Source organism: Mustela putorius, unplaced genomic scaffold, assembly GCF_011764305.1.
Source record: "Mustela putorius furo isolate JIRA1106 unplaced genomic scaffold, ASM1176430v1.1 tig00000196_pilon_pilon_pilon, whole genome shotgun sequence".
Lineage (NCBI taxonomy): Eukaryota > Metazoa > Chordata > Mammalia > Carnivora > Mustelidae > Mustela > Mustela putorius.
Window position 1 is genome coordinate 13,202,526 of NW_025421310.1, and position 54,746 is coordinate 13,257,271.

A 54,746-nucleotide genomic window follows, 5' to 3' on the forward strand; every position below is an offset into this window, starting at 1 on the left:
TTGCTTGGCTGCGGGTCGTGTGGGAGCTGCGAATTCTTTGCGTAAAGTGGGGCAGGGGTTTATCGTTGCTCACTCCGTTCCAAGCCAGCATTAAGCGCTTTGCAGGCGTTGGCTTATTGAAACTTAACAACAACTGCGGTGTAGGGGCTACTATGATCCCCATTTTGCTTTTAAGGAAACAATCGCAAAGAGGAACAGCCACTGTCCAGGGATCGCACAGTTTGGGAATGTATTTCTCTTCTGAACCAATGAGTCATTAACGGGGCTGATAGAATTTGCGGAGTTTCGTGGGGGAGATGGGGAAGGGGGCGTTCCTATAGAAAAGAAATACAAATTACTAACACAAATTGGGGTACGAGGGTTGCCTGGGTGGTTCAGTAGGTTAAGCGTCTCCCTTCAGCTCAGGTCATGGTCCCAGGATCTTGAGATCGAACCCCCGATCGGGCTCCCTGATCACCTGGGCGTCCGCTTCTCCCTCTCCCTTACCTCTGCTTGTGCTAGTGCTCGCGCTCTAATAAATAAATAAAACCTTAAAAAAAAATGTTGGGTATGAACGTGAAAACTTAGAATATGAAATAATAACAAATAACATATTTAAAAGAGCTGACAAATACCACAAGCATTGCAAAATCCCCAAAGATAACGTAATGTTTTTATTAATTTACTGCCTGACACACCTCTTGTGGTAGTCGCCTACTTTTTTGGCTGGATATACTTATTTCATAATGTCCTAGTCTGCAGAGAGAAGAGAAAAGTAAATGAACTTTCCTCTAGTATGCACTTGGTGGAATTTTTTTTTTTTTAGTCCCTATAGTTTAGAAAAACTTTCACCCTCCCAAGTCAGAATTGGTGATGTCATCGAAACATTTTGGAAACTGGTAAAAACTTTCACAAAGTTTAGCTCACATTAGCTATGTTTTGGAAAATGTTTTTTGTGGACTAGATTCTGGCTCAATCTTTTTTTTTTTTTTTTAAAGATTTTATTTATTTGAGAGAGGGAGAGAATGAGCGTGGGGGTGGGGTGGGGGGGCGGGCAGGAGGGGCACAGGCAGAGAGAAAAGCAGACTCCCCTGCTGAGCAGAAAGCCCAATGTGGAACTTGATCCCTGGACCCTAGGATCATGACCTGAGCCAAAGGCAGACAACCAACTGAGCCATCCAGGCACCCCTCACTCAGTCCTTTTAATTACTAACTCACCTCCACAGGTGCTTGTGGAGTAGGCCACTAGAGCATAGGGTCATGCCACAATAGACTATGGGCCTTGTACCTACTCAGTTAGCTCCGCTCACAGTAGGAGCATTCCTGGAATCCATTCCTAAAGCAGGACTGCTAGTTAGGCCGTTAAAGTATATCTGAAAGTGGCTATGAACCACATCCCCATATCCCATGAAACCCAACCTAAATGTATCCTCAACTCACCTTCCCCTCTGCTAGATCCCACAAATGCTACTCTGGCACCACCCACGGTAAAGAGAAGTGCAACAGGGGGGAAGTAGAATTGCAAAGACAGTAGTCTTCACCAATTGCATTTAAAATATCCTCCTTCTGCAAATGTGATGAAGACCTCAGACCTTAGGAACACACTGAAGGACCTTTGCAAATCAGGGCCCTCAAGCTGGCATGAGCTTGGCTATCAACGCATCCTGAGCACGTCATCGTGCACTTAAGTGTCCATTATGTGCCAAAGGCTATTACAAAACATCTTGCCCCAAAGCTTAAAGGCCAATCCTGCCATTGCCACCAACTGGTTTTGCCTCCCCCCAGCCTTGGATTAGAATCCAAGACACACTGAGGAAGAAAAAAAAAAAGGAATCCCAAAACATCCTCTCACCAGCTGTGGAAGCTTCCATAAGTCACGCCTCTTCCTCAAGCTTTCTTCATTCATAAATGGAGTTCAATTCATTCCTTTATTCATCAAGCATTTCCTGAGCATCTGCTATGCTCCAGGCACTTTTCTGGGAGTTGGGGTAGGTACATCAGTGAATAAAGAGGAAAAAGTCCATGCTTCATGAAAGGGAAACAAAGAATTAAAATATAAACAAATGTATATATATGTCAGATTGTGGTAGATGTTACGGAGAAAATAAAGCAGAGTGAAGGGAATAGGGTAGCCAGAGGTACCTCAGAGAAGGTGACTTAAAAGAGAGACCTGAAGAAAGTTAAGGAACCAGCCTTGCGGATACAGAGGTAGAACATTCCAAGAAAAGCAAACAGTGAGTGCAAAAGCCTGGAGGTTGGAGCCTACCTGATGCATTTCAAGAACAGTGAGGAGGGGCACCTGGTTTGCTTTTCGGTAGAGCATGTGGCTCTTGATCTTGGGGTCATGAGTTTGAGCCCCATGTTGGGGGTGGAGTTTACTTAAGAAAAAAAAAATCAGGGAGGAAGTCAATACTGAGTGAATGGGAGTGTGGAATAAGACACCGGGGAGGGAGCCAGGGGCCAAGTCATGTAGGGTGTTGGAAGCCACCGTGAGGTCTCTGGGTTTTGTTCTGAAATGGGACCCACTGAAGGTTGAGGGCAGCAGGGACACTTTTTTACTCATGTGTTAAGTGGTGAGACTGGTGGCTGTGTTAAGAATAGACTGTGAAGGGACACCTGGGTGGCACAGTCGGTTGAGTGTCCAACTCTTGGTTTTGGTTCAGGTCATGATCTCATGGGTCATGAGACTGAGCCCTGAATCGGGCTCCGCTCTCAGCATGGAGCCTACCTGAGTTTCTCTCTTCCTCTTCCTCTGCCCCTCCTCCTATCTCTCTCACTCTCTCTCAAATAAATCAATAAATCTTTTCTTAAAAGAATCAGCTATTAGAACAATTCAAGTGAAATAAAATAGTGCCACCTATGGAAAACATTTTGGCAGTTCCTCAAAAAGTTAAATGTAGGGTTACCATCTGACCCAGCAATTCCACTCCTTGATGTTGACCTCAGAGTATGGAATACCGGTGTTCAAACAAATATTTGACATGAATGTTCACAGCATCCCATTCAAAATAGCTAAAAGGTGGCAACAACTCAAATGTCTATCCATAGATGAGTGGATAAACAAGATATGGTATATCTATGGCATGGAATATTATTCAGCCATAAAAAGGAATGGAGTATTGGTCCATACTACCTCATGGAGGAACCTGGAAAACATGCTAAGTGAAAGAAGCCAGACACAAAGGTCACACATTGCATGACTCTGTTCATATGAAATGTCCAGAGTAGGCAAATCCATAGAGACAAAAGCAGGTTAGTGGAGCCAAAGACTGGGGGTGGGGGTAGGGGTGGGAATGGGGGAGTCACTGTTTAATGGGTGTGAGGTCTCCTTTGGGGATGATGAAAAGTGTTTTGGAACTAAATGGAGGTAATGCTTTCACAACACTGTGAATGTACTAGATGCCTCTGGCTTGTGCCCTTTAAAATGATTAATATTTTTAAGCAAAAGATTAAAAAAAAAAACATTCAAATGAGAGATGATGGCGGCTTTTATGAGGGTGGCAGTGGTGGAGGTGGGGAGATGTGGTTAGAATCTGCACACGTTCCGGAGGTAGAGCTGACAGAATTCGCTGATGGATTGGGTGTCAGGAGGGAGATAAAGAAACGAGTCAAAATGACTGTGAGGCTTTTTGATCTGAAGAGCTGTGAAGATGAAGTTTCCATTTATTGAGATTGGATGACTAGCAGGTGGGGGGCAGGGAGAAGGAGGGATCAGGAGTTTGGTTTTGGACACGATGGAGTACTTCACGGACTTCCAAGTGGAAGTGTTGAGAAGCTAAGTGAATATATGAGTCTGAATTCTGGGGTGAGGTCCAGTCTAGAGAGATCTATAAATTTGGGAGGCCAAGAGAAGAAGACCAAGTGCTGAGCCCCAGTGTTTAAAGACGGGGCACTTGGGTGGCCCAGTTGATTAGGCATCTTACTCTTGACTTTGGCTCAAGTTGTGTCATGATCTCCAGGTCGTGGATCGAGCCCCACGTGGGGATCTGTGCTAGGTGTGAAGCCTGCTTGGCATCCTCTATCTCCTTCCTCCTCTCTTTCTCTCCCTCCCTACCCCCAGATTGCAAAGAAACCACAGAGAAGGAGGAGACACTGAGATAGGATGGAAATCATGAATGTGGAGGATCTTGGGAACCAAGGAAAGAAAATAAACCTAGGAAGAAGGTGTGGCTATCAGTAAGAAGTCTCAAGCGGCATGAGGGCAGGTCACTGGACTGTTGGGTTGAGCCACATGGAGGTCACTGGTAACCTCGAGAGTTGATTTGACCAAGTTGTGAAGGCAAACCCTGGCTGGGGTGAGATATTAGTACAAATATCTCTCTCTCTCTCTCTCTCTCTATTAGGGTTTTGCTATAATTCCATAAAGAACAGCAAAACAGTGGAGCTGTAGTTATATGAGGTTAATAAAGCATATTTGTAATAAAACGTGTTTTACGCCAATGAGAGTGATCCAGAAGAAAGCAGAAAATGGATGGTGCAGGAGAGAGAGGGAAGAATTGGTTAATTTAGTCCCTGAGCAGACAAGAGAGGATAGGACCTAGTGTCCACTGAGAGTGTCTCTGTATCTAATAGGAAGGCAGAGAATAGGGTCTCAGGTGCAGGTAGGAGGTAGCTGTCCTGGGAACGTTCTGATGGCTTCTCTTCTCTCTCTCAGAATGAAGCAGGGTCCAGGGTGAGAATAAGGAGTGTGGTTAGGGCTAGAGTTTCAAGGGGAGGAGAAGGTGTGTAGTTATTCCAGGAGCGTGAGAGAGTGAATGGACAAGAGGAGGGCTTCCAGGCCATCCCCAGGCAGGTGATCACATAGCGTGTGTTTGTGTCCAGCCACACTGAGCCGGTGCAGGCACAGAGTAGGCAGAGAGCTGGGGAAGAACTGCCCACTGGTCTCATTCACATAAAAGCTGGGAACAAGACCTGGTGCCCAGGGAGTGCTAAAAGGAGGAAAACTTAATGGCTAGAAGTGCTTTGATTTGGGAAATAGAAGGGCTATGAAAAGAACAGGGACCAAGGTCTTGTTTAGTCCTATCCATTTACAGATAGGAAAACAGAGGCCCAGGCAGGTCCAGGTTTCCCACACCTTAACATGATACTTTTTAAAATTTTAAAAAGATTTTGTTTATTTATTTGACAGAAAGAGATTGAGAGAGAGAGAAAGAGCACAAGCAGGGGGAGTGGCAGGCAGAGGGAGGGGGAGAAGCAGGCTCCCTGCTCAGCAGGGAGCCCCATGTAGGACTCAATCCCAGGACCCTGAGATCACGACCTGAGCCGCAGACAGATGCTTAACCTACTGAGCCACCCAGGAGCTTCTAACATGATTTTTTTTTTAATGTGAGGTGCTATAATTATTATGCTCATAAAATGTCCCCAGTAGAGGGGCATCTAAGTGACTCAGTGGGTTAAAGCCTCTGCCTTCGGCTCAGGTCATGATGTCAGGGTCGTGGGATCGAGCCCCACATCAGGCTCTCTGCTCAACAGGGAACCTGCTTCCTCTTCTTTCCCTCTCTGCCTGCCTCTCTGCTACTTGTGATCTGTCTGTCAAATAAATAAATAAAATCTTTAAAAAAAATTAAAAAAAAAATAAATTGTCCCAATAGATAAACCCAGGATCAGATGGACTGAGGTCATCAGCAAACATAGCCCAAGCCGCCCTGGATTGTCCTGCTGGTTATACAGCTGATTATGTAGAGAAGTCATTAAGCTGTAGGTGCTTTTCCTTTATGTCTCAGTGAAAGGCAGTGAGGTGGTTAATGAGCTTGTCTGCCTGGGTTTGAATCCCAGCTCTGCTTCTCACAGTCTACTTCTCCTGTGTCTCAGGTTTCTTATCTGTAAAATGGGGATGATAACAGCAGATGGGCCTCGTAGGGATTTTTTGCGGGAGGAATGAATAGGTCACTACATGTAATTCTCCTAGCACAATGCCTGCCACAGAGGAAACACCAAATAACCATGGTGATTATTATATCATCAAATCCCTTTAACAATCTAAGAGAGAGGTACTATTATGATCCCTTTTTGACTGTGACAGGAACTAAAATTTTAATGCTTGAATGGGTTAGTATGCAAAGACACACACACACACACGGCTGCATGTGTTTGTAATAATTCTGGGTGGAAAGGAAGAATAAAGAAGCCCAGGGAAGCTAAACTAATCTACATCGGTACATAAAGCAAATTTTTCACATTCACAAGATTGGCCAAAATTAGGTGGTCTTGGAACATCGAGTTCTGGAGAAGTATATGAAAGAACAGGTCATCTGGCACAGGTATAAATAGGGGCATCCCTGCTGGAGAGCAGTCTGGCATTCTCAGAGGAATTAAAGAGAAGGATGCCTGACAACCCAATTTCTCCACTCTCCAACAGGTCTGTACGTGAGGTACGTATGAGGATGCGAATTGAGTGCAGTTTAGAGGCAAAGGATTGGAGGGAATTTGATGTCCACATTGGAGGGAATTTTAGGGCTTGAGAAGCAGAATGTCGACTCTATGGTGGGATACCCCGCAGCCACAGAGAAGAGAAAGATTTGCACGTCACTGCACTGCTTAGTAAATGCCTAATGCTAAATGCTTTAAGATGCCAGCTGGCAATGATCCTATGAGAAAAGTGCCATATATATATATATTATATATTATATATATATATATATATATATATATATATATTTTTTTTTTTTTTTTTTTAAAGGGAAGAAGACGGAGAGAGAGAATCTTATGCAAGCTCCATGCCCAGTCCAAGAGCCTGATGCGGGGTGATCCTACGACCCTGAGATCATGACCTGAGCCAAAATCAAGAGTTGGATGCTTAACCGACTGAATCACCCAAGCATCCTGAAGGTGCCATTATTTGACAATCTCCCATTCTACCCAGAGAGGTTAAGAAACTCTCCTGAAGGCATTCAGCTAGCAAGCAGCCTGGTGGGTTACTTAAACCCCAGCAGCCTCTCAGAATCCTTTCAAGACTCACTCATCCTGAGCTAGAAATAAGCATAGCCACACAGAGAGCTCTCCAAAAGCACAATGAAAGAAAGATAATGAGGTTTGTGGCCCAATGACACTGTTGCAAATTTAAAATACACACAAAGAAACTAACTGTAAGGATACACATGAATCTTAATAAAAGAACAGAAGAAGGATGGAAGCCAAAAATTAAGCACGCTAGAGTGGATGCCTATGGGAGGGGGGCAGATGAAAGGGGGAAATTTCTAAAATTAAATTTGATCAAAGATGATTGCACAGAATCAGTTCAAGTCTGTGTGCTTGTGGTACCTAAGTAGGGAAGCATGGAGACTCCCAGGGAGGGGGAGATGGTGGGGGAGGGGGTGGGGTGGGGGGACACATGTACCTGGGAGAAACTTGGTCGGAGAAGAGGGACCAGCAAGAAACAGAGGCAGGGTGGTAAAGCTGTGTGAGGGTAACCCTGCAGCCAGGCTGCCAAGGGTTCAAATCCCAACTCAACCTCAGGGGATTCAAATTCCCTGTGGCTTTGTTTCCTGTATTTTTTTTTAAATAAGTAATTCTTTATGATTTTTTTAATTAACATATAATGTGTTATTTGTTTCAGGAGTTTAGGTCTGTGATTTATCAGTCTTACACAATTCACAGCGCTCACCATACTTTTTTTTTTAATGCCAACATGGGGTTTGAACTCACGACCCAGAGATCAAGAGTCACGTGCCCTAGGAACTGAGCCCGCCAGGCACCCACCCGCCCTAATATTTTTAAAGCCACACCCTCAAGAGAGATAACATATAAAGCCTCTTTTACCCCTCCCACAGACCTAAGGCAAGAAATCTATATTGCTCCTGGATGTTCTTACGGAAAGCCCATTTTTCTCTCTCTTGGATACTGCGCAGTGTATCCTCTGACTTGCCTTTTAAAAGGCTGGCTCTGGCTGCTGTGGAAAGGGGGCAAGAGTAAAAGCGGGGAGCCCAGAAAGAGGCTCCCGTGAGAGAGTCTAGTCAGGACCCATTGGGGGCCAGTACCTCGGTGGTGATGACAATTGGGGCAGGCGTGATGGGGTCAGATTGAGAATCTAAGACGGCAAAGGCTGATGGATTGGATGTAGGTGTGAGGGAAAGAGGGGGTGTCAAGGGCAAATGCAAGGTTTTTGGCCTGAGCGACAGGGAGAGTTTGGAATTTATCCCAGAGGCAGTCGGAAGTCATAGGAAGATGTTGAGCCTGGGGGGGGGGGGGCGGGGGGAGGGGACTGGGTCAGATGCCATAATCACCAAGGAGGCAGCCAGGACTGGGAACACAGGCCTGGGAGACAGGCCACGAGGATGGATTCTAGCCCTGGCTCAGCCCCCAACTCACTGTGGGCTCCTGGGCAGGATAAAACTATTCTCTGGGCCTCCATTTCTCCAACCTACAAAGAGCCTGGTAGGAATAAAAGCACCCTGAAAGCCCCCTCAGGGCAAGTATTTTTGGTCCAAGATTCTCTGACTCAAATATTCTCAGGATGAGATAAATACACAATCATTATTCAAGGATCAACTTCTTCTTTTGAATCCTCCACCCCGAAGTCCCCTTGGAGGGGCACAGAATTTCTCTGGTCTGGGCAGGAGGGACATAACATCAGTGACAATGGCGGGTAGTATTTGTTGAGCATACATCCTGTGCCAAGGGCTGTCTGCGCTCTGTCAACACTGAGATCGGACAGGAGACCTGAGAGGTGGGTGCTTTATTATCCGCCCCTATTTGTAAGTGGGGAAACTGAGGCTCTGAAGAGGTGAAATGATTTGTCCAAAGCCATGTAGGAGCGCAAGGACTCTAGTGATGTCTCCCCACCTGCACGGCTACCTATCGCCTTGGTCCAGCCAGCCACCAGCCCTGCTCATCTGGATAGTCAGAGTCACCTGCTCGCTGGGCTCCTTCTACCCTCCAACCCCCAACATACTATGTTTTTCATACACAACTAGAAGGATCTTTGATAAAGCCGATGTCAACTCACATCCCTCCTCTACTCAAACCTCTCCCACAGTTGTCATCTCACTCTGAGTAGAAGCTAAGACTTTACAGTGGTCCTCAAGGCCCCACACAGTCTGCTCCCTGCCTAACTGGCCTCATTCCTCCCACTCTCCCCTCCCCCACTCTGCTCTAGCTTCCCTGGGCTCCTCTTTCTTCTGCCAACATGCCAGGTGCACTCCTGTCTCAGGGCCTTTGCACCTGCTCTTCTCTCTGCCTGGAGCCCTCTTCCCCCAGAGACCCATATGGCCCACTCCCTCACCTCCTCCTCCTTCAGGTCTCTGCTCAAATGCCACCTCCTCAGTGAGGCCTCCCCTGTCCACTATATTTAAACCCAAAGCCCTACTCTCACCCTCTTGTGTTCCGGCCCCTCATCCCCCTTTCCAGATATATTTTCTCTGCAGTCTTTATCATCTAACACACCATATATATATATATATAGTTTGTTTTTTTTAACTTCTCTTGCATGTTGATTGTCTATTTCCCTAGCATGTGAGCTTATGAGGTCAGGAATTTGTGTCTCTTTTGTTCACTGCTGTATCTCCAGTGCCTAAAACAGTGCCCAACACATAGCACATGCTTGATAAATATTATTGTCAAATTGATGAGTAAGGATTTGTTTTCAAGGCTGATGCTTGTAACCACCATACATTGTGTTCAAAACACTGTGCTGACTCTTCACGTGTTGGCTTCTGATCACATCTTTCCATCTCTCCTGCCCCTGCTAGGGTCCGGACAAAGAGCCCCTTCCTCCCTGGAGTCTGTTCTAGCTCACCCCTTCCCCCCACATTGCCCTGTTGGTGCCCATGTCACTCCCCTGTGTAAACTCCTCCAATGACTCCAGGATTGCCTCTCATAACCACCACACCTGGGTTTTTCATACTGTTGGTCACAACCAGTTAGGGGACTGTGAAATCAACCAACATTCTTCAGCAGAAAAGAATAGACCGGAGTCTGTGCACAGAGTGTAGACATAGTGCAGAGATAGGTGAAGTACAATTTCATGAAACTTCTGTTTCAGTGTTGCATGCATTCAGTTGTGATGTAATATCTCTTATCGTGGTCAAAACAGTTTGCAAAATCCTGTACTCCATAGTCCAGACTCCTAAATCCCATGCACAGACAGAAAGGAGACTGTTGATACCAGTTCAGATTTCTCTCTTAGCTGGTGGGGACCCAAGCCAAATGGTTTCACCTGCTTTGGTTCTTGGACTCCTTGCCACACCCTAACCACTGTTACAGTTCTCCATTGATAGATGATGAGATGAGGCTCAGACTGGGGAAAGCCCATGCCTGAGATCACAGGGCTGGGAAGAAGAGCCAATCTCCCTCCTCAAACTGCGCACTTGCTGGCCTGCCCTGCCCCTCCCAATCCCCCCCCCCACCCCATCTACATGGATGGCTCAGGTTTGCCGCCCCATCCTCAGCACCCCAGGTGCAAGGTGCCTCATAGATCCTCAGCGGGCAGTACCATTTGAACGCCCATTTTGCAGGCAGGAATACTGAGACAAGCATTTCCAGGAATCCACCATTCTATCACTCCTTCTCCCAACTTCTTTAAGTAGCAGGAGAGAGAAACGGCTAAGGCCATGTCTTTGACTGCCTGGGTTCAAATCTCATGTTTCAACACCGTGTGATCTCAGGCAACCTCTCTGGGCCTCAGTTTCCTTTCCTGCAAAATGGGAATAATAATAGTACTTACCCATAAGGCCATGCTTAGGACTTCAGTAAGTTGGAATACATGCAAAGTTCTTCACTCAGCAGGCACAACCCTTTGCCGGGAATCATCCCCACAGCCCTATGTAATTAGATTTCTAATTGTTGTGGAGACCCAGAGGCCCTTGCCTGTGTTCCTACAGCTAGAAAATGGGAGGCTGAGAATTTGGATGCAGATCAGGCTGGGCTTTTAGCCACTGAGTCACAATAGCCCTTGGGATATTAGTATCGGCAGCAACACCAGGAGCATTTTCCAAATTAAGGAACATGAAACTCAGAGAGGGTAAGGACATGCCCAAGTCACACAGCGTGTTGTCAGAGCCAAGATTTAAACCCAGGTTTGTGTGTTTCCGGGGGCAGGCTGACCTTTGCCCCATGACCCCCCCAATAAAGCTCTGATGGAGCAGGAGAAAAAAACACATTGAGTGGTGCCTTTGCCTCAGCTCGGTCTGAGAGGGGGTCTTCTATCCTTGGCTCCAGCCTTTCCGTACCCACCCTAAGGTGACTGCTCACCTGAAGACCTGGGGGTAGAGATACTGGGGTGGCATGGATGATGGCCTCTGATTGGGGCCCTGCAATCCCCCAGGATTTGGTGCTTGGAAAGCTGACGTTAGGTTGCCATGGCAATGGGTTTGGGGCGGTTGCCATAGCAGCTGAACTAGCCTGGGTTTAAAAATATCTAGGAGGAGGTTTGTGTTTGTGTGTGAGTGTGAGTGCGTGACCAACCGTGCTGTCGTGTGTGTCCAAATGGGAGGGCTTGGGGGGGTGTGTTAGCTGGGGCTGCAGGCATGACTTGGGGGTGGGGGCTGACCAATACTGGGGATTTCCGTGTGTGTTGAGCATGTTGCTGAGTGGCCTGTGAGGTCCCGTGTATTTTGTGCATTCGACTACGAGAGCCCTGGATCTGAATGTGTGTGATTATCCAGTTTGGTAGAAGGCAGGATTGGGTCTATTTGTCAGTCTACATATCGCATGTCACTAACATGTATGCCTTATGTAACATAGGCTGTTTATGTCTTATGGCTTTGATCATGTACTTGTAACTTTCAGGGTATGTGTGGCCAAGTGTGGAGTTATTTTGGCTTATTTTGGCTACATGTGCACCTGGGACATACTCGGGTATCAGATGTGTGTCTCTCTATTTTTGCATGAGAGCCTGTGATATATATGGTCCACATGACTGAATGTGCATTATGCATTATGGGTGACTCTGTGTGTGTGTGTGTGTGTGTGTACCTATCCCCATGACTCTTCTTCATATATCAGCCTATGCCAGTGTGAGACTGTTGAGTACACACCTGTATGTCTGCAGGAGGGCTGGTGTGAATGTGTGTGTGCTGGGGATGTGGAAATTCATGCCAAACTCTATAGATGTAGGGATATGTACCTTTGTGATGGGAGTATATGTGAATCAAAGGGTCTGAGGTGTGGAGCTCAGCCTGACCTGGGTGCCTCCCTGCATCTCTCTTGCCTCTTCCTTGTCTCCATAGCAACTAGCTCCTCAGTTCCCTCCAGGAAGACGGAGGGGGAGGATCCAGACTGCAGTGGACCACAACTCCCTCAAATCCCCCTTGGCTCTGGGGACAATGGGGGGGAGGGGACAGATGGGAGGCCACTTCATCCTCCCCAGGCCATCTGCTACCGTCCCCATCTTGGGGACCTGAGAGCATGACAAGGGAGGGGCAGAGTGGGATGGAGCAGAGGGAGGGCCCCCAGCTGCCACAATTACCCCCACCTAAGCCCCCTCTGAGCCTAATCTTGTGTCTGGCTGACATAGGAAGAATCCTTGAAGACAAGGAATTCAGGGAGAACACTGAATATTAGCAATGATCCACTCCAAAGAAGGGCCCCCTACTTCAGGTTCTGAAATTAAGCTTGTCCTGAGTTCAAATCCCTGTTTCCTCTCTGCCTGTCTACCTGTGTGCCCTTGGATGAGCCACACTCCATTTTCCTGAGCGTCCACTTTGTTGTTTGAGAATCAGGTTTTCTTAATGACATGAATAGTAATACTTTGTCTATCTACAAGGGCCAAGACTGTTTTGTTCCCTCTTGTACCCCAGTGTTTGGGACAGTGTCTGACACGTAGTAGGGGGTTTGTAAGTGATGTTGATTGACCTGGGCACCACCTGGATGTTAAGCTCAGCTCTACACGGCTAACACAGGTATTCATTAAATTCAATTCCCTGAGCCCTTGCAGAAATCCTGTGTTGATTCTTCAAGAGATGAATGAAAGATTCGAGAGGGAACTTCCCAGCTGTCAGAGGTGGGAGACATGTGAAGTGAGATTTCTTATTGGGACCAAGTGACGTCACTGAGGCTCAGTTTCTTTCTCTGTAAAAGGGGATAGTAAGAGTACCAGACAGAGTCGGTTACTCTTGGAATTAAACGTGGTAAGGTTTGTGAAGCGCTTACTTGGAACCAGAGTTAGCACACAGTAAGTGCTCAATAAACGTACATTACAGGTGAGGGCTGCGGAAGGTGTAGATGAGCCCAGGGTCCTTCCTGTAGCCTGGGGGAGCCTGGTCCCTCTCCCAGCTGCGGGAAGGGGCGTGGTCTATTCAGGGGGCGTGGTCCGGGCTTCAAGGGAAGACCAATGGGGGCGCAGAAGGGCGCGGCCCTGACCGACATGGGCGTGGCTTTGATCGGGTGGGAGGGGCCAGGCCGCTGTGGGAGCCTCCGGGAAGAAGATGCTCGGGCCAGCAGCCACCGCCAGCCCTGTCGCCGCTGCCGCCCGCACCCGCCGCCCCCCGGGTCTCCATTAGCGGCTGCCTCCGCCTCCCACCTCCGGTCCCCCTCCTCCGGCCCCCCGCCCCGAGCAGGGTCTGGGGGGCTCGGCCCTCCACCCGGGGGAGCAAACAAGGGGGTCCGGACCGCCCCCAGTGGCGCGGCCAGTCCCTGGTCTCGGTAATCTTGAGAGAGACCCCACCCTTCAGTTCTCTCCGGGCCGTATTGGGGACCCCCCTTGCCCTCCCGTCCTGCTCACATCCGCTCTCCAGGCTCTCCAGGCTCTGACAGCCCCCCAGAACCAGCTCCCTCCCTTCTTCCCTCTCCAGGGTTCCCCCTCCCCCATCCCCCTCCGCCGCCGCCCCCTCCCCCTCCCACATCCCCTTCCCTCCCCCTCCCCCCACCCCCGTCCCCCGCCCCCCCCCCCCGACCATGAGGATGATGGCCGCCGGCGCGGTGCACGGCCTCTTCACGGCCTCCGCGGCCCCGCAGCCGCCGCCGCCCCCGCCGCCGCCGCCGCCGCAACCCCAGCCTCCCCAGCAGCCGTCGCCGCCGCCACAGCAGCCGCCGCCGCCGCCGCCGCAGCCGCCGCAGCAGCAGCAGCCGCCGCCCCAGGCCCCCCCCATGGAGCCCGAGGCCCCGGATTCCCGCAAGAGGCCCCTCGAAACGCCCCCCGAGGTGGTCTGCACTAAGCGCAGCAACACGGGAGGTGAGAAAGGGTTGCGACTCGGTGTGGGGGAGCGGGCAGGGGGCCTCGCCTTTCTCCATCCTCCTCCCCCCGCCGTGGCAGGTGCAAGGGCTCTGGGGCGGGGAAGGGCGCCCCTCCCTAGACCCGGGAGCTGAGAGGGGCGTTGGGGAGGGGGCCGGACCCCCTCCCCCTCTCGCCGCTGCCCGGGGCTGGGAGCTTTGTCTGCGATGAGAGGGGATGGGGGGGGGAGGGGGTGGTTAAGTGTCCTTGGGGGGCGCAAAGGATGGGGGGCGTGGGTCCTTCTGGGCGGGCGTCTCTGTGTCCTTGAGGGGTGTGTGATGTGACCCTTTCGGGGCAGGGGTGTTCCCGGGCTGGCGTGTCCTGGCGAGGAGGAGGGGAAGGAGTAGAGGAGGCCTGTGGACCTGGAGCTTCCCAGCCTCCCTCCCTGGGGATGTCCTGAGCAAGGGTTGTCCCAGAGGGAGGTGTGAGTGGGCCATGGGCGAGATTGTGCGTGGGGACAAGCTGGGTGGGTGTGTTGGGTGAGATGGTGGAATGGGTGGGTGTGTAAAGCTAGGTGGGAGAATATGTAGCAGGGACAGGTGTGTGTGTATTTGTGTGTATGTGCGCGTGTGGGCCCTGTAAGGCCTGGGTGTGTGACATTAAGGATCATGGATATGACAGGAAAGATGTGTGTGCGTGTGTGTTAAGAAACAGGGTGAGATGAGGGGCTGGGCTCTGTGTTTGAGACCCTCAAAGGGGTACGTGTGGCAAGGGAAAGTGTGTGCATGTCACCCTAGATGGGGGGCTGTGGCAGTGTGACACATTAAGTGAGAGGGTGTGTGTGACATGCAAGGGGGTGTGTGGGGGAAGCTGAATGGGCCAGCTCCGGGTGTGAGCCATGAGAGGCTGTGTGGATCAAGGAAGGCAGTTCAGTGTGTGTGACACCGGCGTGTCTGGGGTGGGGTGGGACCAGGAGAAGCTGGTGAGGGTATGTGACAAGAAAAGGGTGTGGGTGTGACTCCAAAGAGGCTGTGCCTGGGTGTGACACATGGAGGTGTGCAACAGTGACATCAGAGGGGGCGTGTGCGACAAGGGAAGGTGGGTGTATGACGGGAGAGGTTAGGGCTCTGTGGGTGAGCTGCCCGAGGGTGTGTAACAACGGAGGGAAAGATAGTGCCTGTGTGACAGGGAATGTGTGTATATGACATCTAAAGGGTATGAAAAGGGAAGATTTGTGTGTGTGTGTGTGTGTGTGTGTGTGTGTGTGTGTCTATAACAAGGGGAGGGGGTGTGTGTGAAATGGTTGAGTATGTAACTAGAGATCTAGAGATGGGGGAATGTTTCTATGTGTGAGAGAGACAAGGGATTGTGTGTGTACGTGTGTGATGTCTGTTTGACAACACAGAAGGTATACGTGTGTAAGACAGGAGGGCCCCCACTGTGTGTGTGACCTGAGGAAGTATGTGTACCAGAGAATAAAAGACAAGCGGGGCGCTCTAGCGGGTGTCTCTCTGGCCAGGGATTCAGGAAGGAGGTAGGGATTTTCAGAGTCTCAGAGCTCAGCCTCTTAACTCCCTGGATGGAGGGAGACCCCAGAGCAGACAAGCCCCTCCCTGCGGTCACCTTGGACAAAATCTGCTTCCTCTGGCCTTTTCCTCCGGATGGGAGAGGAATGACCTGGGTCAGAGTGCATGCTCCCCACTCCGCCAGGCCCTGTAGTGGGTGGGGTGGGGACCTCCCACCTCCCTCCCCTCCATGGAACACAAGCCAAGTCTCTTTCCTCCATTCCAGCACCACCCTCCCCCTCAACTCCTGCCCAGGTGGGACAGGAATCGGGGACCCCCTGGCTGCCTGTGAGAGGGTGTCCAGCAGAAATTGAAGGAAAGGGAAGTTGGGGGAGGGGTGGGAGGGAGCTTCCTGTCCTTCTTCCTGCTCCCCCCACCCCCAGCACACACATGAATATGTCCCAGCCAACTTCCTTCCCTTCTTCCTGCCCCACTGCCATTCCCAGTGCTGGAGAGAATCAGGGACCCAGGCGGACCCAGGCAGGGACCCAGGCGGTCCCTGGGCGCCTGACCTGGCAGCCCAGCCCTGCCCCTGCTTTTGTGTGTGTGTGTGTGTGTGTGTGTGTGTGTGTGTGTGTGTGTGTGTGTGGTGGTGGTGGTGGTGGGGCATCTCATCCTTCTTTTAAAGGGGCTGAGGTGCTCCAAATCTGATTGCTCGGGACAGCTCAACCTAACAATAGTCACAGTCAGGCCCAAGTACCTGGCACCTACTAGAAGTCAGGCTCTAAGATATGGGTTAATTTCCTAATACAACACTCTGGGGGAGAGGATTTGAGCTGCTTTTTTGCATGAGGAAAACAGGCTCAGCAAAATGAAGCCACTTTTGCCCAAAGTCACCCAGCTCATAAATTGGTGGAGCTGGGATCTATCCAACCCTGGGCCGTCTGGCTCCAGAGCTCATGTGCTTTAACCCTGGGCATCCTGCCTCCCTCAGCAGCGGGGAAAACTAGGATGAGCCCTTAGGGACCCTCCCCTCCGGGCTTTTCCACCTCCCCTCCTGGTGACCTGTGGGGAAACTGAGGTCCGGAGATGCAAAGGGACAGTCCTCCATTTATAGAGACACTCAGGAGACAGCGTTGGGCAAGGATCCGGGATTTTCAACTCAAAATTGAGGGCTCCTTGCGATAATACTGCCATGAGTGGGGGTGCTCTGTTAACCTCACCCCTTTCCTGAGCCTCAAGAGTCACCATCTGTCAAGTGGGAAAATCACAATAATCACAAGGATAATAGTAATAATCACTACCCGTTTTGCGGCTCTCTGCTTTATAGGCAGTAAGTCATGTAATTCTCCCCACACTCTGTGATGTAATAATTAACCACAGTAAATTATAATAATGGCTAATATCTATGGTCTGCAGAGCACCAGGAAGTCTTATGGAAAAGACTCTGTGCACGGCACAGACCAATCATGTACTCCTTACAATTCTTGTATGTTCCCCTTCTTAACAGATGTCACACTGAGGCACAGAAAGGCTAAGTAACTTGCCTATGGTCAGTCAGCTAATCAGAGGCAGAGCTGGGGTTTGAACTTGGGAGACTGGCTTCATGATATGGGTAGACACTATAGTGAACCCCATTTTTGGATGAGGAAGCCGAGGCCCAGAGGGTTGAGGGAGACTTCTGGGGATGTAATGACAAGGCATGGCAGACGGGGTCGATCAAGCTCGGGCCCGCAGAGCCAGCCTGCCTGCCACTCCTGCCTGTTCTTGGGGGTTGAGAGAGGAGATGGGGGCTGTTCCCACTAACGTCTGGGCTCCGGTACTGCCAGACACCATTGGTGGGGAGACAAGGCACTTAAGGACAAGAGGACTGGGGAGGGGGGCTGGGAGTTTAATGGAAACTCAGGTTAGGAACTCACTCATCAGAGAGACAAAGGGCTGTAGTCTAGCGGGACAACACCAAGGGATGCAACCCACCCGGAATACAGATGAAACTCTTCAAGGTGTTCCTTGCCCATAGACACACGCACATGTGCACCAGTCTCACACACACACACACACACACACACACACACACACACACACCTCCTTCCCCACCCCACCCCCTGCCCCGAATGAGTTTCCAGCCTCCAGGTCTTGCTCCCAGCATCCTCGCTGTTTCCCATAAACACAATGTCACCAAAGTTAAGAGCCCCAAGAGTGAGACCTTCCAGGGTCCATCTCATCACAGCCATGGGCTTGGTGTGGGACAATTTATTTCACTGCCCCAAGCCTCAGTCTCCTTATCTGGAAAATGGGAGTCATTAAGATCTGCTACTACCACTCCGGGCTTTTCTGTGGCTTAAATAGGACTGTATATATGATACACACCGCAAATCATCAATACACAGTAGCTGTCGTTACTACGAACGGTGCCACCAAGAATGTCATCGGAGCCTGTTGCGCTGTTGCGCTATCCCGCGGTGCTTCACCCTGTGGAAATCATACCCATCCACCTTTCTTTCACTCAGAGACGGTGTCACAGCTCGAAGATGGCATCACACCTTCGGCATGCCGTTCCCCCCTGCTTCGGTTGTATTGCATTTCTCACGGGAATGGGCAGCACCGTCATTCACAGACTGCCTCACACACCTGCTGTCCCCACCCTCCTGAGCGGTGCTGCTCCCCGCCACCGTGTCGTCTTGTCTTCCACCAGCCACATCCCCACACGCTCCCACAACAGTGTCAACATCACACCCCCTCCGCCTCACACCTCCATGGAACACACCGATATTTCTGCCCCCAACCCTCAAGCCAGAGCAGGTCCCATAAGCTCGCACCCCAACTTTGGTTTCCCCTAGACCTCCTGTCATTGAAAACAACACACCCCCCACCCCTTCAGCTCTCCCTTGGTCGTTAGTGACCCCCCCTTTAAAACCACCTATCAGGGTCAATTCTCTGATAAAAAGTGTGACTCTTACCACACAGCACCCCAGATCTCTCAGATAGGTCACCATTTTTTTTTTAAGATTTTATTCATTTATTTGACAGAGATCACAGGTAGGCAGAGAGGCAGGCAGAGAAAGAGGGGAGAAGCAGGCCCTCTGCGGAGCAGAGAGCCCGATGCGGGGCTCGATCCCAGGACCCTGAGATCATGACCTGAGCCCGAAGGCAGAGGCTTTAACCCACTGAGCCACCCAGGCACCCCTAGGTCACCATTATTTAAGGAGAGAGGGATATTGGTTGCTTTTTGGAAACTCCAGAAGCATTTCTGAAGAAGGTAGGCACAACAGATGATGGGGAGACTAGTAAAGAGAGGACTGCCCCTTCCCAAGGTGGGAATGCTTGAAGTTGTAGCAGGAGGAAAACCAGCAGGAGAGAAATGGGCACCTCTAGTTCTTCAGTCATGGTCAAGGGTAAAGGGGGCTGCCTGAACCCCAGCGGAAAAGCTAACGGGGTGGGTGTGGAATTCTGGCATTTAGATCCTACTTCAGTAGAAGGAAGAACTTTTTCACAGGCAGAGCCTTGGTTTCTCAAACCGGGTGGGAGCATGTGAGGTCTGGGGGCTCCGCCTTCAGCTGAGGGTGTGTGTCTCCCCTTGGTGCAAGGCAGGCTGGAAAGAGAGGCCTGGCTTTTTGCTGGGGGACGTGGGACTCACCGAGTGCATTAAAGGGGAGGGGGCAAGCATACTCCCAAATGGGAAAGACATGCAAAGGATTCTGAAGAGGATCAGAGGGGTCTGTTGGCCACAGTGGGGACTACTGTCCTGTGTTCTGAGCTTCTGCAAGTGGGAGATCCCACCTAGTCATTCTCCATAGGAGGCTGGCTTCCGGTCGAGGCTCCTGGTTTGTACTAGTCTGATACAGGGACCCTCAAGCACCCGGAAGGGGCTTAAGAGGATCCATGGACAAACTTTTTTTTTTTTTTAAACCATTGTATGTTTATATTCTATGCTTTGGAGGGGAAAACATAACCAGCCTTCAGACTCTGAATATTAGCAGTGGTTTTTAGGTGTCCTCTTTAAAGAGGCGCATTTAAATTTTAAAAAGTGAGTGAACTTGGAGGAAATGGTCTGTGTCATGTTCCCTGCTGTGTCACCAGCACCTCAAACAAGGCCTGGCACAGAGTGGGTGCTCAGGAAGGATTTGTTGGAGGAAGGGAGGAAACAGTACTGAGAGGATACATCAAGGGCAAAGGCAAGAAGTAGTGTAAGAAGGAAGAAAATCAGAGAGATGAGGGACAGGTTCTCGCTTCCATCAGTGAGAGCTCATTCCTCCTCCAAGAAGCAGAGAAAGGCCTGGGACATCCTCTAGGGAGGAAGTGATGAAGGAAGTGGGGTCTCCCCTCCTTCTCCCATTGCCCAGTGAAAACCTCAGGCCTCAGAGGCTCGTCTCCCCACTTGCAGAGCACTTATCCTGGGCCAGACGCTGTTAGAAGAACTTTGCTTGTGTTTCTGACATTGGTAAATGTCATGATGATAGTGGAGGTGATGATGGCTAAGGTTTCTTAAGTGTTGCACGTGCCTGAGACCAGCCTAAGTACTTTACGGTTTATCACTTAATTTCCATAGTCCCATGAGGTAGTGCTTTCATATCCCTATTTTGCCGATGAGAATACTGAGGCCCCACGAGGTGAGGAGGTTTGCCCAAGGCGCTGCATCCCGTCAGGGACAAAATTCACACTCAGTCTAAAGCTGTTTCTGCTGTTGCATACAGAGATTCCTGGGGAAGGGGAAGGCAGAGGGCACAGAAAATGGGGTGGGGATGTAATCCCAGTTTTCTTCAGAGTAGATGAATATCTTCTACCTTCAAGAAGGAAGTTGGGGAAGAGGCCCTGGCTGGAGAGAAGATAGGGGTTGAAGTTAAAGAAGGAAAAAGCGGATAGAGTCCTTTGTGAGAATGCCCTCCCCATCTTTCTGAGCCTTTCAGGGATGGAGGATTGGTCTCCCATCTCTTTGACAGGTTTAGGGGTGGGGGCAGGCAAGAGGCTGCCTCTGTGAGCCCAGGGAAGAAAGTGAATTCAGGGGGGGTCAGGATGATTGATGGGAAGGCACTCTGGGGGGCTAATTACTTAATAGGTTTAATGGTCTGATGAGGCAAGTTTAAGTGGATTGCCATGGGCTTAGGGCAACCCCTTCATTCTGGACCCCCTCCCCATACCTATGAAACCACATCCAGTCTCTTGCCCCCACACCCCCATCTTAACACATCAGGGATCCCAGAACCTTCAATCTAAAGGGATCAGGCAGAGATGGGCAGGCTTCCACCCCCTCCCCCCACCCTGCCCCCACTTTTACCAGAACAGTTTCTCTTTTATCTGCTCTGTGTGTTGGAGTTTCATGTGAGACATTGAAAATAGGTTTCCTTTGCTTAAAAGAAAAAAAATTTTAAAACCACTAGGGGATGTTTTAAGACCTTAAGCTTTGGAAGCAGAATGGCCTGGCTCCTCCCTTCCTTTCCCCAGTGTTTATTGCATGCCTACTGTGTGCTGGGCCATGGCATGAGTTCCTGGGACACAGGGGTGAGCTCCAGTGGACTTCTGTGGTACCTTGTTCTGAAGGCACAAAACGAACAGGAGAGGATCCATCTCCTCCTCAGGGTTCCAGGAAAGCTTCCAAGAAGAAACAACATTTGAGTGGGGACCTGAAGGACAAGAGGAATTTGCTGTGGGAGGGAAGTTCCAAGCAAAAGGAACATGCAAAGGCCCTGAGGTGGGTGGGAGGAGGGAATGTTTAAGAGGAAGTAGGTCCGATGCACATAGAGGAAGATGAGGACGTGAACCTGGAAAGAAGTACAGGGCCAAGTCACAGAGGATCTAATACTGAGAAGGCTCCAGAATTTCTACCCTATGAGAACTTAGGGACAGCAGTTGGGTTAGAAGGTAGAAGAGGTTAGGCATGTACCTTGAGTGCATTAACGAAGCACTTTACACATGACCAAGAAAACTGGTCCCTAATGAAGAATTACTGCAGCCCCACAAGGGACCACTGGCACCACCTCCCCACCCCTGGGTCTTGGAGACTGTCCTTGAGTGCATTGGTCTTCGGAAAGTGCTAAGCAAGTGAGAACCAAGAACGAAACAGGATTGCACTGGAATCTCAAACCAGTGACTTTCTTGGTGCCCTTGGGCAGCCGACCTTGGGTTGGTGCCTTCACCACCTGCATACCTCAGTTTCCTCCCTCATAAAAATGGAACTCATTATAACTCCTTCACTGGGAGTTGTAGGGAATGGTTGAGGTCAAGCTTGCAAAGCACTCAGCCCAGTACAGGGTCCATATTGAGCGCTGAGGGATCTTCTGGAAACCTAAGTCAGATCCTGCCCCTCCTCTGCTCAGAGCCATCTCTGGTTCCCATGGACCCCATCTCACGTGGAGTAAAAAATTGAAGAGCCTACTGTGGCCCCACCACTACCACCAACCCTCTCAGCCGCTCACCTCCTTCCACTCTTTACCTCTCTGCTTCAGCCCCAGCTCCACTGGCTACCTCACCTTCCCTCACACAACTCAGGCACAGTCTCACCCCAGGGCCTTTGCACTTGCTCTCCCATGGAGGCACATGTTTCCATTCCCACCTCCACAGCCTGAAAAACAATCAGTCATAAGGGTTCAGAGCCTGGACTCTAAAGCCAGGTTACAAAGTACTGTTTTCATAGCATCAGTGTGAAAATTAAAAGAACTAATATTTGTGTAGTACTTGGAACAGAGTCTAGTGTTTACTAGGTTCTGTAGAAGTGTTTGTTAAACAAAGAATGCCATATTCTTGGGGAGGGCTTTCCTGCCCACCGGATCTGACACTACAGCCCCTGCAATCCCCCTTCCCTTCTCCTGCCCCCTTTTGTGTTCTTGGTGCTGACCACCATCCGACATAAAGCATACTGTCTGTCTCCCCCTCTTTCTAGAAGAATGTAGCTGTGTGAGCTCTTGGCTGAATCACTGAAACTCTCTCGGCCTTATTTGCCTCATTTGCCTGCAAAATCAGGGAGTTTGTCTGTTTTCCTCACGGCTGTTTCACTAGAATACTGCCAAGCGTGTGATAGCAGGTGCTCAGTAACTATCTGTGGAATGAATGAATGAATGAGTGAGGGAATGAATGAAGATCATTATGTGTTTATTCTCCCTGCTGCTATTCTCATGGCCATTGCTCCTGTATGTTCCTTTGATGCCAGGGGTTTCCTATGACCACACCATGCTGAGGGGGAAGACCCCTTCCCCGGCCTCCCTTACCTCCCCTCCCCATGTGCCCCTGCAGAGGAAGGCGAATATTTCCTGAAGGTGCTGATCCCCAGCTACGCGGCAGGCTCCATCATTGGCAAGGGCGGGCAGACCATCGTGCAGCTGCAGAAGGAGACAGGAGCCACCATCAAGCTCTCTAAGTCCAAAGACTTCTATCCGGGTGAGCCCTGGCCCAGGACTCTGCCTTTGGCCTCCTGTCCCTCCCACCTGGGCCCTGGATAAGGGGGAAGAGCTGCCCTTGGGGCAGTCATAGTGATGGGGTTCTCCCCTCCTCCTAAGGGGACAGAGCTGCCCTCAGCCCCAGGGGCCAGGCCTGAGCAGATGGGGGTGGGGGCAGGGCAAGACAATGGGCCTGCTGCATATTCATGAGCTCATTTGCATGATGTGCTGGCAGATGTGCCCCTTCCCACACACCTGCCTCTTTGGGTCAGTTGGAGTTGCTGGAGGGGGGTGGGCAGGGAGGCAGGTGTCAGGGTGTCCCTTGGGGTTGGGGGGCCAGCCAGCCGTGTTGCACACTCCCCCCCACACACACACTTCTTTTCCCTCACTCTTTCCCTTTGGATTTCTCTGTTACCCCATCTTGCCCAGTTTGAGTCCCACTGGTTTTCTCTATCTGCGTCATTCTTCCCTATGTCTCTCTCATTCTGTTTCCGACTTTCCCATCTCTTGCTCCCCAAGTCTCCATTCCCATCTACCTCTCTCTGGCTCCTCCTGCTCTTCTTTTTGTTTCTATCTCTCTGATTCTGTTTGGCTGTCCCCCACCCCTCGTCCCCATCCGTCTGTCTTGTCCATCTCTGTTTTCCCTCCTCTCTCCCTCCTCTCTCTCCCCCTTCTCGTCTTCCCACCCCTCGCCCCATCTTTTTCTTGCCCTCCACCTCGCATTGTCTCATATTTTTCTTTCTCTTGCTCCTTAACCCTCTCTGGCCAGTCATTCACTCAGCCAATATCCAGTAACACCCCCTAAATGATCTGCTGGATTGCCCCTCATTTCTTCCTGACTCTAGTCACCCACCTCTCCCTTCATGTTTCTTTCCCAGTCTCAACCCCCACATACTTTTTCTCTCCTTCCTCCAAACCAGCCTCTTTTCTGCCTCTCCTCCAGCTCTCTCTCTCTGGTGGCCATAACATTTCTAAGTCCCCTCCCTCCCTCTACTGTCCCCTGCTTTATCTATCACCCCCTCTAGCTCCCCCTCCCAAGACCAGTGCCTGGGCTTTGACATCTAGAGATGTCCCCCAGGAAGGGCCCCCAGAATTGCATCTTTGGACCAGAGCTGATTCTAGTTCATCCTTAATCCCCTTGGATTTTTTAGGTCAAACACCAAAGCTGGAGCCCAGGGTCAGGACACATTCATATTCTCTCTCTCTGTCTGTCTCTCTCTCTCTCTCTCTCTCTCCCTCCCTCCTGCCTCCATCCACCCTGCCGCCCATCTCACTAAGCAGCTTTGGCAAGAGGTTTAGGGAACTGTCCAGGGAACCAGGCACACACCCCCAACCCTGCTTTCCTCTTCTACCCTGGCCCAGTTTCCCCCACACATCCCCTAGGCCACAAGATATGGATAAGACCTCTGCTTGGGGCATATGTCCGAGGACTCTTGGTTCCTTATGCTTGGATCACATTCTGTGACATGAAACACATCGTCTCCTCCCAATTCAGTGACATACCCCACAGGCCAGGCATCTGAGAACCCCAGAGGATGGGACAGTCATTGGCTTTCTTGGGCCAAATACTATTCAAACAAGCAACATGAGCCAGCATTTCTCCCCAGCCCCAGGAATGTGTCCAGCGCCCCCTCCCCACTGCTGACATGGAATTTTCGGATCATAAAGCTTGTGCCACCTCATAGATTCAGGACATGGCCCCACACATCCTAGTCCAGCCCCTACAACTTCCTAGGACCCACAGGAACACAAGAAATGAGGGTGCTACCGGTTGAAAGGAAGAGCATTTTTCACTTTGCTCCTGACTAACACCCTTTCATTCATTTATTCAACCTACATTCTCTGATTACCTATTCTATGGACAGAGATGAGGACAGCAGCAGTGACTGAGATATCCCCCCCTTTCCCTCACAGATTTCACGGCCCAGTTGGGAAGACAGACTGAACACCAGCAATGACCCAGTGTGGTCAGGGCTAGGACAGGGATGCTCAGAGAATGGTGGCAGCCCAGACAGGGCACCTGACCCAGCCTGGAAAGGTCAGGGAGGGCTTCCTGGAGGAGGGGCCCAGAACAATAAGTAAAAGTGAGCTAGATAAAAGCAAGGAAGAGCACTCCAGAAAGATGAACTAGCATGTTCAAAGGCTGGAGGGGGAGTTTGTTCACTGTGACTGAAGCAGACAGAGCAGATGAGAAATGACAATGGTGAAACACACAGACAGATGGACACACACATACACATGCATGCACACACACACACACACTCACTCACTTGTGTCTACTACATGAAACAAAAACCTACCTGACCGTTATCCCCAAGAGAGGGGCAGAGTACAAAGGTTGTCCCCTCCTTGGTACAGGAAACGCCAAGCCCCAGACTATCCTTCCAGATCATTCATAGAGAAACTGAGGCCCAGAAAGAAGCAGGCATTTGCCCAAAGCCACACACAGACTTACGTACACGCACTCAGATACCATAGTGATTCCAAACTGCTTCTGATTTGGAGCATTTGCCTAAAGCTCTGTCCCCAGAAGAAAAGCACAGACACACAACACACACTTTTTAAAAAATTACTGATGTATAATATTGCCTTAAAGTACAAAATCTTGAGAGATTACTTCATAAATCCATACATTACTCTTTTTTACTATCAAAAATATGATAGCAAAAACGGAGTCATCTTATGCTTTCTTCCCAACACACGCACCAGCACACACACAGTCTGCATACCCCACATCGAACACAAGGGTGGCTCAGTGGTTAAAAGCTCAGACTCTGAAGCCAGATATCTGGGTTCCAGACCCTGAACTTCCACTACTGGCTGAGTGAACTTGAACAGATCCCAAACCTTCTCTGTGCCTCAGTGTCCTTAGCAGTAAATTGAGAATAATAATAGCGCCTACCTCCTACATGAAGTGCACAAATATATACGAAGTGCTTAGAATAGTGCCAAACGCTTGGTATTTTGTAAGCACCAGCTGTCATTATTGGACACTCTTTCAGAGGCTAACCGAGCCCTCCAAAGCCCTCATGGACCCCAGTTGAGAACTACAAAGTGTGGGAAATCCCAGACTCCCTGAGCTGGAAGGGAGCCTCGCCATAATGGAGAGCAGACCCATTTAAGCCAGGCTCTCCCTAGGGCCCCCCCCTCCAGTTCCCACCCTGACCCACACCCTTTCCTATTTACACCCAGACGGAGGCAGCCTGCACGCTGACTCACCCTTGGCTCAGACCAGTCCATTGTTCTGGGGTTGGGGGGAATAAGTGAGGAACAGTGGCCCAGAGGAGATGGAGGTTATCAACTATCCAAGTGCCCCCCAAGACAGTGACACCCGGACATATGGATAGACTGGCATGCCAGGCTGAGAGATGCCAGTGAGGGCTCAGGGTGGGGGCACCAATGTGCTGCGCTAGAATGCCCATGGGAGACTGGACCCTCACCCCCAAATGTCCCAGACACTCAGGCACATGGAGCCTGGCACGGGCTCAAGACCTTTTATAGATCCAGGGAGCTAACTGGTCCCTACAGGCAGTCCCACCAGAGAGAGAGACAGACAGACACCCACTCTACACAGCAAAAATGCACAGCTCGACCAGGCGCACACACTTTCACACCAGCCGGTCACAGTAGAGCTGTCTTTGTCTGGCGGTAATGCATACAGACACACACACACACACACAGACACACACACACCAGTCCTCCTGTCATACTAACGCTTGAGTCTACTTTTCGTCTCTCTCTCTCTCTCTCTCTCTCTCTCGCTCACATTGACACACACCAGTGATAGAACCTTGTCTGTCTGTCTCCTACACACAGGCTCACGCACATAGACACGCATGCCACACACCAGGCACCCAGATAATCTTTCGAACACTGTAAGGTGTCTCATGGTTTTTTTGCTGCCAACGCTCATGCTGACATCAGTCTCAAAGTGATAGTCATTCATCATACAGCATCAGCACGGCTTCCTGAGATCCTTTGTTTCTTTCTCTCAAACTCTCCTGAACAAGCAGCTCGGTCTCACAAATGGTACACACATAACCTTGAACATCGCAGTGATACTCAAAGTCTTTCCCATGAACAAGAGTGCATACATGGTTACTGGATTCACTGTGTCGTGCTGTCGGTTTACAACTCAGTCTCTCCCACTCTTTCTCTTATACACGTACACAGCTAAAGACAACTGAGCCATTCCAGCCCAGGTATACACATGCATGGACACCTGCTCATACACACACACACACACACACACACACACACACCACTCACCCAAACAGCCACACAGATATATTTGCACTGGTCAGCTTGTCACCCAGGCTCTATCCCACACACATATCCCAACATCACCCAGAGCTGGTTTCTCTGTTCCCCACTGCCTCCCTACCTCTAGTACACACACATATGCACGCAGAGTGAGGGTGCCTAGGTTAGAACCACAGCCAAAATCTAGAACACTCTCCAGCAAAGGCATCCATCCCACTCTCCTTTCTCCATCCCTGAGCCCCTACCCTTCCCTAAGTTGCCTCTGCTCTCCCTGTCCATACCCTTGCCCTCCCCCACCCTTCAGCCCTCCATCTGGTGGGTCCAGGCAGGCACTCTGGTCTCTCTTCTGCCTCCCCCATCCCCCAGCCCTTCCCCATCCTCTCCAAAAGCCCAGAGGCCTTCGCTGCAGGCTTTCAGGGGTTGCTACGGCAACAGGGCTTCGTCCCTCGTCCCCCTGGGGGTGGGCTGAGGACCCGGCCAGCCAGACCGATAAGGGGGTTCCAGTTACTGTGGCAACCGTTGCAGGCCTGAGCTCTAGTCTTCTGGGGTGGGGGGGGAGGTAGTGAGTGAATGGTTGCCAGAGCAACCAGGAGCCGGCAAGGACTGGGAAGAGGCAGCTGAGCCCTGTCTTCCCTGCCCAGGGCTGCTGTGGGCATCGCAAAGCACTTAAGCATCATTCTTCCATCCCCTGGGGTTGTTTTGGGGGAGGGACACAAAGTGCAGATTATAAAACAGGCATTCCACTCACTTTCCCAGCTACCCATCATGGCCTGGGAGTCCATGCCAACTTCCCCAGGCTTACCATGTGCCCTGGGCCCGGTTAGGTCCACTTTCTAGATCTAGGTTTCTCTTTCCATTAAATGGGGCCTGTCTCCCAGGAATCTTCTCATTCCTGTGTGATGAGGGTGCCCTCTCTCTCCCTTGCTCAACAGGAACCACAGAACGAGTATGCCTGGTACAGGGCACAGCAGAGGCCTTGAATGCTGTGCACAGCTTTATTGCTGAGAAGGTCCGAGAAATCCCACAAGCAATGACCAAGCCTGAGGTGGTCAACATCCTTCAACCCCAAACCACGATGAACCCCGACAGAGCCAAGCAGGTCAGCAGGGGCAAAGACTGGGTTTCTGTAAAGCCGGTGAAGTTCAGGAGAAGATACTTCTCCCATATCACTGGATTACTGTGGGAGTTGAATGGGATAACGCTGATAAGATATTTGTCAAGCAAATACATGGTAGTAATTAGTTGTATTAGGTAGTATTAGGGAGTCAGCCTAGGGACTCCAACCTCTTAGAGTGGGCTTGATGCAGAGACGGAGTGAAGGTCTGGGAGAATTTGCCCTAGATGCCACCCCACTAGCGCCCCCCCGCACACCTTATCCCTCCTTCCTGGGATTCTCTAGACCCTTTCCTTCCTTCCACCTCATCCCATTGTCTCCCAGAGCAACCCGCCTCCCACTTCCTGTTCTCACCGGAAGTGACTTCATTGACAACCCATCCACATCCAGAAAAGTTTAGAAATGGCCTCATACTCCCTCTCTCCTTTAATTATTGTATGGTGTAGCCACCATTTGGGAGAAATGGGTATTTTGCTAGTGAGAGAGGGGGCAGGTCCTTCTCCTACACAGCCCTCTCTAGGAGGGATGGAAGGAGGAGGACAGCGCCTCTTGGTTGCCTCAGTTACGGGGAAGCGGTGGCGTAGGGGCGTGGCAGGGAGCGGACCAATCAGTACCCCGGCCTCTCTGGTTGCCATGACCACGGGGTTCACCGGGCAGGTGGGCTTGCTGCAAAGCCCCTGGCGTGGCCCTGGGTGGGTAGGAGGGAGAGGGCAGGGGAACTGTGCACACTCCCCATTTTCTCCCCCTTTACCCACTCCCAAATACTTGCAAACACGACGCAGAGGGGCAAGAGCCCCTGGCAGGAGGACAGGACCCTTATGAGGGTTCCTTAACTTCTGCCTAGAAACAAAGACCAGAGAGAGACTCTCGATAAAAGGAATCCGGAATTCTTAGGAATTCAGTTACCCTGAGATGGGAGAAACCACGGACCTGAGTTCCCCCGAGCTCCTGGGGAAATGGTGGGCGGAAAGCCCTGGAAGAATGCTGCCAAGCGAATCATTCCCAAAAAAGACTTGGGGCTTGGGGCTTGGAAAGTGGCTGCTGTCCTTGGTGCTGAAGCGGCTCTGCCGGGTCTCTCCCGAATTCCTTCCCACCAGCAGGCCACGCCGTTTACACGGTGGCAAGAATATCACCTTTTTCCTCCACCTTGGTCGCGGCCACAGAGGGCTAAGAGTTCATGAAGAGTCTGCACATGCTTCAGGGAAAATGGGGTCAACACCGTCTGCACCTGATCCTTTCACCCCTCCCTCTAATCCACAGAAACTCTGAGATAGTGGAATCGAAAGGTTATAGGACCAGGATTTTTCCTCTCCTTATTCATTACTTAGGGGGCTCTAAAGAATGAAAGAGATAATGGCTGAAGGCTCTGGAGTCAGATGTTGAGTTGAATTTTAGTCTGATAACTTATTTCTTTACCTGGGCGACCTTGAATAAGTGACTTGATTTCTCCATGCCTCATTTTTCTCACCTGCAAAATGAGATTCATTATGGCACCTACTTAAGGGCAGTGATCAGTGTTCACTGTTGTTTAAAAAGCACTTAGCATGAATTCCTAATTCATAGAAAGTTCTCAAAAAATGTTAGCTGCTGATATTATTATGGGATTTTTAAGTCAGGAGACGGGTCTACTCTCTTTCTACATTGGACTTGCTGTGTTACTCTAGGTTCCTTTCCCTTCTGTAAGCCTCAGTTTCCTTACTTTACAGTGTGGAAGTTGGGCCAAACCAGGGATTATAAATTGAAATGCCTCCAAGATTCAGCCAGGGAACATAAGAATTGAGGACTCTGGCCTCACCAGAGAGATATGATGCTATCCCTAAAGGGGGCAGCTACTATTCAACTCAACTCAATTCTTACCCTTTGGGAATGTAGACAAAGTGTTGCCACATCTCACAAATTTTTCAGAAGAAGCCAGAAATATTTGAAATCAACTGATTTTTAAAGGTTGGCTCAACCTTAAAACCACTATGTGGCTGGGGGCTACCTGCGGCCCAAGGACCCCCACTTTGCCACCTCTGGGTTATACCAGTGGTTCTCAGCCTTGGCTGGTATCTGAATCATCTAGGTGTCTTAGAATCCAGATTCTTGGTTCCCAGCCTAGAGCCACTGAATCGGAATTTCTGGGGTGAAGGCTTGGAAATCTGAACATAGATTCTGGACTGGGATCAGATCCTGGCTCTATTACTATCTGTATGACCTTGAGCAAGTTACTTAACCTCTCTTGCTTCTGTTTTCCAAGCCATAAAATGTGATAATAATAGTGTCTGCCTATTCTTTCTTGTAAGGTTGCTGTAGAGATTAAGTAAGTGACTATATGATTATGAAAAGTGTTTGAAAGTGTTCATATAGTGTTTGAAAGTGAAACACCATATGAAAGTGTTTACCAAAGGGTCGGGCAAATGGAAGGACCGTTAGCTGTAAAATTATTACTCTACTATTACTATTTGAAAATCTCCACAGACTTGCAAATCAGGGGAACAGATGTTCTCTGAGGTCTTTCTGGCCCTAAAACTCCTACAATTCTATGGCTCTGTGATTTCAAGATTTTTGATGTACATTATTCTAAGACTCTACTGTTCTGACTGATGTCCTGGCACTCCAGGATTCTATGAAACTGCACCTGTGATCTCTCTGAGATGCTGTGGGTCTACCACCTGGGCCCATCAGGAAGACAGTTAACCATTGCCGAGGGCTTCCCATGTGACAGGCACTCCAGTCATTGAATATTCCCAATGGTTGTATGGAGTAGCTGTGGTTACATCTGTGTTGGAGGAGAGGAAATGAGGCACAGAAAGGTGAAAGCATTTGCTCTCACCATTTTTGGTGAATAGTTAATTCATCCTTTCTTTTTTCCTCTGAATGCTGTATCATACTAAATACCTTTTGATTCTTAGGTCTGGTTCTAGCCTCTTGACTTGCCGGACTCTTTTTCTGATGACGTTTTTGAATATATAAATTGAGATATTAAAAAAATTGAGATATAATTCCCATACTGTATAGTTTACCATTTTAAAGTATACCATTTAGTGCTGTTTAATATATTCACAAAGTTGTGCACTGATCACCTAATGTAATTCCAAAACGTTTTCACCACTCCAAAAAGAAGCCTTACATGCTTTGGCAGTCACTGTCCATTGTCCCAGCTCCCCCTTCCTGTCCCTTCCAACCAGTAACCTATTTTTGGTGTCTATGGATTTGCCTATTCTGGATGTTTTATATAAATTGAATGACATAACACATGGCCTTTTGTGTCTGGCTTCTTTCCCTTAGCGTACTGCTTTCAAGATTAATCCGTACTGTAACATATATCAAAACCTCATTCCTTTTTATGGCCAAATAATATCCCACCATATGCATTTATCACATTTTGTCTGTCTATCAGTTGATAGTCATTTGGGTTGTTTCTTTTAGCTATTATGAAGAATGCTGCTATGAACATATGTGTGGGTATGGTTTTCAGTTCTTTGGAGCATATACCTATGGATGGAATTGGGTCAGATGATAGATCTAACCTTTCGAAGAACTGTCAGACTATTTTTTAAAACAACTATACCACAGATGTGAGATTTAAATCCAGGTCAGCCCATGGAGGTAACAATGACAACAACCATTTCTTGAGCATCTACTATGAGCACATATTACCTGGACACTCACATAGCACCATACGCTCAGCACATAGTAGGTGCTCAAAAAATGTTGCTTGTTTGACTAATGGATAATGATCTGCCTGCCCATAAGGGCCAAGCAGAAACATAGCTAAGGGGCACTGGTCCCTGAATCAAGCTCATCATTTCATGAATGATCTCAGTTAAGCTTCATAATAAATCTGTGGAGGAGGGATGGATATCCCCATTTTATAGATGAGAAAACTGAGTCTCAAAGAGGTTAGGTCACTTGCCCAGCATCAGTGGTGGAGCCAAGATTTCCAACCTGAACAAATGTCTGGAGAGTCCAAGGCATTCACACAGTCTTTGCTGAATGCATACCAGGCATTCCCCTAGGCACCGAGAACCCAGTAGTAAACAATACAGACAAATATCTCTACCCTTGTAGATCTAACATTCTTTCATGTGGAAACTGAAAACAAGCAAGCAAATAAAAAAGTCAGAGAGTGAAAAGTGCTATGACAAAAGACAAAGCAGAAAAAAGAGGGGGAAAGAGTCCTGGGGCATTTTTTTTCTCCTTTTATTTTGAAAATGTTGAAGAATAATACAATGAACTCTCTATACACTGCCCTTAGACTCAGTAAGCATTAACATTTGCTTTATCTCTTTACACACATGAACACACACAAGCACTTGTTAGCTTTATTTGCTTGGTTGTTGGGTGGTTTGTTTTTGCTGATCCATTTGAAAATAAGTATAGACCTCGTGACTCTTTATCCCTCAGTTCTTGAGCATGTGTCTCCCAAGACTAAGGATGTGTCCTGTTTTGTTATGTTACTGTTATCGCACCTACAAAAATTAACACCAATTCCATGCTCTCGGTTAGTAAAAAGTTCACATTCACATTGTTCCAAAATATGTTATGTCTATAAAGTATTTTCCTATCCAAAATTCAGTATTTCTGCATTGCATTGAGTTGTTAAAACTTATTAGTCTCTTTTAATCTAGAATAGTCTACTATACATGTATTTTTAAAGATTTTTTTTAAGATTTTATTTATTTAACAGAGGGAGAGATCACAAGTAGTCAGAGAAGCAGGCAGAGAGGAGGAAGCAGGCTCCCCGCTGAACAGAGAGCCCGATGCGGGGCTCGATCCCAGGACCCCGAGATCATGACCCAAGCCGAAGGCAGAGGCCCAATTAACCCACTGAGCCACCCAGGCGCCCCTAAAGATTTTTTTAAAGTAATCTCTACACCTAACATGGGGCTCAAACATACAACCCCAGGAGCAAGAGTTACACAACACTCTATTGACTGAGCCAGCCAGGCACCCTATCTACTATATATTTTGAAGATAGAGTCAACAGAATTGCTGATTGGATGCTGAGTGGCAGGGAAAGAGAGGACTTATAAGTCTTGAGTCTGAGAAGGGAAAGGGTGCATTTCCCACATACTGAAATGAGGAAGACCATGGTAGAAACACATCTGAGCAGATGAGGTGGTCCACTTTGGATTTTTTTTTTTAAGATTTTATTTATTTATTTGACAGACAGATCACAAGTAGGCAGAGAGGCAAGCGGAAAGAGAGGAGGGAGCAGGCTCCCCGCTGAGCAGAGAGCCCGACGCGGGGCTCGATCCCAGGACCCCGAGATCATGACCCGAGCCGAAGGCAGAGGCTTAACCCACTGAGCCACCCAGGCGCCCCTCCACTTTGGATTTTAAGTTTGAGGTGTCCATTTGACATCATTCCAGAGATATGAAGTTAGCAATTGGATACAAGTCTGGAGGTGTCTCTGCCAGGGACATAAAATAAGCAAATAAACAAGCATCAATAATTGGGGTGGTAAGGCCTCTTTGTGCCTTAGTGCAAAGACCTGAATGATGAGGTGAGCCTCCTTTTCTGGGAAGGAGCATTCTAGGTGAGGGCATAGCAGGAGCAAAGGCCCTGAATCTGGACAAAGCTTGCAACTTGGAGGAACAGCAGGGAGCCTAGTATGCCTGCCATGGAGTCAGCAAGAGGCGGGGAGGGAAAAGTCGAACTCAGATCAACAAAGAACAGAGCAAGTAGAGCAGTGCTTCTCAGGCTTGTCAAACCCCATGCCCTCTTTCTCCTACAAATATTTTCCCAGCCCTCTTTCCTCTGAAATTACACACACACACTCATTTCAGTGCATGGAAAGCACATATAATGTAGATGCATTGCCTATCTAAATCCCTTAAGATTTTCAACAGTTTTATTAAGATATTAATTCACATACCTACAATTCACCCACTGAAAGCATGCAGTTCAAAGTTATTATATTCAGAATTGTGCATCCATGCCCACGATCAATTTTAGAACATTTCATTTCCTCATAAAGAAACCTTGATCCCCTTAGCTAGCATTCCTCAATCCCCACAGCTCAGCACCAGCCCCCAGCCCTAAGCCACCACTAATCTACTTTCTGTCTCTATAGATTTCCCTGTTCTGAACATCCATATAAACGGAATCCTACAATATATGGTCTTTTGTGTCTGGCTTCATTCACACAGCATGTTTTCTAGCTTCAACCATGTTGTAGCCTGGATCAGTACTTTGTTCATTTAAATTGATTGCCAAGGAATATTCCATGGTATGCGTGTATAATTTCTTTATCCCGTAAGACTTCTTTACATAAAGGAGAAATGAAAGGAAGGTGATGTGTTATGAAATGAGATGAATTTTAATAGGTAAATGTTACATGTTACTACAGCAGATGTAGTGCCATAGTTAGCTGCTCGCACCTAACACAGTCCGAGACAGTGACAAACACAGTGAACCAGGGTGTCTTATCAGAGATGCAAATAAGACACATGGCATTACTACTGTTATCATGGTTGTTTTTTTTGAAACGATGAACCAGTCTTGGTAAATTTCAGAACAAAATGAAGTACAATCTTCCCTTCCTTGACAGATTAGTTGCATTCCTGGAAATTTCAGTAGCTCTTAACCACGTGGGAAAAAGAAAATACTCGGCACTTATATGGATCGTGGGGTTCAGGTCTGGGCTCTGAATTTTATAAACGGACTTTTTGCCAACACGAATGTCCAGGGAGTCACTTAAAAAGTCATACGGGCAGACGATTGGTCGGTTGGATGTTGTAAAGAACTGACATCCAAAGCCCAGGCCCACAGCGTGCCCGCATCTGCCCCCTCAGTCGTCATGACAACCAGAAGCTCTCCCACAAATTTCCCAAACAACCCTGGGGTCCAGCTCAGAGGCAGAGAGGGGAGGCGGGGGCTTTAGCGGGTAGAACCGGCAGGTGTGAGAGGATTGAGCAAGAGGAACCTATGTGTAGAAGTGCTCTTGGATATGCCAAAGGAGACTTTTGGTTTTGAAAGCTCCCCCTCCCCCACCCCCAGAATTAAGATAGATCAGATTTTCAGCAGCAAAAGATGGGCCTTTCTGCACCCGAGAAGGGGACCAGTGTATTTAAGTGCCCAATCCTCTCAGATGTGAGGTTTATCTTCATTTTACAGCTAGGACAACTGCATTAGATTGCTAGGGCAGCCGTAACAACAGACCGCAGACCGGGTGGCTTAAGCAACAGAAATTCATTTTCTCAATAGTTCCGGAGGCTAGAAGTCTGAGATCTGGGGCAGGGCTGGTTTCTTCCAAGGCCTCTCTCCTGGGCTGGGAGATGGTTGTCCTCTTCTCCGCATTCTCACGCCGTCTTTCCTCTGTGTGCGCCTGTGTTCTAAGCTCTCCTTCTTATAAGGACATCATTCCTTTTGGATTAGGACCCACCCCAATAACCTCACTTAACCTTCATTGCCTCTTTAAAGACCCTCTGTCCAAATGCTGTCACATCCTGAAGTACAGGGGAGGGGTGGATCAGACTGCAGCATCTGAATGTCGGGGGCAACAATCTGACCCATAACAAAAAGAGGGTTAAGCGCAGTGACCTTGCCAGTAGGGTGGGAAACACCACGGAGCAGGAATCCAAGAGGCCAGACTGCAGCTTCTCCACAATCTGGGTAACCCTGGGGGGAGTCCCTTTCTCTCCTAGGTCGCAAGTGACTCCTCTGTAAAATGAGACTTAATGACTCCTTTTCTGGGGCTGGGAGTCAGAGTGTTTAGTATTTCTAGAAGGCATGAACACCAGTGCAAGCTGGGAGCACCCGCTGTCCTGGAGGGCACCCACTGGGTTAGCCATTAAGTCTTTAAGGTGCTGGAGGGAAGGGAAATCCCAGGGGTCCAGGGACACAGGACAGGGTGCCTGAGAACCTACCAAGAGAACTTGGAGTACTAGCTCTTTTTTTTTTTTTTTTTTTTTTTTTTTTTTAACCAACCAATATGAAAGTATTTCGCTATTTTTTCAAGGGGGCACAGCGGGCCTGATCTGGGCCAGGGGAGAGCAGGGCGAGTGAAGAGTGCAAGGCCTTGCCTAACGTTAAGGTTCAGTCTCCACTCACCGTCCTAAAGACCCTCCCTCTCGCCCCACACGCAGGCCAAGCTGATCGTCCCCAATAGCACCGCGGGCCTGATCATCGGCAAAGGGGGCGCCACCGTGAAAGCCGTGATGGAACAGTCGGGTGCCTGGGTGCAGCTGTCCCAGAAGCCGGAGGGCATCAACCTTCAGGAGCGCGTCGTGACCGTCAGCGGCGAGCCGGAGCAGGTGCACAAGGCCGTGAGCGCCATCGTGCAGAAGGTACAGGAAGACCCCCAGAGCAGCAGCTGCCTCAACATCAGCTACGCCAACGTGGCTGGCCCCGTGGCCAACTCCAACCCCACCGGCTCACCGTACGCCAGCCCCGCCGACGTGCTGCCCGCCGCCGCCGCCGCCTCGGCCGCTGCCGCCTCGGGCCTGCTGGGCCCCGCGGGGCTGGCGGGCGTGGGCGCCTTTCCGGCCGCCCTGCCTGCCTTCTCAGGCACCGACCTGCTGGCCATCAGCACGGCGCTTAACACGCTGGCCAGTTACGGCTACAACACCAACTCCCTCGGCCTGGGCCTCAACTCGGCCGCGGCCTCCGGGGTCCTGGCCGCCGTGGCCGCCGGTGCCAACCCCGCCGCCGCCGCTGCAGCCAACCTCCTGGCGTCCTACGCGGGGGAGGCTGGGGCGGGGCCCGCCGGAGGGGCCGCCCCGCCTCCACCCCCGCCCCCCGGAGCCCTGGGGTCCTTCGCCTTGGCCGCAGCCGCCAACGGCTACCTCGGGGCCGGAGCCGGCGGCGGGGCGGGCGGTGGGGGTGGCCCGCTGGTGGCCGCCGCAGCTGCAGCCGGGGCCGCCGGGGGCTTCCTGACGGCGGAGAAGTTGGCAGCCGAGAGTGCCAAGGAGCTGGTGGAGATTGCGGTGCCTGAGAACCTGGTGGGGGCCATCCTGGGCAAAGGGGGCAAGACGTTGGTGGAGTACCAGGAGCTGACAGGCGCGCGCATCCAGATCTCCAAGAAGGGAGAGTTCCTGCCTGGCACGCGGAACCGGCGGGTCACCATCACAGGCAGCCCTGCGGCCACACAAGCCGCTCAATACCTCATCAGCCAGCGGGTCACCTACGAGCAGGGAGTGAGGGCCTCAAACCCCCAGAAAGTGGGATGAGGCCTGTGGTGTGTGCTCCCACCCTCCTCCCGGCCCCTTCTTCCTTCTCCTCCCCTCCCCCACCCCACCCCCAACTCCTGACCTCAGCTCGGGTGTAGTCCTGCTCCTGGGTGTAGTCCTGCTCCTCGTGGGAAGGGGCTGGGGTAGGCCTGACTGCACCCCCCCCCTCTGGTAGTCATAGGCAGGATTGAGTGATGGCTGGGGAAGGGGCCCAGAAGCCCCCTCCCCCAGCTCTGAACTGACCCCCTTCTTCCTTCCTCCCGACGCTTGGCTGGGCCTGACCCTCCTCTCCCAGGGCCCGGGTCTGTGTGATATCTGTATATATTGCATTTTGTTGATTTTAATAGAAAACAAAGTGTTATTTTCTCTTTCTTTCCCTCCTTTTTTTTCTTTTTTCTTTCTTTTTTTTTCTTTTCTCCCCTCTCCACACCCCGCCTTTTTTTTTTTTTTTTTTTCTTTCTTCTTTCTTTTTTTTTTTTTTTTTTTTTTTTTTTGGTGAGGATTTCCCCCCCCCCCTTTGTAAGTTTTTGTTTTCATATGGGAGGAGGGGAGGGAGCCTCTGGGCCGCCTAGAATGAGGGGCCTCCCCCAAACAACACCCCACCTCTCCTGCTTTCATTTCTGGATCTGAGAGAAGGGACGGGAATAGAGGTAGCTGAGGAGTCCGAGCTGAAATGGGGTATTTGGAGCAGGGACCCCAGAGTTCCCAGATTTTCTCAGCGACTCTACCCTTATTGGAGTTGCCTCTCCTAGGTGGGACTGTTCACTGTTTTGTTGTCAGGCCCTAGTGGGGGAGGGGGTGCAGTGATGCTGGGAATGAGGCCAGCTCTGGGATTGGTCCAGTCCTGTGGGCAAGACTCTTGTGAGAGGCTGGAACAACTTCCTGTGGTTTTACCTAGAGTAATGGGAATGAAGTTCCCTGTTGGGATATCACTGAGTCAAGTATTTTCTGGGGTGCTGCTGGTACTCCTTATGATGTCACGGGAAGTAGTTCCCCAGAGGTCACTTCCTGTGATGATAGGACAGACAGGTACTTCCTATGATGTCTCAGTGGGCCTCCCTTGAGGGTTACTTCAGTGACATCATGGGGGCATGTACTTCCTGTGGCAGCTCCAGGTTATTTCCTGTGATGTCATTGGAATGGAGCATGCACTTCCTGGATTGGGCCATGGCCAGTCACTGACACTCCTTCTCTACCCACACCCCTCCTCCATGGGTCTTGGCCTGGGGGTCTTGCCTAGGAGGAGAATAAGGGGTGGGACTTGGATCCTATCTGGAGAACTCTAAGGAAAAAGACCCAATATTGTCAGGGTCATCTCTATCCAAATACACCAAGTCTGTGAACTCACCTGACAGGGAGGGGTGGGAGATGGAGCTAGTGAAAACTGTTAAAGATCCCCCATTCCCACCCCCGCCTTTTGTGTGCATGCTTGTGTCTGCGTGGCTTTGTTTCATTGAGTCTGGTGAGCCGAATGTGTGGTGGCTTGGTCGGGCCACCATGACCCAGTGTAGGGTTCAGTGAGCCACGGTAGGGTCCCTGGAGCGTGAATGCTTTGTGTGGTCTAATAGATTAAGTTGGCTTATGGTTTCCAGCAAGCTGGAGTACTTTGGCAGTATTGGAGGGATCAGAATGTTTCGGTGCTCTTGCCATGGGCCTTGATGAGCTAGAATATTATGACAGAGTCTGCTAAGCCAGGCAGCCCTGAGAGTTGGTTTGGGAGTGGCTCCCTGAGCACTGTGACTGTGGTCAGCTCTAAGGCCTTGTTGGCAGGCTGAGATTTCAGGGCCTGACAACCCTATGGACTTAGGATAGCTGAGACCCACCTCTACCCTCATCCATCTCCCCCTCCCCCTTGGAGACCACCTCCACTTCCTCCAACCCAAAGCAGGGCCTCCCGTGCCCTGGTTCCATCATCAGCATCTCTGGGGGAGGGGCACCCCATGCCCACCCTCTCCCCCATTTGTTCCCCTCCTAGGTCTTCCAGACCCTTCTCTACTCCATGGCTTTGGGGGAATCAGGCCTCCTCGTCTCTCTCCCACAAAGGGAGAGAAGAAAAGCCAGAGACAATTCCCACCCCTAAAGCCTGGGAGACCCCTGCCCCTTGCTAGAGAGCCACCCCCAAATCAAAATGTGAAAATCCCTAGAAAGCAATAGCCTTCAAGGTACCTTGCACTGAATTTCCCACCCTGGCCCTTCCACCTGATGGGAGGCTGTAGCTGGGCACTAGGGTGACTTTTTCCATGCCCTCTTCATCTCCAGGGTGGGGGGCAGGCCCCATTTCCCCATCCCCCATCTCCCATCGCTGCTGCCCCCACCCCTAATCTCCAGACTGAACCCAGATGGAGATTCGAGTGCCAAAACAATTCTTGATGTAACTTTGTACATATCTTCTGCAGGGGGGGGAAGCTTTTGGGGTTGGAGGTGGAGGTGGCCCTGGGGGCCGCTGCTCCCCTCTGCCTCTCAGAAGACCCTATGGTATTTCACAGTCTCTCCACCCACTGGGTGCAGTGTCTAGCTGGAATATCCCCCCTACAGCCCCCCAGGCCCTGATGAGGAGGGGAAGGAGCCAGGGAGAGGTAAAACGAGGTCTGGGAGTGGGGAGGTGGGATTTGAAGGCATTCATTTGCATATCATTTGCATCCTCAGCTGCCCCGGTCTGTCCTATGCTTTCTATAGCCCTATTCATGGGAGTCTGGGTCCCCATCAGAGGGACCCAGTACTCCTCTCACACAGACACGTCTCTGGAGGCTGGGCCTCCCGAAAAGTGTTCCCTCGAGGTATCTGTGTGACAACCCCCTCCCTATTCACATTTCTTGGGGACCCCCTACCCCACCAGCCAGGACTATCTGAAAGGTAGTTTGCTAGCTCAGTGAGCTAGTTTGCTCACCAAGTTGGTGAGTGGAGAGCCACACACCTCTCCCTGTTTTTACCCTAGGAAACTCACTCTACCATCTTTCCTGTCCCTTGAAAGTCTCTTCTGCATTCTGACCTCAATCTTTTGCGCTGCAGTATGTTCAGAGGGGACACAGATGTGGGGTCAGGGATGGGGATCATTGAAAAACCCACCGCCTCTTTTTCCCCTCTCTTCCCTGTTAGCCAGTCAGATCTCAGAGACTCTGAGTGGTCTCCTTGCCCCCTGCTCTTCAGCACCCAGTAGGTGCTTAATAAGTGTTTGCTGCATTGAATTATCTCCCTGTTCTTTCCCATTTGCCCTTCAGCTCCCAACATCTCCCTCTTGAGTCTCCCTCTCTCTCTTCTCTTTTTTTCTTTCTCAGGCTCCCTATGGCTTTCTACTTTCTCTCCTTGTGGCTCCCATTGTCACCTGTCCTGTCTCTACCTTTGTCTGTCTTTTCCCCTCTTCTCACCCCTCTTAAATCTCTTTCCTCCTCCCACCTTCCCACTGATTAAAAAAAAAGTGCCAAACTTCCTTGGAACTGAGCCGCTCTGGGGGGTGGGGTGGGGGAGGGAACCTCAGATTAGAGGGGAGGAAACGGGACCATCCCTCTCTGAGGAGGCCCCTAAGAGGCATTGAAAAAGTCTGTGGACACTTAGCTAAATTGGGTCCCCCTTCCTCACCCCTCCCACCCTGAGTTTTTCTTAGAATCTTTGTAAGAAAAAAAAAAAAAAGACAGAAAAAAACTCCCCTTAAACTAATCCCTAACCTTTTGGACAGCCCCCCCCCCCAATTCCACCAGCCGGGGAGAACCCCACTTGCCTCCTTCTGGCAAATCTGTAGAAATTGGGGAGGGGGAGACAAGCCCAGCCCCTCTTCTGCTGGCCCCAAGGATGGTGTCAGCTGGATTCCAGAGAAGGACCTCAAAGCACTTATGAGAAGGAGGGGTTAAATGTGCCAAATTCACCTCTTTCATCCCCCCTCTCAGGGGGCTCTGAGCCAACCTGCCCCAGCAACCTTCTTCTGCCCTGTCCCAACCATCTCTCCATGGGCAAGGAGACTTCACTGCAATAATTATTAGGGGATTAGAAGGTGAAGATCATGCCATCTTTATCTGCCCTAACTCCTGCCCTGGACTTGTAGGTGGGAATTATTATGGGTACCCCAAGTGGAGTTTGGTTAAGAGTTGACTTATAGTCGGTTGGGGACCTATACTTGGAAGAATATGGTACCACTTTGCTCTGCGTGGTATTTCTTTTCCCCCTTCTTAATCCCCAAGTACGTCAATACCCCCCTCTTTCTGTTTCTCTTGCCTAGTCCTCCATCCCAACCGCCTCCTTATTTTGTTTCTGATTGGTGGCCGACTGTGGAAAGTGAGGGAATCCCCCTGCATTCATTACTGCTGTTGCAAGACCAGGATTTGAGGTCGTGATGCGCTGAGCGGTGGGAAAAGTATTAACCAAGAGTGGTGACGAGGGTGGCAATTTGGGCGTCCAGGCTGCTGATTGGGTGCACACCTCTCGCGACAGCCAGGCAGGCCTTCGCGCTGTTTGCCGCGCACCGCCCCGCCGACTTTGAACTCCGAGGCCGGCTGTCGCGGAAGCCTGAACCGGATGTCACGACGGGGAGAACGGGATCGCGATGCCTAAGTTGGGGCTCTGAGGGCCGGGGACACAAGTTTACGGCTCTCGTGGAGTCGCGACACCCAGCCCTGCTATCCGATCCCTCGCCACTGCAGTCAGCTGTCTGGACGCCGTGGTTGAGAGACTTGTCTCCGTGGCGCCGCTGCTGGTGTGTGTAAGGTCCGTCTCGGTGCCCTCTGCCAGTCGCGTTGGGGGTTGCTGGGTGGCAGGGAGGGAGAAGCGGAACGTCTCTGGGTAGGCTCGGTGGGGGCGGGGGCTGCTGGTATTTAACCCCCTCTCAGCCAGTCCAGGACACTCTTGTCTCCCAGAGATAATTGGGGGAGGGGGGCTGCTTAATCCCCCTCCCCCCAACCCTTTCCTCCTCCCTACCCGCTCCACCCCCCCCCCCAAAACCACCAACCTCTCATCTTCTAAGTGACTCCATCACCACCGGCCACCGGGACCTGCGGCCTCATTGCTCCAGCCCGCCCCACTCGACCGTCAGACTCGCTCATCGAACTCTTTTTGATTAACCCTTTCTGTGTTCATCCCACGGAAAACTGTGTGTCCGGCAAGGGGGAGGGGGTAGGCGAGGGGCAGTAGCTACCTTTCCTCCATCTCCTCCCACCGCCCATGCCTCCCCACCCTCACCCTATCCCATGCCCTACCCCCATCCCTCACCCCTAGGGTCCTCCCCGCTCTGGGGAGAGTGACCTTTATAAATATCTCAGCTGTTTGGCTTTGTCCCTTTCAAAGGCGGGGCCAGGGACGTGGCCTCCTGCCAGCGGAGCGCTCACTCTGGCCCCACTCCTTTCTGTGCCCCCACCACTCCCCACCCCTTCATTGTAAATAGTCACTTTTGTACTGGGTTTGAGCCAGGGGACGTGGGGAGTCATTTTTTTTTTTTCTTTGTGTTGGCATCTCAGGCCCCTGGAGGCATGGCCCACATCCCGGTTACATTTGGGAGAATCCCAACGTGTGTCCTCTTACCTGTCTCCAGTGCTAAGGATTTCAATATATCAGTATTACTCCTAGAGCGATGCGGTGACAGGTGGCAGGGAGGTGGGAGAGGCGTGGAAAGGAGTAGTCTGACAGGAATGTCTCAGTTGGCCCCATCTACAAAATGGGTTCGCCCTCTGGGTTCCCTGAGGAGCCTCAGTGAGATAATGGTGGAGTTAGACTCTCTCTGTCCCCTTTCTCTATTTGGGGCAGCCGGGATAGGAGAGTTGGAGGAGGGCATGACTATCTTTGGACAACTGACTGCTAAGTCCTTATCGGGACCTTAAGCTCGCCTCTCCCAGGCTTATTTTCTCTCTGGGAAAATGGGGGGCTTGGAGGATCTGTAAGGTCCCTTGGGTGTCCCCAATCCTTAGATTAACAGCCCAAGCCCAGAGCTGGCCCGCTGCCTGCTGTCCCGCCCTGACATTCCATTTCTTGGGCCCAGACCATCCGCCATGTGGCCATGCCTCCAGTGCCTCCATTCAACCCCCTCTAACTGATTCCTTTCATCCTCTGCGACCAGAGACGCCGCCCACCCCCACCCCACCCCCTACCCCACCACCTCCAGAAGCTCCTGGCTGGGGCCCGCTGCCCTCTCCTCTCCCCCTCCGCACATTGCCATGCCTGGGCCACGCCCCCCACCCCCCCACCCCCAGTGTCCGTCGTGTGACCTAGTGCACCATGTATTAGCTTCCATGGCCCCCACCCCGGCCCCCACCACACCCTCCCCCCCTCCCTCGGCGACTTCACCTTTTTTTGCCGCGATAAACGCCATCTCAGCATCTGTGTCTAATGTTGTCTTTTTTGCTTGACATCACACACTCCTTCTTAACCCATCCCCTTTCCTCTCCCTCTTCCCTGCACCTTCACCCTCATCCTAAATTCTTGCCCCCCCTCTCCCTCTGGGCTCTTGGGTATCTAGGGGAGGGGGTGGGGGGAACCCTGAGGATGGGCCCAGGAGGGGGAAGGAGGGGAAGGGTGGATTATTCTCTCTGGACTGGGTGAGCACCCAGAGGAAGTGTGTCAGAGGGAAGCAAGGCTCCAGGTTTAACTGGGGGGTGAGGGGGGCGCTCAGTGTCCAATCAGGAGGGTCGATGCCACCATCGCCACCACAAATACTTGGCACCACAGTCCCACAAACGCACCCCTGGACCCACGTACACACACACACACACAGAATTGCAAATGCACAACCCCAACTAGAGTCAGGATAGCCTCAGGTTTCCCTTTTGGAGTCAGGTAAGATCCAGATTCAGATCCCAGTGCTGCTCCAGAACCCTGGGAATTTGCCCCTCAGAGCCTCTGTCTCCCTATGTATACAAAGGAAATGTTTTTAATGGTATTTCTATGATTCATGCTAGGATCCAGTACAACACCCACTTAAAAAAAAAACAGTGAGCACATACAAGGTGTCAGGCACCTTTCTGGGTGCTGGAGGTAAAGCCGTTAACGAAACAGACCCCCAAAATCTCTGTCTTCGTGGAACATATATTCTACTGAAATCTGGAAATTCTTCTTTGGCACTTGGAACTAAACACAATTCAGACATTGCAAACAATCGGCCAGCAGGCCTATCTGGGGCACACGTGATCTCGTTTGACCTGAACAGCGTTTTGTGTGAATTTGGTGCCAGCAGTTAAGCCTCAGGAGACTTCTGAAAATGTGGGTTGCGAGACCCTCTTGAGAAATCCGATGTAGCATCTCTGGGTGGCCAGAACTGGCTGGAGCGGGCCAGGCTCTCCCCATCAGCCAAGGCAGACAACCTCAGCCCCTCCCAACCCTCCACTACTTTTTTGTGTTATGTGCCCCGCCCTGGACACATTTCAGTTTACGACCCTGCAGTCAGGGTTTAGTATGAATGTCCTTACGTTGTGGAGGAGTCAGAGATGGCTGGGCAGGTGACAACGTGCCAAGGGGGAGGGAGAATGGCACGTGAGATAGAGAGACAGGTTTAGGTTCTGCTGTGACCTGGGCATCTCGTTTCCTCTCTCTGGGTCTCAGTCTTCATGTATGGAAAAGATCCTCCAAAGCTGTACTTATCCTTCTGGAATATTCCAGAATGATTCCACGAGTGCCTCACCCCATCAGTGCCTGACACAGAAGAGATGCTCAGCTCGTGGTGATCACTGTGGAGACCCCTCTGACCGAATCTGAATAATAAAATAACTCTAGGGAAGGACAGAAACCAAGGCAGAAGGGACAGAGCAGGGACAAAGTGAGAAAGAGACGGGGGTGGGAATGAAGAGAGCAGCAGACATGGAGAAGGGTCCTCAACTGCCTGGGGTGTGTTTTTTTGTTCATCCACTCATTCATTCATTCATTCATTTGTTCAACAGACATTTATCGAGCACTCCCTATGTTCTCAGGCCTAGGGACATGGCAACAGCCACAAGTCACCGCTCCCATATTGCCAGCCCAGAAGCCGTTATCTCCAACTCTTAGTGCATAGTAGATGCTCAAAAGTCTACCATTCCCTGCACCCCAGGCAACTCTGGTCCTTGCCTGCAGGCCCTCAAGTTTTGCCTGGGGTTCAGAAATATTGCCAAGACCAGCCGTTTTCTGGCAAAATAGAGGAATTTTCCACCAGGAAGCAGGGAACTTAGAAGGGATTTGGGGGTGGGGTGAGGGTTTGGTCTCTATTTTGCTGTGTGACTTTGGGAAACTTTCTGACCTCTCTGACCCAGGAGGTGAAAAGGAAAGGAGATGAGGTCGGGATGCAGGTGAGTAATGGGGGATTCCTAACTTCCTGAAAGCCTTCAAACCTTGTCCTCTGGTGGGGGTGGGGGTGGGCTTCAGGGGTGGAGGGCCTCGATGAAAAGAGAGATGAAGAAAGAAGATGGAGCAGTGGCCTGGAGGAGGGAGATGGCCCTAGAGACAGGCCTGGGATGGGAGGACAGAGGGAAGAGGGGGCCTAGGTGGAGGGACGGGGTCTTCAGGAGTGGCTCTGAGAGGCCATCACACATCAGAGCAAGGTCGCCTGGAGAGAACAGAGAAGGTAGAGGCAGACTAGGACAGAGGGAAAGACAAGCACGAAGAGGAAACAAAAAAGAGGCAGAAACAAAACAGAGATGGGGATAGGATGGCCTGACGTAGCAAATAAAAATACAGTATGTTCAGTGGGATTTGAATTTCATATTTTTAAAAAATTTCTTAAGTGTAAATATGTCCCACGCAATATTGGAGCTGTACTTACACAAAATATTAGCTGTCACTTCTCTAAAATCCAAATGTAACAGAGCATTCTGTATTTTATCTGACAACTCTAGAAGGAAGAGAAGAAAGACATCTGAGGGGCAACAGTGAATTCAGGACAACTAGTTAGAGAAGCCCGGTCATCTGAGTCCACTACCGGGAATCCTAGATCCGGCTTGCCTGGCTCACTGCCCCATCCCTCCCCTGGGTCCCCATCTCTCTGCCCCTGGGTCCACCTCTCTTTGCCTCAGTCTCCCTCTCTTGCAGACCCTCTTTCTGTTCCCTCCACCCCTCTTGGTCACTCAGTCGTCCTCTAAGCTCAGGAATTGGCCTCAGTCCTCAAAGGTGGCTGAATCACCACTGTCACTTCTGCCCAAGTCAAGTAGGCTGGTCTTCAGGCGTAAGGCCCGAGAGGCGAGTGGCAAGCAGGTGTAGAGTCTATTCAGAGACACTACGATTTCCTCAGTTAGGGCTGTTGAAGGTTGGGGCTGGGAATAAGCATGGGGGGGAAAATGAGAAAAGGAAAACCACTCCATCAGCAGGCAAGGCTTTGGTGAGTTTGGCAAGTCAATTCCCAGGCCCCCTCCAATCTCTGGCCTCCATCTCTGCCTTCTGGAGAAGTTTAGTCTCTAAAGGATCCTCTCCAACACTCCCACGCCAACATTCCGGGGAGAGCTCTGGGATATTGTTTCTGCCCCCCTCCCTATCCTTGCCTCTGCCTCTGCTCCTCTCTGCCTCAGTTTACCTTCAGTATTTCTCTGGGTGTCTGTGTCACCCCATCTCCCTCCTTCTATCACTCTTTTTCTCCCCCTCCCCTTAAAAAATATCATCATCTCATTGTATCCCTGCAGGGCTCTGTCTCTCTCCTTGTCCCCGCTGGAGATGGAATCTCTCCGACTTTCTGTTTCTGTCCGCCTCTGCATCTCTTTCTCCCTCTCTGTGTACCCAGTATTGCTCAGTGGCGTGAACAAAATCCACTCTGGCCAGTGTAAACAGAAAAGGACTTATGAAGGGATACCGAGCCTGTCCGAGCCTTCAAGGCACCCCCAAATCCACCCTCCAGAAATATCCGCCCGGGAACTGCCGCTCCTCCAGCGCGATCAGGAAGCCTGCCGCTGGTTCCGCAATCGCACCAGTTCTGAGAAATCCCCAAGCAGGGCAGTGGCCTCGCGGCTACCTCCCTCCCCCCTGACTTGAGTTAGAAATTCAAGCTTCCCGCGAAGGCATCTGATTGGTGGAACCTAAACCCCCTTCCGGAACCCCACCGCAAGGCATTCTGGGAGCTGTAGTTTTTGGCTTACCAGTCCGTGCAGTCACCGGAAAGTGCTAGGCAAGAGCGAATAGACGCTAGGCGGGAAAGATGTTGGGGGGAGCCGTTTTCCCCTATTATTGCACACACTCGTCCTCTGTCCACCTCTGTTTCTGTGTTCCTGTGCTTCTCACGTTGGGCCTTTCTTTTTGTCTCTATTTTTCTCTTTTTTGACTCTTTTCGCCGGCCAGCTGTATTTTAGTCCTTCCATCTCTATGGCCTTCTCTCTCCTCCTTCGTCGCCACTGGCTGTACCGAGCCCCACGGTGTTCCTGCCTCATCCCCACCCCTATCTCCAGTTCCAGCTCCAGTGTGAGGGGAGTCTCCCTCTTAGCCTTCACCCCATTCTCAGCTGAACTGGAGGCTCAGAGCCGTAAGGGGGCGGAATATATGGGTGCCCCTGGTTCCACGGACAAATTAGGAAGAGAACCCAGGCTTTCGCGCTTCTCAGCGGCTCTCAGTGCAGGTGGACATGAGCCAAAAGCTTAGGGAGTTCCTGGTCAGCTGAAAAGTGGTCACAGGGGCTTGGGGACAGAGCCACGCCCTCTGTTGACCAGGTGTAATTGAACACTCAACTTGCTTTTGTGGAAGCTGTGGCCACTGCCACCCCAGCCCCTCTTCACTCTTCTTCCTCTTACACAATCATCTTAGAACTACAGGGAAATGGAGCTGCATCCTTCTCAGGAAGTACATGGTCATTCAAAAATATTCATTAAGCGTCTACTATGTGCCAGGCAGTGTTCTAGACATTGAGTAACAAAAGAGACAATTTTCTCTATCCTGGGGAGCTTGTGCTCCATGGGAGGAAATGGACAGTAAACAAGATAAATAAACCACACACTACACTAGATGATAATACATGTCATGAAGAAAAATGAGGCTGAGAAAGAAAACAGGATTCTGGAAGAGAGAGGCACTGCAATTTTCAATAAGCTGAATGGGAAGACTTTACTGGACATGTGACATGTGAGTAAAGACCTGAAGGAGAGTTGGGGGTGGGCATGTGGATATCGGGGGAAGGAGCATTCCAGGCAGAGAAAACATCAAATGCAAAGAGCTTGGGGTGGGATGTGCCTGGAGTATGTGTGGACTAGCAAGGAGGCCAGGGTGGCTGGAACAGAGTGAGCGAGGAAAGGGGAGGAGGAAAGGAGGTCAGATAGGAAACAAAGGGGGCCATTTTATTTAGAATCTTGGGGGCCAATATAGGACTTTGACTTTTCCTCCCAGTGAGATGGAAGCCATGGGAGTGTTCTGAGCAAAGAGATGTGAGCTGACTCAGGTTTTAACAAGATCCCTTTGGGTTGAGGGTTAGAAGAGTGGAATGAACATAGAGCCCGGGGGGAGGGTGGCTGCAGCAGTCCAGGAAGAAGATGATGGTAGTCAGACCTGGCGACTGTGGAGGTAGAGAGGGATGGTCGGACACTGATAGAATGTGAAAGTAGCACTCTCAGAACTGACTGGCAGACTGGGGGTGGGAAGTAAAACAGAAAGAAGAGTCAGGGATGACTCCAAATCATGTGAAACTCTTAGAACTTGTGTTTGGGTCCAATTAGGATTAGAAATTAAGGATCAAGCTAAGGTTAAGATTAAGGATCAGTAGCAATCATTATTGGTAGAGTTTGGTTTGAGGTTTGAAGACAAGGTTAAGATTCAGGTAAAGGTGACAATTAGCCCTGGTGTTCAGGTTATGGCCGTGGTTTGGGTTAGGGCTAGGTACCAGGACCTGGGTAAAGATTGGTTATAAAGTTAAGACAGCCAGACTCAAAATCAAGGCTAGGATTATATCTAAAATCAGAGCTGGATTTGGATCTTAGGACTGCATTGGGGCTGACGCTGGGATCAAGGTCAGGGTGACTCTCTTCTCAGGACCAGGATTAAGGTTTAGACTTGTGATATAAGTGGGTCATAATAATCAAACTTACAGTTAAGGGTTGCATCAGAGCCAAGGCGATTAGAAAGAGAATTAGGCCAAGACAAGAGTGGCACTAAGGAGAAAGTTGAAGTAGGTTATAACAGAAACAGAACTAGGAATTTACCGGAGGTCAGAGTCAGGTAGGTCAAAGGTGGAGACTAAGATTGGGGTAAAATTACCTTTAAATGTTGACTCAGTTTTTGGCAGGATGTGGGTTGGGTCCTAATATGAGAGGACATTGTCCCACCACTGGAGATGGATGTGAGTTGAAAATTCAGGATTTTTAGCGTGGTCTTGTCAGCTTTCTGTATGGGAAGGAAGGGTGGGCATGGTATTAGGTAAGGTAGTTTTAGCTGCTATAACAAATAAACCCTGACATCTCAGTGGCTTAGGGCAACAGTAGGTTAGCTCCTGCTCACACAACACTACAATGCGGGCCTACAGCAGGTGTCCATTTATGGGCTCCACCATCACCAGGAAGGGGAAGGTGCAGAAGCCTTTCTAACTTCTTTCTGTCGCTTCTGCCAGTCTTCCATTCACGAGCACTAGTCACGTGGCCCTTACCAGTGATACAAAAGGGGAATCTGGGAGGAGAAGAATGGATTACAGCCCTGGAATTGATGGGGAGAGATATCCATGGACAATCTTCAGCCTGGCGTTCAAGGGCTGAGAAGGGATATGGCCAAAAGTCCAGATAGATGGCAGAGATTGAGAAGGCAGAGAAACTCAAAAACAGAGAGAAATGGACAGAGATCACAGAGAGGAGGGGAGAAGTCAGAGAAAGGGACAGAGACTTAGATCTGGGACAGTGACACAAAAGAGAGGGGAGCTAGAGAGATGGGGGATAGAGACCCGGAGTGAGGGAGACAGAGATCAAGAGGGGGTGAGTAGAGACCCAGAGAAAGAGAAAAAGAGAACTGAAAATAGAGAAATCCAGACAGGAGGGCTGGGGGCAAAACCCAGAAGCCCCCTCCTCACCTTTCCTGGAGCCACCCTTCCCCCCTCTCTTCACTCAGTGAGGCATGACCCCCACTCTGGGTCGTTCCCAATATGTAGTTCATTTGTTGATTTTAGTAAATGAAGTGTCATTTTTCCCTTTCTTTTCTTTTCTTTCTTTTTTTTTTTTTAAGTTTTGTATCTTAGAGGCAAGAGGGAGCCTACCCAATTCTGACCACCCCTCTTTAAAAACAAAACAAAACAATCATAACACTTTCCTCTCTTGCTATAGATTCCAGAGATTGGGTGGAACTTTGAAGATGAAGGTAGAAAACAAGTGGCCTTTGGTGAGGGGTATCCCCACATCACCCTAGGTGCCTTTGGCTCTCTTCTCCCCACCGGAAGACTGATCCCTGGAGAGGTTTTTGGAAATACAGATCACTTACGGACAAAGAGGGGGTGGGCAGAGATCTCTCGGTTCCACTGCTGCCTACACCCCAAGGCCCAGAGATTCATGTGTCCCTAGGGCAAGATGTACTTCGCCAACCTCCCATGGCAAGAACTTTTTGAGGGCAAATAAAGTCTCCAGGACCCACACCCTTCCACAATCTAGTGACTGCTCAAGGCCTAAGGCATTTGGGGGGCGGGACCAGGTGGGGAAGAAGGCGTGGCTAGAGCGGGAACGGAGGAAGGCGTGGTAAAGTGTGGGAGGGTTTGTGCACACAGAGACCTGGAATTGACAGGTGGCGTGGCTTCACGGCTTCCTTCCTGGGATTGGAGGGCTTAGGGGTGACGGGGGTGGTTGGGCGTGGCTAAGGAACGCCGGCCTCCCAGACAGGGGAGGTAGCTCTGGCTTGTAGACCCGGGGTCGCAAGGCTGCGGAAAGGGAGTGGTTCTGGAACCCGGGTTCGCGCCAGGGTCTAAGAGTGGATGCCAGGGGTAACCTTGTAACTAGCCACAGGAACAGAAGATCCGGAAAGTATCGATGTAGCTCCTCCAAGCGCTCAGGAATACACGGGATGGTAACAATAACACCCAGGGGAAGCGCTGTGAAGCTGATGGAATGTCACCCCGCACACGGTGCTGAATGACACACTAGACCGAATAGGCTGCCCTTGAGGAGCCTCCCCGTTGCAGGCTAGGTGGCACCTGACATGCACCATCTCCTTGACTCCTCCCTCACAAGGCCTTATGAGATAGAAACTGTGATTATCTCCATTTTACAGACAAGGAAAAGGAGGCACAGAGACACTAAGTAACTTGCCCGAAATCGTCCAGCTAGTGAGCCGTGAGCGGGAGTTGAAGCCACGCAACCTCCTTCCCGAGCCTATGCTCTGATTTACTAAGACTCAAATACTCCCACGGACTCCGGGAGCAGACACAAGGTAACAAGCAGCAAATGTACACAACGCACACCCTGACTGGATGCTCCTCTCCCCGCCTTGCCCACCGCGCCAGCCGTGGGACTCCACAGCTCAGCCTCCCCGCCTTCCAAGCCTCGGGTCCTCCCGGGACCCAACAATGACACCCCTTGCCTTTGTCCAGCCTTCCTGGCATAACTAGGGTTAAATAACCAAAGTTTCTAGCCACTGAGCCCAAGACCTTTGGAAAGACCTAGTATGGACTTCAGGGTGTCCTTGACCCCTGAGATTGGGTTAACTTGGAGGGAGTCTTCACCTAATAGCTAGGAAGAGAGAGACTCACCCTTCCTTTGTCATTGACTGCCTATGGGATCGTGGGAAAGGTTGTCTCTAGTTCTCTTTTTCCCATCTACATAATGGGGATCATCAAGGACCTTCCTTCTGGGATTACCGCAAAGACTGAGTTATGTTTAGAGCACTTAGAACACAGCCTGATTCAGACTAAGGGCTCTTCAGACTAAGGGTGCTAGTTATTAGTAGATGTGAGTCTCAGTTTATCAGTTTATCTGTCTGGGGGGCTTGGCATGGACCAAATGGACGTCTGAAACGGTGCACAAAATGGCATGCATTTACTTACAGCTTTTATTAGATTCCTCAGTGGGTCCCCCCATATGGTAAAAGAATCCACAGAAAGGCACAAAGAGATGTCTTTCTCCATAGCAAGGGATCCCTAATCACATCACTCTCTGCTTATAACCCCTACCCTGACCCCAGGATTTCCATGTAAAAGCCACACTACCGAACATGGTCTGCAGAGTCCCACTCCACTGGCCAACCCATCAGGCCGATTTTGAGGGGACCTGGATTCAGCCTGACTGGCTCTCCTTCCCCCTACCCCCATTCCTGGTCCTCTCTCTGCTCATCAACACACCAAATTCTGCCTTGCCTCAGGGACCTTTTACATTTGCTTTTCATCTTCTTTTCAACTCAACATCCTACCTAAAACAGCCACACAACTCACCTCACCCCACCCCAGAGTCTCTAACCAGTATCCTATTTTAGAGTCTTTATAGCACAGAATGCCATTCATTCACTGATTTCAATATGTCTTTAAAATGTGTATGTGCCAGGTGCTGATCGAGACAACAGACACAACAGTAAACAAGACAGCCATTGCCTTCACTTGGCTCACACTCTGAACCTCTTAAGTATTTGCTTATTTGCTGCTCTGTTGTCTTCCTCCCCCACCCCATCCCCAAATAAAATGTTTATTCCCTGAGAACAAGGAGAATTCAGGTCTCCAGCTCTTTTTAAAATGTTAAAATGTATCCTAAGCCAGATCTCCATATTGTCTCAAAGTGTCATTCCCGACATGATTTGGTAATTCCAAAGAGGAGAAGGCACCTATACATGGGGAGATGTGAACAGCACCTTAACCAAGGGATGGAACTCCGCATCACTGATAATTCCACAAACAAAGCTCACATGCCCCCACATGCCACCACTCCCCACATAGAAGGACCGGATAGCACCTTTGCCCAATTGCCTGAAATGTACACATCTAATCATAAAGAAATATCAGACAAACCCAAATTGAGGGACACTCTACCAAACACCCAGTCTATTTTTTTTATCTCAATCTCATGGGAAAGAAAAAAAGGTAGGGGACTGTTCTAGATTAAAGGAAATGGAACAGATGTTATCACTAAATGTAGCATGGATCCTGGTTGAGAAAAATGAACCCCACAGGTGTAAAAGACATTACTGAAATGATTAGGAAAATTTGAGTACCTATATTTGATAATAGTACTCTATTTATATTCTAAGTTCCCAGAATTGGATAACTGTACTATGGTCGTTTAGGAGAAAGTACTTCCTGTTAGGAAATATGTGCATGCTGAAATATGTACCAGAGTAAGTCATGAATGATGTCTGGATATATATATATATATATATATATATATATTTGAGCATTTGAATTTTAAACACATGAACTTTTTATAGTATTGGGGTGCTTAGTTGGCTCAGTTGGTGGTGCATGTGTGACTCTTGATCTTGGGGTTGTGGGTTCGAGCTCCACGTTGGGTGTAGAGCTTCCTTAAAAATAAAATCTTTCTTGGGACACCTGTGTGGCTCAGCTGGTTAAGCGTCTGCCTTCAGCTCAGGTCATGATCCTAGAGTCCTCGGATCAAGTCCCACATCAGTCTCCCTGCTCAGTGGGGAGTCAGCTTCTCCCGCTGATCCTCCCCCATCTTGTGCTCTCTCTCATTCTCTCTCAAATAAATAAATAAAATCTTTAAAAAAATAAAAATTAAAAAATTAAATCTTTCTTTAAAAGAGAGTATTTGATAGTATTAAGCAATTATGATTATGGGGTACCTGGGTGGCTCAGTGGGTTAAAGCCTCTGCCTTCAGCTCAGGTAATGATCCCAGGGTCCTGGGATCGAGCCCCACATCATCAGGCTCTCTGCTCAGCGGGGAGGCTGCTTCCTCCTCTCTCTCTGCCTGCCTCTCTGTCTACTTGTGATCTCTGTCAAATAAATAAATCTTAAAAAAAGAAAGAAAGAAATGATTATTAATATTTAGGTATCATACCGTATTGCTCTACTTTAAATCTTAGAATTACATACTCTAGCATATGTAATTGAAATGATATTATGGTCGGGGTTTGTTTTAAATAATCGAAGAGAGGCGCTTAGGTGTCTCAAGTGGTTAAGCATCTGACTCTTGATTTTTGGCTCAGGTCACGATCTCAGGGTCTGGAGTGAGGCTCCACTCAGTAGGCAGTCTGCTTGAGATTCTCTCCCTCTCCCTCTGTCCCACCCCCCTGATTGTGTGCACACACTCTCTTTCTCCCACTCAAAAATAAATGAGTGGATCTTTAAATAATCGAACGGATGCCAGAGGCATGGTGGGAACAAGGATGAAAGAAAAATGGCCACTTGTCAGGAACAGCGAAGGCGGGTAATGGGTCTGTGGCTTCACTAAATCATGTTCTCTACTTTTGTGTGTGTGTTAATCTGCTCAGGCTGCTATGGCAAAATACCC

At 50.2% G+C, this 54,746-nt stretch overlaps 1 protein-coding gene across 1 annotated transcript; it reads left to right on the top strand.

Moving 5' to 3' along the window:
• Positions 1-13,912: 13,912 nt before the first annotated feature.
• NOVA2 (NOVA alternative splicing regulator 2) lies at positions 13,913-37,847 on the top strand. Its single transcript, XM_045077144.1, has 4 exons — positions 13,913-14,086; positions 22,798-22,941; positions 28,136-28,302; positions 36,393-37,847. The coding sequence occupies exons 1-4, from the start codon at positions 14,002-14,004 to the stop codon at positions 37,473-37,475; spliced, it is 1,479 nt and encodes a 492-aa protein (XP_044933079.1). The 5' UTR covers positions 13,913-14,001; the 3' UTR covers positions 37,476-37,847.
• Positions 37,848-54,746: the final 16,899 nt, after the last annotated feature.

What these genes read in the sequence shown, in the direction of transcription:
- NOVA2 (XM_045077144.1), top strand. Translation starts at nt 14,002, where the DNA reads ATGGAGCCCGAGGCCCCGGATTCCCGCAAGAGGCCCCTCGAAACGCCC. An exon ending in TAAGCGCAGCAACACGGGAG is followed by an intron (nt 14,087 to 22,797) that starts GTGAGAAAGGGT and finishes GTGCCCCTGCAG; the next exon opens with AGGAAGGCGAATATTTCCTG. An exon ending in ACCCCGACAGAGCCAAGCAG is followed by an intron (nt 28,303 to 36,392) that starts GTCAGCAGGGGC and finishes CCCCACACGCAG; the next exon opens with GCCAAGCTGATCGTCCCCAA.